We start from the raw sequence: 72,089 nt of genomic DNA on the forward strand, positions 1-72,089 counted from the left end.
GGAGGTGAAATTGTATTTTGCTATCTAAAATTACCGCGTATTTACGAGGGTAATTCGGTTACATTTCATGTTTAATCCTAATTACCGAAGTACTCCCGTTGAATCTTCTATTTGTTCCCGTACCATTATAATCAATGAAAAAGTGATCATTTACATGAAATATTAAGTGTTAAGACCAGTTGTCAATTAGCTCTTTTCATTTTCCATAAGGTAGTGAAAGCACACGATGTTTTTTAAATAAAGAGAGATAAATAATAAATAAAGAGAGTTAAAAATTTTATGACATTACTTAAATACATCAAAGTTATTTTTTATATTTCCGGTATCAATGCGATATAGATAGGCAATAATTTACAATTCTTGATGTAGAAAAAATACTGCTATGCAAGGTGATCATACAAAATGGCATTGGTGGACTAATTACTACTTTAAAACGGGCAGTAATGCATTTAATTTTTTTATCTATGTATATCTTGTTACTTAAGCTATGAATATGCTATTGAATTGCTTTTGGATGATGCCAAAATGACAATGTGGTAACATTGGAGAAGCTCTTTTCACTACGAATGGCTTGGTTTGCATTATTTCCTGGTAAATGTGTGACTTTTATTTTTAAATGCGAAAAGCCGGTGTTAAAGAATTACTTACGGCTTTATCTGGCGGAATTTGGATTGATTTGATGAAAATATTGGCAGTTAAGTGTTTATTTTAATGTCCATCAGGTTTGACGCGGTCAGGACAGTGGCGAAATGTATGAATTTTTTTCCCAATAAAGGGTTGAAATAATTGCTAGGTAAAGCTCAAAAATTCACATCTCTCTCAATGCATACATAGTATTTATTTATTTTTTTCGTACATGTAAACGGATGACGTCGTAAACCCTTCCGTCACACGCCTAAAAAGACAATTACAAGGCGGGGCCTAACCCTGTTGACCCTGACAGGAAACGTTATTTATTGTAATCGGTATTCCAGTAACAACCTTGTGTAGTTTGTGACACACCATGATAGAAAATCTTAAATGATTCGTTGTTTAATACAATATGAGCGATGCTGCGTTATCCAACACAACGCGTCGCGCGCGAGTTAGTCCATCAATAAATATTGTAATTTGATTCATAAATTTATATGTGACCATGTTGTGTGTGCAAGCATAAATAATCCTATAACTGATAACTTCAGGCTTAACTTTGTGAAATCCCTCCATATTGGAAATAAATGATCCATTTCGCAAAATATACCTTCCATAATTCTAAGATATTTTTGTTTAATAGGGAAGTGCACTAGTGTTTCAAATGCACCAAACACATTTTTTAAATTAGAGTTCAGAATAACATAATGTCGTAAAACCACAGTTTAAATCCTAATAGTAAATACTTGATTCGAGATGACCGTCTGAAATATGGAAAAATTCGAAGGCCGCGAAAACGGGTGTCCATTAGGGCGGATCGGAAAAATCGATTTTTTTCAAATCCATCTGGCCCAATGAAAAAAAGTTGTGGGACCGATCAAAAATAAGGCCTGAAAAATTTGAGACCTCTAGGTGAACCCCTGACCCTCGCTCAAATGCAATTTAGGGGGGGAAGGTCGAAATTCGAAAAATATAGTATTTTATTGTCATTTCCTATAGATTTTGCCGAGTTACTGCCCTTTTAGGGCAAAAATTTCGTGCATTTTGACGTATCTGCCACCGTTTAGCCACAAAATGCCTAATTTGAGTCCGCGCCCGCGAAGAAAATATTCCAACGCCCACGCAGCGTCGCGGATACAAGAGCCGCAGGCCGATCCCCTCCCCTCCCCGCTCGCTTCTACCCCTCCCACGCCTCCAATACAGCAAAATTCATCCCGCGTATGCTGCTAGGAGGTCATTTATCTTTTATAATATAAATCGGAAGATGGTAGAAGCTAATAAAGGAAGCTTAGTGAGACGACTTGTCCCTTATTAGGCGCCTCGTCGGGGTTAAACAAATCGATGTTACCAACTTTTAGAGAAGTGATAAAATATTTTTAGATCCGAGAACGCAGGAAAGGAGCCTACGGTCCATGAAAAGGCCTCTCGAGTGGCTATAAAGGTGTGCGAACTATGGTGACGCTTCCCTTCCATTATGTGTGTGATTAAATGGATTTAGCGGTACAACAGGAAGTACTAAAACTTACGGAAAATGCGAATAGGGCAAAAGTAGGGTTTTTGCTTAAGTACAAACCTGAAGCACTTTTGAAAGAACATTTGAAATTATGCGATATTCTTGCGTGTAAGTGCAAGAAGGAGCATAATGTTCCCCCCAATGAAGAAGTATGTTGAGAGACCAGCGGACGAAACTAAAGATGATGGCTGCTGGATTGAGTCCTGAAGAAACTCGACAACTGAGGAAAAAAAGGGAATCGTCCGTAAGCGTTGAGTCGACATCGTCAATTCTTGTATGGGAAAATAGTATCAAAAATTTTCTTCATCAATTCATCCGAAGAAAATTAAACAGAAGAGAAATCATCCAATTTTTATCTCTACGTTCCTCATCAAATAAAAATTCAGGACTAAACTCAAACTGGAACTTCTGCGTGAAAAATGCGTCTGCCAAATGTGATAGAGGTATATGCAAGAACCAAGAAACAGCAATGATCGTCCCCGCAACTTTAGTTGACGCAAATATCATAACTTCGTAAGAAACATCCAAGGAAGTTTGCAAGATTACTTACGTAGACAGAAAAAGATGCTAATTATTGTGAATACGAAGAGAGAGGTATCAAAGGGTGTCAACAAAGAGTTACATTTTTATGGAGTGAAAGACTATACTTTTGTCTGATGAAAAAAGGCATGAGCACTTATCAATCCAAGTTTAGAGGGGAATGCTTGATGTTAGTTGAAGAAACAGGGTCCAACTTTTGGGTTTGCCTCCCCCGTCGGAGGATTAGCAAAAGTTTACTCGGAATGGAATCTGCGATTCTCGATTCCTTTCCGAGTGAAAATTAGATACACAAAAATAAAAAGGATTTGAATGCGATGGTGAATACCGCCCAAAAAGGAGGCATCATCCCTATGCTACTAGCATAATTCCACCATCCCTTGCTATGTGAGTAAACTCTTCTCGGGATTCCCACCGGGTTAATTTTTCCAAAATGGCAAACATTTCAAGCTCCGACTCGGGGCTCATCATCAGGGATAAATTTCGTTGAATCCCGAGAAGAGTTTACCCACATCATTCGCCGGGAAAGCATCAAATCATATTTCATCCCTTACAGAGGTCTATTTGCTAATTGCACTATGTTGACTTAGATTTGCGGCATAAACATTGGGAGGGCAATCTAAGGACCGAATTTGCGTTGTTGCAAGTATGCGTTTGGCGGCCGATCAGAAATTTTTTAAAGTGCTGGATTTTAATATCAACTTTAAGGACTACTCGCTGATGACATATTCGAGAGAGACCACAGTACCTCCGGCTACATCTGACCTTAGTGCTGTGGATTTTCAAAAATCTATTGATGAACTTTCAAATTTGAAGTTAAATATTTCTTTTTATTATAGATACGGACGAGAAATTCGTGAAGAAATTCACCAATACTTTGTTGACAACACCGAAAGACGAGGAATGACACTGACATAAGAAATACTGATTGGAAAGCAGGTAATTGAAAAATTATTTCGTGATTGTTCCTCCACAGACGATACTGAAACATTAAATATTTAGGCTAACGAAGTAAGACGCACTTGGTATGAATTTTGGTGCATTTGGCGCGTAGGAGAAGCTTGCGGGGAGGGGACGCGAGCGGCTTTCGCCCAAAATCCATTTAATCACATCTGTCGGACAAAGCCGAAATTGGAGCGCATATCCGAAGTTAGCACACCTTTATAGCCAATCAACATACTTCTCCATTGGGGGGAACATTATGCTCCTTCTTGCACTTACACGCAAGAATATCGCATAATTTCAAATGTTCTTTCAAAAGTGCTTCAGGTTTGTACTTAAGCAAAAACCCTACTTTTGCCCTATTCGCATTTTCCGTAAGTTTTAGTACTTCCTGTTGTACCGCTAAATCCATTTAATCACACACATAATGGAAGGGAAGCGTCACCATAGTTCGCACACCTTTATAGCCACTCGAGAGGCCTTTTCATGGACCGTAGGCTCCTTTCCTGCGTTCTCGGATCTAAAAATATTTTATCACTTCTCTAAAAGTTGGTAACATCGATTTGTTTAACCCCGACGAGGCGCCTAATAAGGGACAAGTCGTCTCACTAAGCTTCCTTTATTAGCTTCTACCATCTTCCGATTTATATTATAAAAGATAAATGACCTCCTAGCAGCATACGCGGGATGAATTTTGCTGTATTGGAGGCGTGGGAGGGGTAGAAGCGAGCGGGGAGGGGAGGGGATCGGCCTGCGGCTCTTGTATCCGCGACGCTGCGTGGGCGTTGGAATATTTTCTTCGCGGGCGCGGACTCAAATTAGGCATTTTGTGGCTAAACGGTGGCAGATACGTCAAAATGCACGAAATTTTTGCCCTGAAAGGGCAGTAACTCGGCAAAATCTATAGGAAATGACCATAAAATACTATATTTTTCGAATTTCGACCTTCCCCCCCTAAATTGCATTTGAGCGAGGGTCAGGGGTTCACCTAGAGGTCTCAAATTTTTCAGGCCTTATTTTTGATCGGTCCCACAACTTTTTTTCATTGGGCCAGATGGATTTGAAAAAAATCGATTTTTCCGATCCGCCCTAGTGTCCATGTTGAATATTGGCCGTGACGTCACAAGGCAGTAGCAGAAGGCAGCTTCTACACCGTTTAGTTCTACCACTATTATTGCATAGAAAAATTACAGAATTTGAGGGTATCCGTTTTTTGCTGTCATAAAATATCTTCAGATTATATATGTGGCTGCTTCTCTTTTGAGTAAACGACTTCATCATTGCGTAATATATTAATATTCATTTACGTGTCAACTTCAAGTTTGGAAAGAGTAGTATGAATAGCACATTGAATCTTTGATAAATGCATGATGGCATTTATTTTTCGCTGGGTATATTTTGGCACAATGCCGTTTATCATGCCAAAACTTTTTTTGTAAGAACCGAGTCAAACTAATAAACATATTTCAGACGTTTGCTGCAAGACTTATTCGTTGCGTATGTATTCACGCCGGCCGGAACGTTCGCCCTTCGCTACTAGAATCATGGGATGTTAGCCTTATTTCCAAGCTGGCTGGTTGTTGCAATGGTTCGCTGTCCAGGATAAGATAATCTTGGTTGGGAGAAGGAAAATTCCAACGATTTATAAATGGTATACCAAACTTTGATGTATTTATGGTTACTGAATTTTTGAATAAGGAGGACAGGTTCAACGCTCCATAGAAATGCGAGACGTTAAGGCTAATAAGGGGAGACCGCGTACCTTGCTGCATCTTTTTCAATTAGGGCGTTAGTTAGGCTGTAATTAATTAATTTTCATGCGTTACTTTTTACAAGTTATATATATAAATCCAAAATATCCATAAATTTCCATTGGGTCGGTTGGGGTAGTGGTAGCGTGCACGAGTCAAAGGAAAGATGTTACCCGAAGGACCGTGGTTCAAGTTTACTTCATGGCATTATTTTTTGTTGCCTTCATTGTGATCATGCGGCGTCTAGTTTATCATTAATTATAATTGCAGCAATCATTGACATGAGACAATATTTTTATCGTCATTATGGCGTTTAGGTATTTTAGCAGTGTCATTACAAACGCCGAGATACGATGACTACAAGGGTTGGTGTGCGCTAAAATGTTAATTTTTTCTTTACTTATACTGACCAACTTCCACATTAAAAATGAAAACCACTCTTGCAAGAGCACATACCATTAAAGGCTCGCGGCAAGCAACAATATGCGTACAGGCATAATTAATAAGAACACAAAGCGAATATAAAATGCCATATATCTCGAACACTTAATGTAATTCACATTACTCCAAAGGGAGTTTACTTACTCAGTACATACCTCAGTACCTTGTACTCAGTACCTACCAGTTTACCTCAGTAGCAGTGCTAAAAGAACCATTCTGAAATATAATTTCAACTAACAAATAGGATGAAATAAAAGTTGATAACCCTGGACCGGGCGCGCTGGCGTATAAAATACGTCAATCTTTGAAAACCAAGGATTTCGACATTGTACGTACATTCTGGGCTATAATGGTCTCGTGTATTCTTACAATGTACTTTGACTGCCTATATTGCGAGTTTTCAAAGTTCGAGGTATTGTAGCTAATTTTTTAGATCAGCAAGATGAACCCGTCACCAGTGGAGTACAAATTACGCCGCGCGAACTGCCGTGTACCTTTATATCTGTATCACCTATAAATGTACTAATTTCAACAAATAAAGATTAACTTTAACAAAAATCGTTTGTTATCATATATGCACATATCATGGGCAAAGTACGCATTTTGTCCGGTCGTGTAAAAAAACAGTCGCGCCATAATTCTTTAACCAAACTACTTTCAGTTTATAAATTACGTAGGTCTACGCGGAAGATGCTACATTTTGACTCAACACACTTTCTGATGTGACTGAGGTACCTATTAAGTAAATTTTATAATATAAATATCAATTTTATCTTACAATACCTTCAAATGATCTTCAAAACAGAATATCATCGATAGGTAAGAGTCAGGAGCAGCCTTGAACCATTTATTCCGTATAGCTTGTGCTTAAGCCACGGGAATGAATATCTTCTCCAGGCTTTTGTTTCGACGTCGAGATGAAATTTGGAACAAAAAATCATTTATAATTCTATTTTGAATTCATGTTTTCGGTACTAGACGACATTTTTAGGAAGCAAACTCCACCGATTCCCGGAAACTCTCGCCGCGCTAAAGAAGGCGACGGAATACAGCGATACTCCACTGGTGACTACTGCCTTGTGACGTCACATCTCAATCAAGATGGAGGCACTGTGTTTCAGCGCAACATGAAATTTTCCGACTTTCAAAACGTTTTAAAGTGCATACCCCAGATGCAGAAAATAAAAGTGACTATACTAATGTTTCTTTTTTAGGCTAAACTTTCAAATTCAGCAATAAAAAAAATTAGTGCACTTCCCTATTACTGTTGTATTGATTTCAGCATGTTTAAATTGTTTTTTAATTGGATTTAATTATTTATTTTTGCACTTTGCACTAAATTATGAACATATTTTCATTGTAGCCTTGATAGTGAAGCCGTTCGGTTCCAAAGCGTTGGCCTTCTATTGTTTTTTGTAAAAAAAGAGATCTTTGCTCTAAGAAATAATATTTACTAATTAATGGAATGCAATATTGTATAACTTCTTTTATTTGTATAATGTCTCAACAACCTTTTTGTATTCGGTGCGCCCAAATTCCATTGTCCGCTCTCTGGGGCCGTGGCAGGGGGCGGGGGAAATGATGATGAAATAGTGGTACCCCTCCCCCCTCCCACCCTCTCCTCTCCTCTCTCTCTCTCGGCAACCTGTTGCTCAGCGGTCCAGCGACGACGGGTGCCTCCAGCCATATGGCGGGGCTTCCAGGAGGATGGGGGTGGGGTGGGGCCGTCGAGAGAATCCCCCACCCCCTCCGTCTCACTTCCTCCCTCCACTGCGCGTTTCGCCAATATGAACTCCCCTTCTTCTGTGTGCCCCTCGCTATGATTACGGTCTCTCTCTCTTTCGTTGGCCGCTGCCGTCATCATCGCCTTCTTATACGAGGAATATGTAATCGTCGAGGAGGCTGAATATGTGATCGAAAAAGGATTTGGTCGTCTTTTAAACCGCCTCAAACGTCATTGTAATAATTGCATCGCATTCCACCTTCCCGTCTAGCGTAATGTGGCATCGAAGGTCTTCCGACCTCGTGGGGTCACGAACCTGGAACGATATTTAAGTTTCCGTCGTTGATATTTTCCGGGTATGACAAAATTGGCTCCACTGTAGTCGAAGTGAGGCCTCATTGGGTTAAATCACAAAAAAGTTGTTACGATTATCTATGAGTTTGGTAACTTAACTTTGGTAACTTATGTTTGAGTAACTTATGGTTTCTACGCTGGGACCACGGTCTTCCGCGACAACAATCGGGACTCGACCAATCCGGCCTCTCCTAATGCTGAGCTTCAACGGTCACTTCAAATTTTCTGTCAGTAGCCATGAGAATGGGTAGCGAGTCGGTACCCGGAACTTCAGCGCTCTTACATAATCTTACCCGCGCGGTATCCCGAGAAGAGTTTATACATGTTGCTAGCCGGGAAAGTGTAAAATCTTACACATGGTTTCAATTGTTTCTGTAACTGTCCAGTTATTGATAGAGTGAATGAAATAAAATACTTGGGAGTCATTTTGGACAGTAATTTACGCTGGGATAAACATTTCACTCGTTTTGCAAAAAAAAAAAAAAATTAGGGTAATATGGTCTAAAAATTATTATGAGCACTCATTTCCGTTTTTTGTGGCCCTAAATTTGTTGCCACTAAGGCATTGGTATTTATTCAAAGTGCTTGAACTGTTTTTTGCCAGAAGTGGAAATATGCCGAGTGGATGTGATAAATATAAATGCAATTTAAGGAGTGAGTCATTTCTAGAAGCAAACAGACCTAAGTTAACATTATATAAACGCTGTTTTCTTTACATGGGGCCAAATTTATTTATTTTACTGCCCACTAGAATAAAAAAAATGAATCCTCAAATTTAATATTAAGACTAGCTAAAGACTGGCTTTTCTAACAAGAAATAATTGAAAATTTATTTTTTGCTGTTGTTTATTCAAAACACTCTTGTATCATTTATTGCCTTATTATTTTTTTCTATTGGCGTACATTTTGTTATTTGATGGTGGCTCGATTCTGGTCCTATTACCTTGGAGACCACCTATTTCTCCTTCTCTTGTTATTTTCGTATTCAGATGTAAAAAAATGTAGGATCATGTAAAAAATGTAAATAAATTATCATAATTCATGTTGTATGACTGGTTGTATATATGGCTGGAAAGCGGGCGTTCTATGCATCGGTGAAGTGAAATATGTATTGGAAGCTTACCACCCTATGACCCATGCCCTCTTTTTCTCATCCCTTAAGTGGATAAGCCTGGAAAATAGGCACCACTTAAGAGGGAAATATAAAATTAGTATGGAAAATATAAAATTAGTATGTTGCTAGCGTTGGAGGTACTTTTGAATAGGAAATAGCTGTTGAGAGTATCGCAATGAAAACATGTTGAGCGCTTTAAAGGGAGAAAATATTGCTTACGAGGAAGCAGTGACGTACATGACCAGAATGGTAACTCATCTGGAAGTAATTGAAAGTCATTGAATTTCTTTAATCCTGGAGTATCATGTAAATGCGTCAGGTAAAATGTAGCTATAAGTAGTCAAGCGGTGATTTTTAATGCAAATTTGTCATTTTATCATCGCATTTCGATAAATTAATTCGGATTGTGATCCATATCTGTTAAAATTCATATAAGACACGGTCTCCGGTGTTACTTCGTGGGACTGCTTCATCATAAAATAAAAGTACTTTGTTCTATTCCACACTTTATTTTGAATATTTCGATCCAGGTTTCTGCATATCATGCTATCAGGACCTGATGATAGTATTATATGCCGAAACCCGGGTCGTACTATTTAAAAACAAAGTGTGAAATAGAACAAAGTATATTTTTAATGTTAAAATTCATTTTTAAGTTGTGCATATATTTATAATTTTATTTTTTAACATTTTTATTCGCCATAGGTGTGAATTTCGTATGATTCCGTAGAATACATACCATCAAATAGCATGTGAAATTGCTGAAATACCCTTGTAATGTCAAGGAATTTCATCTTGATATTCATGATTCCACCATATTAAATGTGTGTATGTGAGCGAAGAAAGTTAAAGCGAGGCAGAGACATAACGAGGAAGTTGAAGAGACGATGGTAGGAGATGGAGAGTCCAGAGGGTGTAGCCATATCGGAAAAAATAGAAAAGTTGGACCCCGTTTTAATTGATTCGATCAAATTAACGTTGTACGCGTTGGTAAGGCAAACTATTGATCCAAAAAATAAAAATAAAAGTTCACAAGGAGTCATGAAGAGCTTGTTGTGGACCGCAAGAGTCTTAAATCGCACTCTACAGTGGATATGAACCACCACCAACAACAAGCTCAGCTCATGAATGAGCTCCTCAGGCTAGAATGCAATCGGAGAGACAAGATCGGTCCGAATAGGGTAGTTTCCTTCATCAAAGAAAACGAAAGGCATTGATTGCGATTCGTTACCCATCATTAGTGAATTCATAATATACAAATTAATATTTGGTTTTAGAAATACCGGTGTAGACGAATGGCCATGGTCAATTTTAACCTCATTGGCGCCCATGCGTTGCCACTCCACGTGACGTCACAGGGACCTAGTTTCTATACGAGTAGATAGCAGTTTTACATTGTCTGAGATTACCAATGCATGCATCAGGCACAGAGCTCAGGGAAACACCTATTAATACTGGCTAAGGTCGGAAAGTTTTCTTCGTTTGATAAGGTATTAATAATCCTTATTTAAGCCAAGCGCTACCTGCTAGCAGGGTACTCTGCTACCTACTAGCATTCTGCGTCGTATCAGCGCTCAAAGCCTCGCCCCAAGGTCACCTCACTTGCGGCAGCGGGAACCAGAACGACGTCACACGGAGTTTTCCCAGCATTCATACTTAGCCGTCGTGTTTTCGCGTGCTTGAAAATTTTCACTTTTCATTGAATTAAGAAAAATAGATATAGTCATTTAAAAATCTAAAAGCGTGAAATACGTACTCCAGGAGTTATAATCTTTCGATTTTTGCAATAAAAAAATAATTGGAAACCACTCTATTGATGCTGGTGCCAACCGCCTCCGCGTCATAGTGTATAGAGGGGCGCGTTTGGATGCTTATGTCATACAAGGCAAAAGCTCTAGATAAATTATAATGCTTTCTAACCTCATACATTGAATTCCCTAGCTGACATATGACTTACTTAGCTCCAGTTAGAGAGGTGAAGGACTAAGCACATGATATTGAAATACTTTTGATGTTCTCGAGTATCCTCAGTGACGGCCCCAATGATTTTCAACCTCTTTGTGCGTATCGAGGAATCTGAAGGAAATTTTTGGATTGGTAGTGAAAATACAGTACATATATACGAAGGATGGTTTTCTTCGTGTAGAAAAGGGACAATTTTGGGGACTTCCTAGGGTAGTGGATGAAATTGGGTATTACTTTGACCCTGAACGCTAATTTTATGCAGGAGTTTGGAATTATTTATGCTAAGTTCCCATTTACAAAAACCCGATTTTAATGCTTGTATTTTTAAGTACTGTGGTTACAAAAAAATAACTATGCACTTGAGAATAATTCTCAAAGCTCTTGTACACATCAATTGATTGACCTTTACTTCTAATTAATACTCGGAATGACTCCAGAAGCAAGATCTGCAAGCATATGCTTCCTCATTGTTAAAGCTTACCTTATGCGGTAATGTTGCTCTTAAACAAATTCGTCAAAAACTGCTATGGGCGTACAGACAGCGTTACCTAGATGTTAAACGAATTAGGCTAGGAGCCGCTGGCGACTCGGAGGCTGCGCGCTAGGCTTAGATTGCTTGAGCAATTGAGAATAAATATCTTTCAGAGCGACACGGAGAACATAATATTAGAGCCGTAATTTCCAAGTCCGACAGAAGCGGTAAATGAAGAGAGATGTTTTGTCGAACGGATAGATATGGGAATTAGTTTTTCCCCCGAACCATAAAGGTCTTTAATAAACGCTAGTCCCAACCTCGTTAGAGCTTTTCATATTTATGTGTAAACGGCTGGTATCCTAACACCCCCTGCCACACGCCTTTTAGGCGGCTCGCAGGGTAATATGTAGATGTGTGCCGGAAAAAAGTGTTATATATTGCATTCCTTATGAGTTCCTCTTTTGAAAGGCGAATTGATTAATTCAGTGGAATAAATGAAGAATAATTGAGACTTCTCCTGTTATGCAACCCTTGGAGTATATTCCCCAGAAAATGTCATTATGCTAATATATTGAATTTTTGGTCTGACGTGAGTGGAGCGCTTGGCTGCCGATCAAGGGTTCGACCCCCGGGTGAGACTTTCGGACACCCCCAAACAAAAACCCTTGATATGCGTGGTGGCCTAAGGGAAAGGAACCCTGTATGAGCAAAATTCACACGTCTGTGGCTTAGTTTGAGGTAAGCCCTATCCTTACCTCTCCAAACCACCCTTATGGGTTTAATCACTGAATGAGTTACCTAAATTTTCAACTGTAATGTTAAATGTTGCTTCTCAGTCCTAATGATTTCGACTATTTTTCTTTCCCTTTATTCCTGTCAATATTTCCATTCCAATTTACATTTGGATGATAAAGCAATCGTAAGGAGATGTGTGTTTGTGGCCGAGGATGTTGTCCTTATTTTTGGAAGAGGTGAATCGGGAAGTGAGATTTTAATGTACAATACTGCTCTCTCTCTCTCCCTTTCTTTGAAAAGAGGATTGCTAGAAATTATTCGAAATTCTAAAATTTTCTGGAAAAGGGAATTTTTTTTTGCCGATTGCCGTCTCCAAAAATTCATTCGTTTGCTTACTTTTTACTAATAACAAATTTGATCATATAAAATATTGTAATCTACGTTGAATGATCCTAAATATTATCCGTGATTTTTGGGCATCTTAAATATTTGTAGATATTTAATAAGTTAGAGGAACCGTGAGTAGTGGAAGATAATTTTGATTTCATTAAAATACTGAAAAATGAGATTGATCTGTGAATGACTGGATTTCAGGTATATATTCTTTAATTGTTTTATTGTTTTATTGTTTTTTATTTTAATTGTTTTATTTAGAATCAACCTTCAATAACTATTAGAGATTTTTAACATTTTGCAAAAGTTGTTCTGTAATGGTAATGAATGGCAGTCGAATAGTGAATTGAAACTTCTTATCACTTTGGCACGGCGTTGATATTCGTAGGCAGTTCTTTGGGAAATTGGTGTAAGTTTTATTTTATTTTTATTAATTATAATTATTTCTAGGCTAAAGAAATGAATAGTGCTGCATTACTGTTATATTTTCAGATTTTATTAGGAAAAATTATAATCAGTACATCGTCTTAATCAGAATATTCCATAACATTTTAGATGATGCAATCTCTGGTACACAGAGCAACGTCAAATTTATTAATATTTTGCTATAAACATCTCTTTTCTCCAATGCAAACAATATATTTCATGTATATATATTTTGGGAATATATATATGTAATTATAATTTTTGGGTGAAGCTTCTTCATGCTTTCCTTGGGGTTGCAAGGGTAGTGTAGTTGGCCTGTCATTGTTCCATTATCTCTCGGCACCCTGATTCTGGCGCATGAGACTCGGCACTACGTAGCTACTTTAGCAGATTCTTAACCCTTAACCGGTGACGTATGGTCTTACCTTTTAAACGCCTATAATTATCTTTAGCTTCATACTTACGTATAAAAAGAACATAGCACTCTAATATTTTAATGTTTTTATTGCTTATTTCTGTAAATTTGAAACTGAATTTGATTAGCGATGTGAGGGACCTCACGTCACGCCAGCATAATAAATCAATAAAAGGAATAAATAGGAAAAATTCCATTGTTTTTTTTTAATTTAGATATCCCACTTTAATATTTAAGCTTTTATTTTGAAATCTGGCGAGATATTGACACTTACACAGGATAGTCATCACTCAAGTGTTGTTGACATCAGTTTTTTATCCTGTTTCAAATAACAAGTTGTATCGAAAAATTGGTACCCATTGGCAATGCATATAACATAAGTTTTAGAGTAGCTTCGCAGATAAAGAAACATTGAACTAAGCAATAAATATGGCTTTGCAACATTTAATGAGTATTTAAAACATTGCGGTCTCCCAGACCGCATGTTGCGTACCGAAAATTGCACGTCAGTGGTTAAGGGCTAAGGGAGAGACACTGGGTTGCCCTAAGCCGAAAGAAAACTCTTATTCAAACGTAAATAGCTTCATTACAATTTCATGGCATTAACACCCATGCCCATCAATCAGTCCAAAAAATAATGGCATTTTTGCATTCCTGCAAAAATAAACTCCAACATCATTCCACGGCATTTCAATCCTCCCCAAAAAGTACTTTTCACCACAGTCATCAAACGGAGACGATGTTGGAGTTATGATTCATTCATCTTTAATATCTCGAGATCCAAAATCAGTGATAAACATTTCTGCGGCCTTACAGACTTGTAGATGTCAGGCTTTGCTTACCTATTGTCTGTACGGAAAAAGAAACTTCCCTCTCTAGGTAACAGGAATTGAGGTACCAGCGGAAACCACGGTCAGTGGGGACAGAGAGTGGAATGTGCCTTGAGAAATTTCTTTTCCCGTCTATAATAATTTTCTGCGACGGCGAATTAATTCCGAGTATCCTTCAGAAAGGAATATTTTTTCGAGTCGTCTCAAGGTGAAAAGTTAAACGCTTATAATTACCTTCATTGGAAATCGATTGAAGCGACCTCATTGTCAAAGTATTGTGAACAAGGAGTCGGCGTCAGTAATGAAATCTCCGATTATGATAAACTCAAAATTGTAGAAGAAAAGAATTTTTCTGGAGGATTGATTTCTGTTAATTCCCCCCCGACGGAAGAAGATGAAGTATGCTGAATCTTCCGCAAATGGCCATAAAGATGTTTTTGAGAGTTTATTGATCTCCTGGCGACATTGTTTTCATGGGTTCACCTATACATGGGTGCGGAAAGATTGGCTGATGAGAGAATTTGGTGCAGGGGGAGCGGCATTGAACCAATCTTAGGATTTTTATGCATCAGTGATGATGATCGCTCGGTGCAGTAATTTTTTTATTTTTTCTGGAATGATAATAGAACTGATTTTTGTAATTTTCTGTAAATAATATATATTTTATTAAAGTTATAGTCCTATAATTGAAATGAAATTGACCCGTCACTCCTCTGAGGTGGTGCACCATTCATGTGATAAGTTTCTGCACTAGATTGGTAGCTGCCGAATTCATTGCATTCGGAATTAGATGAACTAAGACCTGAAAAAGAAACTGAGGTTTGAGATGTTAAAGTGAAGTTCATTTCATCCTCACCTTTTCATTCAGAATGTAAACGAAGTTGACCTAAATTTTGCAATCTGATGTTGTTGGAAACTGTGTGCGTGTAATTTAAATAGGGTTGTTCCTCTCGTTGATGAATTGAAATTATTTGCAGTATGAGTTATAATGCCCAAGGCGCAAAGAAGGTAATTGATCATGTGGTATGAAATTGAATTGAAAATAATATTTTTAAAATTTTTGAAAACCAACTTCAGCATTTATTTGCCGAAAAGTGGTGACTTTTAACATAATGGTAACATGCTCGTGAAATCATTTCTTAAAAGTTTTTCTCTCCTGTAACCTATTGTTGACATTAAACTCCAAATGACCTCGTAAATTGCAGATAAAAAGTACAAGGCAGTGCCATAAGTAATATTTCTAAAATTGAAAAGGAAAGAGAATTTTTTTATGATAACGCATTTATAGTTGAAAAATTCTTCCATTATTAAAACTGAATATCCTCAATTTGTAGCAAATAAGTGAAGAATGAAAATAATATGTTTCAATTTTTTGTAGAGTCAGTTGCTGCAAAGGAAAAGACTTTCAGTTTCATTTGCGAAGTGTTCACAGGCTTTAAATAGATTACTTCTCGTGCGACATTTGAGTGGTGATAATTATCTAGCAATTTGATGGTCGCTTGACTTCTAAGTATGAATTTATACTTTGATTTTGTTTCTCTTTGAAGTAACCCATAATGTAACATGAGCGTAACCACTTATTTATAGAAGTCTGAAATCTGATAGACCTGACCAATAATAGCACTACCCACACTTACATCGTGAAACAGATTTTAGAGGACTTAGAGTGGTGTTTAATGTCCCTATAGAAAAGTATTTTTCTGGTTACCAGCAAATGTCAAGAAAAATTAGAGCGTTACTAAAGCCCGTCGTAAGTTCGGTTTCCCCTTTTTATGTTGCTGACAACCAGTATTATCTTCCTGAGTTTTTAACTCCGTAGTCACGCTGGGTTAAATGCATTTGTTATTATGAGCGAAAATTAATTATTCTAAAAACCGTCGACTATTTCGCTGCATTCGCGAACCAACTCACATCCCACGCACGACAAAGTGAGAGAAATTAGCTATTTTTCCCTCTTTAGACCCCATTTAGAATACACCGCCAGTGTTTGGGATCCTCATGAAAAAGGCTTAATAACAGAGTTGGAACGCGTGCAAAGAAGAGCTGCCAGGTATTTGAAAGATCGTTACGATAGTCTTGTTATTGTAACTGACCTCTTAGATAAACTCGGATGGGAATCTCTGTCGGACCGTAGATTGAAAAATAGACTAAACCTTTTAGATAAATTCAAGAACAGTGTCTTTTCTTTCAGGGCCTTTCGCCAGAAAAAAATTAAGATAAGTGGTTCAAATTATTGAGTTTTACGGCCTTCTGAGTGATATTTTGTCAATCGTCACACTATTCTATAAGCAATATTAATCCAATTAAGTAAAATAGATTTAACTTAAAAATTTCTCTGAGCTCTGGGGGGGGGGGGGTTTATCCCCCAAAAGCCCCCCTCGCTGTGCCGCTGCGCAGGGTATTATGTAGATGTAGATGAACACAGTGGGTAAGGCTGGCTTGGTGTGCAGTTTCAGCCGATGCCTCCCCAAGTCGACTCCTAGTTTGGGCGCCCACCCGGCATAGGCGAAGAAGGACCCGGGGAAACTTGAGGTGCGTTGGAAGTTATGGCGGGAGCGTCTTCGTGGATGGCATACAAAGCGTTGGAGGCAGAGGGGTGAGGTTTTTATTGGCAGTGACACAAAGGAAGAGGCCGTGGATGGAGAAGGCTCGCTCTTCTCTTCGGAAACACCGACTGTTTGACGAGTTAAAGAGTGTCTAAAGGGGAGGCAAGGCTTATCGGATGAGGAGGATACCTTTGGAACTTTTGGTTCGGTTCGTCCCTCTCGATTTCAAATATTTCCCTCGAACGGAAGTTCACACTGTCCGACAACAGAGGCCAACATTTAAAAAACTTTTTTACTGAAAATACCTTTTCTTATGTTTTTTTAAGTTGCTGAATCCAAATATGATGCTTTTAAAGTTGTATCGCCCACCATTTATTCACATTTTACAGTTAAATTTATGAAATCAAGCAATATTTTAAGATTTTAACAGCTTTTTTATAGTTGTAATAAAATTGAAAAAGTAGGTCTAATGAACGAAGATAATGGTGGAATACTGTTGGTACTTCACCGAGAAGTTCAGCAAGCGATTCACCGCAGAAAAAGCAACACAAGAAGCTTCAAGGAAAAAAGGGAAAGAAAATTTAGACCAATTCCAGTTCACAAGTGAACCCTGTATAATCACGCTGTAGTAAATGCAAACAATTTTATCACGATGTAGTGAACAGTAAATACAAACAATTTTATGATGTAACAGTATTTCATTGATTTCCCTGTATACGGTATAGGGGTGTTAGACTAAATATTAAAATACATATTGCTTGGAAACTATGGGTGATACAAAAAAACTAAGGCCAGTTTTAGACTCGGCACATAAAAATCTATAAAGATCAGCTATTAAAACAAAAAAGTTTTCAAACATTTTTTTTGTTGGCCTGTGCAAATCTTTCCGAGTGCGTCGGTACAAGTGCGTTCCTATATTTGTAATGTTCGTTCCCAAATTTCCGCATGTGTCATTAGTGCAGGAGGTCGTAGGAAAGCATTGTCTCAGGATCACTGTGCCGTCTTGCTGATGGATTGAAATAGATCTACTCAGTGGCGCAGCGAGGGGAGGGGTTTTGGGGGATGAAAAACCCCCCTCCCAGAGCTAAGAGAAATTCCTAAGTTTAATCCATTTTACTTAATTGGATTGATATTACTAACAGAATATTGTAAGGATTAATAAAACATCCCTAAGAAAGCCGTAAAAATCACAATTTTGAACCATTTATCTTAAAATTGCACAATTTATTAATCTCACACCTACCGCTTATCCTGATGGGTATTCCGTACCCCCACACATCCCGGTATTAGTTGTACCTCAGCCTTAATTCCTAACTGCGCCCCTGGATCTACTCGCCTTGATTAAAGTTCAAAATGGGCTTCATTGACGCAGTGTTCGGGTATTTAAATATGAGGACTATTGGGTGAAAGTAGTGAATTTTCCCCGTTATTAAAGGAAACTGTTATGTCAATCGACTACTGGTTTTTCACAGAGATCCAAAAAATCTTGTACGAGCAACAAGGTTGATGACATATTTTTGTTAACACTATGGTTGGTTCTAATCTTTCTCCGGTGTATATAATGTGCTTGTTCTCATTCTAATGGTCCAACATGTCTTTAAGCAAGTCGTTTAATTTTTCCCACGATGCCTCCAAAGGTGAATGCTGTGAATGTCATCGCTTATCCAAGTTTTGATTGCTTGAAGAATATTTATTTTTTATCACCAATATCAGTGAATCTCGTTGTGGCAATTGTCAATAACTTATCTATATCCTTTTAGTACAAAGCATGTGATACTGTGTCTTTACTCAGTATCGGAAAATAAATGGTTGATACCTACTTGTAATTCCAAATCTGCCATAGCTGCTGCTATCAAAATATTTCGTTTTAATGATTTTTGGAAGTTTTCAAAACTATATCTGAAATATTATCGGCATTATTTCTTTCGACGCATTTCATTTATGTAGTATACTCTAAGGTATCGCAGCCTGCATGTTTTTATCAGGGACTATGTAGCGGTTTTGCTGTAATTTTATAAATAATCCATCCACATTTGGGATTCATAAAAATACAACAATAATTATAGAGATAATTTTTAGGTCGCCGTTTTTGTTTGCTAAGGTTAAAATTTTCATTGAAAGGCTGTCTTGATAATTCTAAATTTTGGTTTAGAACCCCGTGAGTACGCAATAATGTGTATCAGAGATGCATAAACTTCCATAAAATGCTCGAAACTTTAAATTTTGGCCCTTGAACTTGCAAAATTAGTATAGCTTTCGTTGCTTGTCGATACTTTGAAAAATACTGGCCAAGTTTAACCAAATTTAGGCGCTTCTCAAATTCCATTAAGTTTATTTTTTGAAACATCTTCGATATGAGTCAAGATATTTGGTTTCAATGCCATACCCTGCACTGATTGTTTTGATGTGGGGAATTCATGCGGTCGTTTTACTTTTGCATGTCATAAAATGCAAGCTGTTATAAATTAATCACGTATCGAGTACATTAAAATATATTTTCAAGATATTAGGGATGAAAAATTCGCACGCATTTTTTCAACCAGAAAGATAATCAAATTGGGAAAACCTTTTGAAGTGCAGGCATCCACTCTGTGTATCCAGACCTTTCGGGGTTTCTTCCAAGCATTATCTTCATCGTAGACGAAAGTGGAATTCGAGCAGCATTTTATACCGTACAGCCATGGTGAAGTGCGCGCGGAATGATGATTTGAAGCGGGTGGGATCTGAAAGAACTTAAGCTTCTGAGGAGATCTTTTCTTCGCACGAGGGAAGGTCTTTGAAAACTGGTTATAAATAAAAGCGAGCTATATGTTTGAGCTCCGTGCCGTGCTTGTAGATTGGCCGCCTTCCTATGACGGAGCCACCTGAAGTGATTTTGTCGGGATAAAGAAAACTCACTCACGCTTCCGTTCTTCGCGAGCATTGTGATGATGGACTTTGCGAGGGAAGTGATGGACTGTTCGGGAGGGATTTCTTTGTGTCGCCCCCATTTGAGTCTATTCGCACGGGGAAGAGGTTCGAGTCGGAGTGCCTACTCCGTTCTGCGAAGGAGGCGCACGAACTATGAGGGAGAGAGAGGGAGAAGGGGGGGAATGTGTCGCCATGGAAAGGGGACGGCGGGAGTGTATTAAGGTTGGGTGTGGGGTGGGTGCAGCTCAAAGGAATCGAGCAAATCTCATTGGCGTAGTTTGGAAGAGGAGGACGAGGGCGGTGTGCTAAATGCCAAGCAGGAGGAGGAAGTTTGGCCCGTCTGAGGGAGGCGTTTTGGGAGAGGGAGCGAACGAGGATGGGCCCATCGCTACGGAGCCCCGTCTTCACCGTCGAAGTTCTCAGCTGCAAGCATTTCGCAAACATTGTCTCGGTTGATCAGGTCATAATATCAGGTGACAATCTATTTGGGCAAGTGCAAAGGACACCCTGAAGGAAATATGGAGGGTGGATGGATTAATGCAAAATAAAGAACCACAGGGTTATGCGTGAACCTCTTGAGATTATAACGAGAGCGAGAAACACTCAATCTAAAAGAGCTCAACCACGGTCCAACTTAACCCTTAGAGTGCTAACCGATTTTCTAGGCACATTGCCAAAAGTGCCGAGGTATTGTTGCTGATTTTGCAGTAGGTTAGGGAAAAAATTAGGTCTAAAAAACAAGTGAAGGCATATGTTCAAAAACTTTAGGAAATCTTTATTACATGTAGTTTCAACTTTTTATTATATTATTTGACGAAGTTTTGGTAGTATGACGTAATATTTATAATTTAAGGAAAATGGTTGATGTTAAAATAAAATGAATATTGACAATTGTATGATTAGTTAATTATCAGCATCTAAGAGTGACATTGCAACAATTATCAACATCTAGGAGTGGCACTTTTCGCGAGAGATAGGACTCTAAGGGTTAAGATTGGATGGCGATACTTCGTGGAACAAAGTTATAGCTAGCGTAATGGCAGAGAAACGTTTGTGCGACTCACGGATTTTTATGTACTTACCCAGGTTTAGCCAAACAATGTCCTTGAAAATGACACATTGTGTCGTTACTTTAGGTGAAAAATAAAAATCTGTGGTCCTTACTAACGTTTTTCTGTCATGCTAACTCAACTACTTTGTTTAAAGTGCTTCAAATTGCAAACCCCACAATTCAGTAGGTGTGTATTGCCTTTTCTCGTTCGTACTATCTTGACTGATTCGAACAGCCATACTCTTTCCATAAAATGCAGAATTAGATGTAACGACCTGTGGTGGATGCGGGCAGAAGATGAAATATGGCATGTTCCTTGTAAATCATTATTTCTCATTCGCCTCAATTCATCTTGTTATATGGACATAAGGTTGTAATTAATGTTTATTACTCCTACATCGGATGATTTTTCATTTTTTTGAGTTATTTCCTTTAGTTCTGACCTTGTAGCCGTCCAAGGCAACCACTCATAAGACTTATGTTAGCCTTATGCAGACCTTATGAAATTTCACCACGCCTTCACACACCATTTAAAACCTTGGATATAGCTTTTATGCAGTCCATTTTTTAAATAATTGGAATGATAAAAATCTATAACCTTTTAACCATTTGAGGGTAAATAGAAAGGGCATAAATATTTGCAGAAAAACTCTAAGATGCGAAGAATGAGTTCCTTAGGCACAAGGAGAAATAGAAGAGTTGGCGATTTTTGTATCAATCGCTTCCTCATTGCCAGCCCCAGCGAGAGGATGTGCTTCAAGACGTATTACTAGCAGTGGGGATCAAGAGGAATACATGCAGTCTTCCTCGTAGACGTTTGTGAGGCAACACATCCAGTGGACGACTGGAGATTACTCTAGTGCGATATTCGAGGGAGAGAATTTGGTAACTGCGCCTGCTTCGTTCGAACTTGATGGTGATGGTGTGCTTGGATTGCCCTGCATGGTCACTCGATTCTTGGGGAGAAGTAGCGCCCCGTTCATAAATATTCACATTCAAATTGCAAATAAATCACGCAATTGAAGCCACATCACATCTTTCCAAACTTTGCAAATTAATGCTGGTTATCGGGCGCAAGATGCGTTAAGATTTTCCAAAAATTCATAATTCTGGTTGCTATATGAGACCCGATGAAGGTGGACGTTCACTGGCTCGAAAATGAAAACGGGGAAATGGTTCAATGGGGGAATTTTGGATCGAATGCGGTAGATATTCTAAGCTTTGGATTGAGTCTTCTTTTGGCGCCCGATAGCGACTTAACTTTGCCATATAGAGCGCGCCTACCTCTCCCTCCATCTGAAATTTTTCCATTTCCTCACACTGTCTTTTCCACCAAGCCTCCCTTGCTCTCTTAGAGTTCCGCCGTATTCGATTATTAATTTGTCTATACATTCTTTTGCCCTGTTCATTTCCTTTGCCATTGCCTCCGTAACCCAACCAACTCTTTATGCGGATTCTAAATACATGTGCGAATAAGTGTCTGAAAGGAATAAATTTGCGGATGACTGACACGATTGGTGAGCTTTTACATTTTTATTGATGTTGAAAGTGTAACTGGAATTTTATTTATAGGATAATTTTTCATATCTATCGTCCATATCTTATTTTCAGAAGCAAAATTCTATGAGCACATCTGCATACGCCTCCCAATCAAAGCTGGTTTTTCTATTTCATTCCTGGTGCACGCGCTGTATTTTATGTTTGTTAAATATTTGGAATGAACCGTTCAATTTTATTTCACGTAGTTCTGTGCTACTCCAGGTCTGAGCAAGGAGCCTTCCGCCCTAATTTCGTCACATTTGATCCGTATTTGAAATGCTGATAGCGACGCAGTATACCCTTTGAGGAGCAAGCCTTGTTATTTTTTTAAGGATTTAGACTATTGTGTTCCCACATAGTTGTAGCTTTACTGCACACAATTCTCCTTTTCCTGGTTAGAAGTTTTATTTGTTTGATTCGTATACATACGCAGTTCACTGTTCACTATTTGGTAATATAAATTGCGGTTTCAATGCCAGAACCCCCTAAATCTCGACGAAAAAATCACACAGGATGGAAGGAGCTTCCTCGTGTGAATTGGAATAGGCCATAGTACTCTGAGTGGATTGGGATTCTGGATTAGGCAAATAGGAGCTGAGGTGAATGGCTTTATATTTGTGGATTCAGCTATTTTATTTTGTAGTAATAATTATATGAATCTGGCAATTGTCTCTGTTATTTCGCGGCATTAGATATTCGCGTTACGGCGAAAGTGAGGGGCAACTTGTGAATCTTTTTTAACCCTCTAGGACTTGTAAGAAATTTGATGATCATCTTAGTCCTTTTTTGATGAATATACCATGATAAAACGGTGACGTCACGTATGAAACTTGTATTCCTCAGCATCTGCAGCAAGACGTAGAAATACAGCTTTCGACTGATACCGCAGATATCTATAACCATCAGTCATTTCGATGTTCAATTTTTGCAACCCGTCATCGATGCCGATGATTATTGGCAGAGGCTATAAATCGACGTATTAGCATAGCGAGTAAGCCAATAATCGCACAGCCACACGACATCCAGTGTATTACCCCTATCTTTCTGCATCTAGCCTACTTTTTGTGCTTCCGATTTACGTCGATCGCCAACACTCGATAACGATCACCCCTCCACCATATTACTTAAATTTAGTTTCTTTCTGATGTTCACGGTTGGGTCTCGGTTACTAGTTAATTCGACCAAAGGAAAGAAAATAAGCACATTTATTTTCAACAATCTGGTACGGCGCATGGGTAAATTTCTGCGCAGTGCATGCTTTATATGGAAACAACACTTAAGGGTAGTAGTTTAACGGGAATGTTGCTCAGTCCGCGGAGATATGCATCGGCTGCAACACTGGACGACGGCCAACAGTTATAATACGTCTCCACAATCGGAAGCTACTTCTCTTCGTCAGGGAAACACTACTCCACTTCATCAGACATTTTGAGTTCATTGATCTAAACCGCTCGATGTATCATGTGAATTTATGGTTTTGAATTAACAATAAATACATTTCCTTTCATGTGTTGTCTGAGTCTGATCTTCGAAGTACTGCATCCTCGCTATATCACCCTGGTAAAACTTCAAAAACTGTGCTCACTAACAACGAGAATATGTATACTCAGTGCTTGAACATTTGCTTCCCACTTCATTTTATAGTTCAATTCCTCTTCGCCAGTCTCCGACATATACGACGGGGAGAACGCCGAAAAAAACGTGCACATCTCTCTGCGCTAAGGACTGTCCTCAATCGACCGGTTGACTTCGAGGGCGTCAGCAGTTCTTTCGGGCAAATCAGTCTGCTTTGCAGCGCCTACTTCAGTAATAATCCTGGATTTGGTGACGTCCCACGGGGTTTTCTCATGAGCCGTCCGTTGAGCATGGAGATGGCGTATTCATCGAGTCTTGTTTTCTTGTTATCGTACACCTTTCGCATTAAGCCATGAAAGTCGTCAGCTACTATTCAATACGATGTCCAACGGAGAGAATTGGAACCACTTTTGTAGCCATCATTTACTATGCTAGTTATTATCAATTGGAAGAAAGTCGGGTTGGTCAATCAAGGGTGGCTATGACGAATTGATAAGTTAAAAAATAATTTTACCCCAAAAACAATTTTCAAATAGCGTCATTCACCTAATCCACAGAACTAAATTAATCTCGTGCTCCGTGACAACGAAGATAGTCGAAGAATAGCCTGTGATCGTCGAGTCTTTCTACTCTGCCTTTCTCCGATGTACTTCTACATTGGGTACAAATACATTCCTAAAAGCTCAATGGCACAACATGCCCATAAGCAAGTCGTTTAATTTTTTCCCATGATGCTTCCAAAGGTGATTGCTCTGAATGACATCAATTTTCTAAGGTTTGAAATGAAATGCAAACATAAACGACTGGCTTGATTCTGCCATAGTTAAGATGTTTACAATTGTGGTTCGATTTTCTTCCGTATAGACGGCAATGCCATTGACGTGGGTTTAAAGTATGGGAACTTGGAATCAAATTTGGAGCTTTTTCAATTTGCTGACTGCAGGCGGGGGAAGGGTCACACCGCCCGAATGCGTTCGACAGATGTGCAAACTTGAAGGACAACTAACTAAATTTGAAGGACATATCCAATATTTTTCGATCATCCCTGTCACCAGGCGTGGCGTGAAACAATAGAAAGCAATGCAACCCCACCACCCTCTACCGTGGCAGTAGATGAGTGGTAGCAAGGTCACGGGGGGGCAGGTCTCTTTAAGCGGGGTCGCCAGTACAAATATCGCCGTTGAGGAGTGCTAAAGCCGGCGCTCAGTACTACTCTCCCTGACTGATAATCTTAAGGGGCCGAATCAGTTCTTTCACTGTTTTGCAGATCTTACTTCGGACATTATCTTGGGTGAAGGAGTCGTCGCACACGTTTTCCAAATAGCTGGCTCATAAAGATAGCAGAATCATCACTGAACCACCTCCATGAGATCCCAAACATTGCAGTACACCTATACTCTGTTCATTTTATCTCTGCGGGTGAACTGGTGTGGCCAAAGCAAGTGGAGATGAGGGGAGGGAGAGTTTCTCGACACGTGACTTTGCCTTTGCCAATCAGCAAACAGTAGGCGTGGCCTCAGTGAGTCACTCTCAGACTTCCGCCGAGTGAACATCGTGAATCTGCTCGATGAGCAGTGTTGCCAAATCTCACGCGTTCTCCTTGAATGTGACTAAGTATGCCTTCCACCAACGGTGCCTCATTCGGCGTGGTAGCTGACAATGTCATGGGCTTCTGTGAAAGGATTATCCCCTATGCCTTCCAAAAGAGTAGGTATATTGTCTCGGCGCCGGGGCCAAAATACCTGTGGCTACCTATGATTCAAACGTTTTCAGTGACAAAGTAGGGCGGATATGTACATTTGTCAACGCCATGTTCGCTCCTCCTCCCTCTCTCGGTACTACCCCTCCCCTATCATCGAAACCATCCGAGAGTGTCCGGGCTCTCACGAAAAATCACCCGCAGACATAAAGTGAACAAACTATAGACATGCAGACTGTATTGTCCACCCTCTCCCAGGCCTCTCGCTGCTTCGCCCGGTGATCGTTCGTGCCCACAATGTGTTCTCTGTTCACGAGCACGCCATCGCGAGGGAAGTGGCCAGCAGTAGGCCAGTCTGCCACGGGTCCCACGGGTGGCCCTCTGCGGAGTTGGTCGAAGCGGACATGGGAGACTTGGCGGCCGGCTCGGCGTCGTCTCCGGCCTCGGCGTCCTCGTCCGGGAGGGAAGGGCACCGCCTCGTGATCGCCTCCACGTCCACGGATGAGATGGGCCGTCCGTTGAGGGAGAGGGGCGAGATGCAGTAGTTTCGTGCGGCGAAGTCGGATGAGTTGGCGAACGGTGAGCGGAGAAGGGTGCGGAGGCGGCAGTCGCACGGGAAGTGGTTCCCGAACACGGTGAGGGCCTCTACGCCCTCGATGCGCACGGCGCCCGGCGCCGGCGTCTCCAGCAGGTGGTTGTTGATGAATCGGATGGCGCGCACGCGGTTCGAAGGGCTCAGTGCCAGAGACTCCACCGCATCCACCTGCAATAAATGAATACACGGACGAAGTTAGAGCATTACAACCTCTCTGTCAGACCGTAGATTGAAAAATAGACTAAACCTTTTAGATAAATTCAAGAGCAGTGTCTTTTCTAACGAAGTTAGCCATATATTACGGACGCCAACATACTTAGCAAGATAAGTAAGTATAAATAAATAAATGGTTTTTTTTACTCTAAAAAATAAAAAGTACAGAATAGAATTACTTACATAAAAAGGAATAACTTTAGGTAGCCATTAAGGACAACCTGTTTTATGGCTACCCTCTTTTACATAGGGTCAAGCTGACATAGAAACATTTTAGGCACAGCATTTGAATTGAAGTAAGGACGTTCATGTATTACATGGTATTATATCAAAGAAAAATATCCTCCATACTTTGCATTCTAAACAACGAAGACTGTATAATTTGCATAATTGCGTTATTATATTTTGATTTCAGATTGTATCAGGTAATAAGTCATACACTTTTGGGCCTATAAACAAGAAACAACGTTTATATAGCTTAAGGTTAGGTCTTGGTAAAGTAATATGTGATCTTCTTAGGGTGAAGGAAGGACGGTTGTATAATAATAACCCCATATTTCCACTTCTCATGAAAAATGGACGTAAAACCTTGTAAATAAAAAGATGTCTCAAGGGAAGTAAACCTATTCTACAAAATAAAGGAAAGGAACTTTCAAGACGGCTCTTTTTTAAAATTACTCTAATAAGCCTTTTTTGCAGTACAACAATGGAACTTATAAAATTTTTATAAGCTGCACCCAAACTAAATACACCGTAGTTTACCCTGGTATCAGATCACATCATATAAATAAAATAAGAGAGATAGATTGTAGAACAGATAGATTCAGAATGTCTTTATTCCACAATCAGTAAGAGATTGTAACGGCGGCGATAGAACTCATAAATAGATTGGATGACTTGTAGTGTAGCTTACTAACCTATGTAAAACTTAATGTATGTTTCTTAATTTTATTATTATTTCTTACAGGATATGGTAGTATAATTTGTTAGTATGCGTGACGTTTTTTGGACAGTGTGGTGTGCATGTTGTAGTCCAATTGCATGCTGGTGATTGATCACCCCCTTCCAAACACCCTAGAGGTGGCTCGCAGGGTGTAATGTAGATTAGAACCAGAGGCGTATCCAGGGGGGGATGAGGGGGGTCCGGACCCCCACCCCCCGAAATACAAAAACACAGTCATTTTCTTCATAAAAGAAAACAAAATATTGAAAAATCTTGAATTAAAAAAAATATTTCTTTAACAAATGAAGTTTTTTCGGCAAAGGCAAAGTCACATTTCGAGAAACTTTCCCTCCCCTCATCTCCACTTGCTTAGGCTACACCAACTCACCCGTAGGGATAAAGTGAACAGAGTATAGTACCCTGTTTTTCAAAATTCCTCCCCCACTGGGTTTGGACCACCCCCCCCCCCCCCCCCCCCCCCGAACGAAATTCCTGGCTACTCCACTGATGGGAGCCTTTACGGGTGGTAGCTACGTGTTTAACAGTAATTGGTGGTTTTATCCGCGTCTCCACTTAATAATTTGATTGCATGGATACCAATGAACCCACGGACGCGGTGGGATGCCTGAGAGCTCTAATTCCTTCAATTGCCTTTGTGCGATACAACATTTATCGGGTTTCCCCTCGTTAATTTTGGAAACGGGTCGGTCAAAGTTCCTCATCCTCTGTCGGAGACCTCGTCAGGGATAATGAACACTCCTTCGTAGCGCGTCAATATCTGACTACGTGTGCGTATTAAGAATATTCTAGACGTTGCTTCTTCTTCAAGCAATTACTGGAAACCACATGCCAGTGATCCTTTGTGCATTATCTATGTTAAAATTTATTCTTTATCTCTATGACTTTTCTGAAACACCTTATCAATTCCAACAATAGTCAAGGAATATAGCGCCACCTTCCGACTGGGTTTTGCAGAAAATTCGGCCATCGCAAGGCACACTTCCCTCGGACACAACATTGAAATCGAGAAGCATACTATTCTCTACAGAGTATACTATTGCAAATCCAGAATTTTAAAAGAAGCCAAAGAGACGACGCATAATAAAAACAGTTTTTACAGAAATAACGAAGATGAGATTAGTGACACGTGGCTTTCATTTATTACGAGAAGAATTAACGTCCCCCAGAATGTTCGAAATCCATTCCCACTATCAGGCACACCTATATCGACTAGCAAAAAAGCTATGATTATCGATCCTGACGAGGTTTTCGGATGAGGCGAATGAACGTTCTTGCAATTGTCGCGTGGAAAACCAAAAACAATTCTGCAATACAAATAGGCAATTGGAGTTTCCTAAGAATGATAGTTCTCGTTTTTCCCACGCTGACCGTGGATGAACTGGTATCCGACCAGTTATACGGTCTGGTCCGGCTTTGCCCCGAAACCAAGGTGTTGACTCAGTTAGAGACCCGATAAACCTTCTGAATTTATTTCCCGGAAGAAAATGTGATGCTTTAATTAAAGGTACGTTCAGATGGCATTACCCTGGCATCCACATGAAATAGATGAGTATTTGGAGTCGATTTAGTATCAGAGATGTTTTCTTTCATTTGTATTGCATGTATTCTACATCTATCTACATAATACCCCGCAAGCCGCCCAAAAGGCGTGTGTCAGGGGGTATTAGGACACCAGACATATACACATAAAAAATGAGGTGCTCTAGCGAAGTTATAGGATATATATATATAGTCTAGGATACTAAGGAAGCATGACGTGGTCACAAGGTTCAACTGCGTGACCAAGATACAAAACATTGTACCTGGACCAAAAGATCGCATCCCGCTGGCAATATACGAAGGCGTGTACACAGTGCCATGCTCCTGCGGAAAATCATATGTTGGCGAAACATGCCGAGGAATGGCGACAAGGATGAAGGAGCATGTGAGAGCTACTAATAAAAAACAACTGCACTTGTTAGCCATTGCAGAGCATGTTTGGAGTGAGGCGGGCCATAACATTGAATTCTAAAAAGCGAAGATAGTGGCAAAAGAGAGTCGGTACTACCCAAGGCAAATCAGGGAAGCAATTGAAATAAAAAAAAACACAAAATATCAACAGGGGAAACGGCTACCCAATCAACAACGTTTGGAAGAGAGTTCTGACCAATCAGCGCACAGGAGGAGATCGGACAGCGCTATATAAGACGGCAAAAAATAAAAACTTCTCACCTTCGACCTGAAGACGGAAGCAGGATGGCTTCCGAAATTGTTGTCAACCATAAACGACAGACGCGGCTGGAGAACCCGAAAATTAGCAGTCATCGTGAACAACGCCGCGGAAACCTACGCACGAATTTCATCTCTCTTAATTTATCGCTTCTATCGGACCTGGAAATATAGTGGGGTTCTAATATGATGTTCTCGGTGTCGCTCTTAAAGATATCCAATCTCAATTTTTCAAGCAATCTAAGCCTAACGCGCAGCCTCCGAGTCTCGAGTATTTTTTCATATCACCGGATAATATTGTACCTGCGGTTCAGGCGACTCACTTCCTTCACTCGATCGGTCTTATTCGCTCTTGACGCATTACTCGTTTCAAAAGTAAGCGAAAATATTGAAATCTAGAGTGTGCATGGAATCGACCCATGTCAAACTTTTCCCGTATTTCCAAATTGTCTATTATCCATCAATATGAAAATATCTCCGATGTAAAATTTTTATATTTTTCAGACGTGAGCAAATGTTGACTATTGTGCACTTGAAACGAAATGTCTTCTCCATTGAACCAGAAAATTTTGAGGTCATAACTTAAGCTTCCTACAAGTACTTCCCTAAAAAGTGGAGACAAAATAATGCCGACACCTAGGCGTATCGCCTTTTCTTGCGTTGATTTTGAGCCCTTGTAATTACATTCGTGGTCACAAGGTGCTGTTTTATCTATCGGTTGGTGGAAGAAGTGCGTTGAAGAAATGGTATTTGGTATTGGCCTCTGGTATTTGAAAAAAGAAGCTGCAACTGAGTTAGATTTTGAAATATTTACATTTGTAAAATAGGCAGGTGAAAATATTTCTTTTTTTATGCATCAGTTTTACCAGGAAACTAATGTAATATTTCGTCTATTATCGGATAAGTATATTAATCACTAAGTATCGGGCTTCTAGCCGAGTAAGAAAATTTGTGGCTAACGTTTCAATGGAAACAGGATCTTCACCTTAAATAAGCCATTGAGATCAGGCTGGAGAAAATAATTTGCGACTCAAGGTATATATTGAGTAGGGAATGGAAATTCGAAAAGTAAATTAACGGATTGGTGTGTCTAGTGTTGGCTTCCCACGCGGTGGGCTCGAGTTCAAATCGCGGAAGTGGCAGACAATTTTCAGAGACTGCCCTACTTCCTACTTGACTGTTTGCATGGAGGATATTTCAAGCGCAACACTCCGTCCGTCGAATGGGACGTTAAGCCGTGGTCCTCTTGGCACCTTTCGCAGAGAGCAGGCTAATACCGACGCCGGGTATCTCTCCACCCTTGATTCCATACCCTTCCCTCATGACGCAAATGACCTCAGCTGTCGGTCGCCTCCTCCAAATACCATAGGGGAGAGTTGACTAAATCACACCGCTTCTCAAATTGCACCACCATCCAATAAACCAATGTATTAGATATATACGCAATAAAATGGCTACATTTGGAACTTCCTGTATCACCAAATACACCACACTTTAATTGTGGCCACCAGTGTAGTGGCAAATCGGGAGCGTAGGTATTATGAAAAGAAGGGTCTCTTCTGCTATTCCTTTCGTCTTTTTGCAAAGAATATTGAGAACAAATAAATGGTATTTACATATTTTTAGCTACATATCATATTTTTGAAATCTATTTTGTTTAATTTAGGGCTATTATCAGCGTGGTATGATCACTTTTTTAGGCAGTGGAAGTTATTTCATATAAAATGGCGGTCGCTCCCAAATCGCACCACGTCTCTCTATATGGTGGAATTTTCAGGTATTTTGTTGAATTTCAAATCCAAAAATGTAATATCAATTTCTTTTCGCTGATAATGCGGAAAACGAAAATGATTGCTTTTTGTAATGATTAAATAGCGTTAAATTTGTGTGAACTGACAGCGAATGAATTGCTCACGAGTTTGGCTTTCTTATGATGTGGTTTATAAAAAGTTTCGTTGAAATTGCAAAAAACGAGCTTAAATCCATTTTTTCATGTGTGGTTTTTCTGGCAGCACTAACTGCAGCTTTAAAATCTTAAAAATCCGTCAGGAACATTATCCCCAGCCTGGGACGAATATTTTTTTAAAGCGTCGTTGAAGCTCGTGTTTTAACTATGGCGTTTATCCTGGAAAGTTACATTTTTGGAAAATGCCTATGCATGCAATATGCCTCTAAATAAAGTCTTTCTTGTCATACTCGTTGAGCTGTAGTGATTTGCATTATTAAACTTTTGCTGCGAATTAATTCTGTTATCGTATCGGACACTTTTAGAGATTAATCCGCATTATAGTGTTAGCAGCCTTTCTGAAGCTAATTAGATCCCAACTTCGTCCCCTACTTTTAGCTCTATTAAGTGAAAACTTCCGCGCGAATTGATATCTCGGCCGTCGCTCGGCAACTGTTTTCATCGCACGCCATCTCTTTGACTAAAGCCAGCATCGCGATGCAAATTTATTGAAATCGCATTCATTGACTGCTCTCCGCCGCCCGCTTCTTTTTTGTCATCGATGAGCCCATACAGTTACGGTTCCCACGCTCAGATGGAGGCAAATCGCTATTGCCAATCTCACATTCTCCGCTAATGTGGGAAACTTCAGCGTCGCGAAGCTCTGTGAATTTCACATTAAATTGATGAAGATTCGTTCACCGTACGGTTTTTTCACCCATATCCGCCCAGAAAACTTTCTGCTTGCGATAATGGACACATTTAGATACATTGCTCCTTTGCTCATCTTTAGTAACCCATTGAAATATTTTGGTGATGCATGAACCTGTTTCTTCAGAATGACCAGTAGTTTTACAGCTACATTGGGTGGTAACGTGGTCAGAATCTTATGCTGTTCAATTTCTACGAGAGACCTTGATAATCTCTATAGTGTCAGGCTCAAATTTGTGGAGGTTCATTCCAACAAATTAAAATGACAAACTATGTATTTATCCAACAATTTATTCTCGCGGTACAACTAGTTTCGACGCAGCGGCGTCATCCTGTGAGAGACGTTGATAAAAAGGATGAATATTTCAGGGCAAATATATTTTTGGATGGATTTGGATGATATTAACCCTTAACCAGTGACGTGCAATTCTTGTTACTCTACTAGTGACGTGAGGTCTGGGAGACCGCAATAAAACAAAAATTCATAAATTATTGCTACGCAATTTTTATTGTTTTGTTTGATTTTTCTTTGAATGCTTAACTATTTTAAAACTTATATTAAAATTTTTACACTCCCAATACGAACCAATTTTTCATAAAAAATTGTAATTTGAAGCAGGATCAAAAAACTAATGCCAAAAACACTTGAGTTATAATTATTATATTTATGTATCAATATTTCGCCTGATTAAAAAAAAAAGCCATAAATGTTAAAGTTGGAAGGCTAAGTAGTAAGTAGCCATGAAATTTATCCCGCTTATTCCTTTTCTTGATGCATTCTTAGTAAGTGACGTGCGGTCTCACAGACCGCTAATCGAGTTCAATTGCAAATTTACAGAAATTAATAAAAGGAACGTTACATTTTAAGAGTGGGATGTCTTTGTTATGCAAAAATATGAAGCTAACGAGAATTATAGATATTTTTAAAATCTTAATTTTGAAAATATTCATAATTTTAGCGCAACGCAGCGGTCTCTCAGACCGCACGTCACCGGTCAAGGGTTAAAAATAATGTACACAATTTTTATATGCATGAAATTTACCGGCAGTAAGCGTTCATTTCTCAATTTTCATTTCGCACCTATTTCTTTGCGTCAGTGGACTAATTTCAACCGGCTTCAAAAATGAAATAATAAGTTGATTAACTTTTTGCAAGCTTCAACAACGTTGTATTGACAATTCGACAGCAGAAAGAAATGCGGATTTTCCTCAAGAGCTTCAAATTCTCAGCACGGTAGGATGTCGCCATACTGCTGCGGTGGGCGGTATTGGGTCAAGGAAAATTTTAAATTATTTTCTTCATCCTCCCATTACACAGTTCCAATTGTCTTTTCATGAGTGAAATACCTCAAGTGTGCTGCGTAAGAAGGTCTCAAAACTGTTGCTATAGCCGATTTATATTGTTGCTAATTTTTATAAATAATCATACCACATGTAATGTTTAAATTAGAACGAATATTCAATCAATACAGAAGTTATTTGGCATAGGTAATGAGTGAAAAATGTATAAATTAAGGTGAAGTATCGTGAAATTTCCTCATACTAAAACCTGATGATGGATCGTTTAGAGGAAACGCTTGGCACTCGTGAAAATAATTGAAGACGTGCGTATTTTCTTTGGCATTGTGAAAAATTGTGTATTTCTTGTAGCCTCTAAAGAAAAGTGAACAACCTTCGAAATAGCACTAAATGCGATCGCTTTTCCACACGCTGCTTTTGAAATGTCTTCTTACTAATGTTTTACATGATTTTTTTTAGTGGAGAGTCTAAAGTTCACAATGAATCACGTTTTCCTACTCGTCTTATCCATAGACAATCACGGCGCTGAAGTCGACTTAAAGCTCAAGTGTAGCTACCGCCCCACATTTAAGATTATATTTAAGTGAAGTCACTTAAGTCTGTAGTGTAGACAAGGCATAAGTAAGTCAAATTGTGGAACTGCCCCACGTGTTCCGGTGCCGTGGGAAGGCAGTCAGCTCGTAGTCGCCAGATAGAACGGTTTTACTCAATATTTCTCCTTATTATATTTTTTTACATAAATTATCTATCTGAAACATTGCCTTTTCTAGTATCTAAAAACCACCTGGTCCTTCGGAACATTATCTTCATAACTAACGCTTACATTGTCGCTCGTGTTCGTCCTAAATAAACGCACAAAAACTGTAAATATTCGGTAATTATTGTTTCCCGACACCAACACACCCAAATGGAAATTCCGTGCGTACAGTCCGGCCTCCGAGAGTTGTCCGTTGACAGCTAGAAGGGATAGGAGGCATTGTTGCCAGGTAAGAAAGGGAAACGCCCACATCACATGTACACAAAGGGTTCCGTGAAGAAAGCAGCCAGAAGGGACGACGAGCGTGAAGGATCCAAATGAAGAATCCTTCGTTTTGGCGATTCGCGGAAAGGGCTTGTTTTGGTGGTTCAGGCTTGTTTCAGTGCTTCATAGATGCATGTGACAATGTTGTATGACTAGGCGAGGGTATGAGGTGCATTTGGGGGACAGCGATTGGCTGCAAACCATGTTGGCGCAGGGTTCTCCACCCCTCCGTTTGAACTGTCATCGGACAAATCTCGCCGGCTGGACTGTAATTCCCAGCTCCATCTCATGCGTCACCTTATTTCCGACGAGGTCGAGGGATCCGACGGCGGCCAGGCCTTCGAAGGCGCCGGCCCTGAGAACGCCGAGGTCGGACTCGTGAATGGCGAGCACGGCGACGCGGGCGAGTCCCCGGAAGGTGTGCGGTCGGAGTCCGGGCGGCGAGAGATCCATGAAGGCGAGCCGCAGCAGGCCAACGGAGCGGAGGCCGTTGAAAGCGTCGGGGTCGATGGCGCGGATGCCCGCGGGCAGCAGCAGCCGCTCCACGTGCGACAGGCCGGCGAAGGCCGCGCGCTCCACCCGCTGCAGCGGATTGTGCAGCAACAGGAGCAGCCGGACGTTGGAAGTACCTGCAAAAAGCATGGGGATGTGTATTCATTAACCCATACCACTGTAATGACGAGTCTAGCTCGTCATGAACTTTCGACGCCAAAGCGCGCAATGACGAGTGTATCTCGTCATCGGATTTATTTTGAATGCTTAACAATGTTAAAACATACATATTATACATAAATAACTCATATTTTATGAAACATGATGCAGTGGATTGATTAAAATGATTTTATTTGAGTAGTCATGGCTGTGTTCTCCGTGTTTAATAATCACATTTTGTTTCACGGTTTACGTCGAACGAATTACAAAATATCGTTTCATTACCTACCATTTAGAAGAGAATCGCAGAAAAAATAAATAAAGAATAGGAGTGCGATATTCAGAAAATTATTCGAAGTGGAATGGGTTAACTCGTGATGGATTACCATCGTGAAATCAGTGCGATTTTAGGAATGCGAAATACTCCATCCTTTATATCAGGGGTCACCAAAATGCGGCTCGCGCGCCGGATCCGGCCCGCGGCGGGTTTTCATCCGGTCCGCGCACTCGTTTCAAGTAGCGCGCGATTCTCGCTCGTTTAACACTGTGAGACGCCGCATGGGGCAAGATACACTTTCCGAAACATTTCTCTAAATGCCGGGATGGTGCCACTTGTAGTCAATCAGTTTCATTTGAGTGACCGATTCCAGCAGATGATGAATTCATTGAAAGACAGCGAACGACAGAAGGTGAGTTTTTCTAATCCTTCTTTTTTACGCGACGTTCATCTAAATTGTAGGACGGCGTAGTTTTTATCTGTACTTTAAGCGTTTATTTAACTACAATGTTTGTTTAGTGTTCCTTTATATCAGGGATCTCCAAAATACGGCCCGTGGGCCGGATCCGGCCCGCGGAGGGCTTTCATCCGGCCCGCGCACTCGTTTCAAGTAACGCGCGATTCTCGCTCGTTTAACTCTGTGAGACGCCGCGCAGCTAGGAGCATTGCAGCGCTGTACAGCATGTCAAAGTCACCTTAAGCTGTTCGTAAATGATAAATACGCCACCGGATACTTCAGTAGACGTTGGTGTCGAATACCTCAGTCATCGGCAAATTTGCTATCCGGCCCGCGGGGCAATTTGGAACTTGAAATGTGGCCCTCGTGGCCTAGTAAATTGGATACCCTTGGTGTAAGGCAAACGTCGATTTTCCACGCTGCAATGTTTAAAAGTTGCATTTATTTTATCAGGGTATTACAAAAGCCAAATGATTTTTATTTGTTTTGCCAATGCAATGCAATGACTCTATCCTCATTTTTAATGATAGTATTATTAAATATGAATTGAATTTTATCTTACTTACTACCTATTTCACCGGTAAAATGAGATACATTGGCAATGGTAGTCTGCAAAATTCTCTTTAATTCGCCTTGACAAGACTGTTTGCTAGAGCAATTTGTAGACTATGTGAAAGAAGAAGTTCATATCAGGTGGGAGATATTCCAAATACATTAACCTCAAAAGTTTTGCGTCATCACAATGTTGTACTTTTATAAAATTGAGAGTGAAACAAGTGGAAGGGGGCGGAAATAGCCCAAAGTACTGCATTTCACCCCCATGTTTTGGCAGGGGGGGGGTGAGGTTTTGCGGCGTTTTTTTGAGGCTTAATCCTTAACCGGTGACGTGCGGTCTGAGAGACCGCTGCCGTTTATAAAATACCGTTTATAAAATTATGAATATTTTCAAAATTGCTATTTCCAATTATCAATAATCCTCGTGAGCGTCTTAACTTTTTATAATAAGGACATAGCACTCTTAAAATCTAACGTTCTTATTATTTATTTCTGAAAATGTGCGACTGAATTTGAGTAACGGTCTGTGAGACCTCACGTAACTAAATTGGAAAAACCACTGAACGTAATGCTATTGGAAATGAATCAAAAAGTTGTTAAAAACAACTGCTAGTTATTTAAAAAAATAATAATTACATAATAAATTTGTAAGGAAGCATTTTTAGTTGCATAACGTGGATATTTAAGTACTTAATTTAAAAAAGTACGATAACAACAACAAATCAAGTGTTTTTCAGATAAGTTTTTTGATACTGTTTCAAATAACAATTTTCACTGAAAAATTTGTTTGTATTGGGAATGTATAACATTAAATATAAGTTTTATAATAGTTGAGAAGTCAAAGAAACATTAAACTAAGTAATAAAAATGACTTTGCAACGTATTGTGAATTTTTGTTTTATTGCGGTCTCCCTGACCGCACGTTACTGGTAGTGTAACGAGAATTGCATGTCACTGGTTAAGGGTTATTGTATTATATTTTGACTGACCAGCGAAGGCATATCCCTCGATGCGCGCTATCCTGTTGTGGGCCAGCATGATGCGGGACACGTTCTGCAGTCCGGCGAACGCGAACTGCGAGAGCACGGCCAGGGGTGCGTTCATGATGGTGAGGTCGCGGAGGCGCGGGAGTCCGCGGAAGGCGAACGGTCGGATGGCGGAGATGTTGTTGCCGTCTAGAGAGAGGCGCTGGAGGGCGCGGAGTCCGCTGAACGCGTCGCTTTTGATGAGCGGGATGTCGTTCTTGGCGAGGGACAAGTGCTCAACGGTTGGGGGCAGCGTCTTCAGCGGAACCTCCGTCAGGCCGCCCGTGTTGCACAGCACCTGCGGACGGAAAGAACAACAGTCTCATCATCGATGGCATTCCTCTCATCAGATTCCGAGGCTCATTTGGTTGTACTCCATGTTTTCAGGGAAGAGATAGTTGGTAGGGTTTCCCACTTCCATCCAACAGTGTTTTTCACGTGACACCATCACGTGGACTACCTTTCGTCTGGCTCCTACCCTTCGACCTATCTGGCATGGGTGGCCCTACCGGGAATAATTTAGAATTAATCCCGCCAGTGCAGCTCTAGGGGTCATAGTAACGCGCAAGCCTTTCCACCGCCTTTAAATTTTTGCAGTAACCGCCGTGAACTGGATTCTAGGGAACAGTTAGAAATTTTAAACATTATTGAAATTCAAGACAGTAGTCTTATAAATGAATATCTCTACCCATCCTTTTCCCCTACTCTGGCGTCCGTTTTAAAATTCATCAAGTAACTAGGTAACAATAAGGTAAACAAATCATAATTAGCGCCTGATGATGATGATTATTCATTGAAACTCGGGTCGCGCTCTTATATACAAAAAAGTGGTATAAGTAATTGTGTACATTCAGGAAAAACTTTTAATGGAATACCACAAGGATAACCAAGAATTAGTGAATTTTGTTTCCTTTCCACCGTGAAAAGGTTGTAGAGAGATATCATATAGAAAAATGGAATAGTACAGGTCTCTCTACTTTTCGAACTGCATCACAAACTTTTTTTTTTGAAAAAAAGGATGATTTGTAATCTAATAATGCATGAATTGACTTCATTATGTCACAAATATAACGAGAACAGAGCTAAATGTCATTTTTCTCTAAAACGTAATGGTTTCAATTAGAACCCTGTGAGGCGAGTGCGGTCATGTGGCGTGCCAGCACAAGTGCTAAAAATATATTTGAATAAATTCATAAGTTTATTAAATAAATAAGTTTTTCTGGATATCACATAATTATTTTAAAAATCATCGAGTAACTAGGTAACAATAATAAGATTAATCATAATTTGCGCCGGAAGATGATGATCATTCATTGAAACCCGGGTCGCGGTCTGTAAAAGATAAGTGGTAAAAGTAATTGTGTGATATCCGGGAAAACTTATAATGGAATACAACAAAGTAAATCAAGAGTTAGTGAATTTTATCAAATAAATGCCATTCCTAATGGACGCCAACCAAATCATGAGCAAATTATTGATGGCAGCGGACTTACTTGTTGAAAATCCTTTATCGTAGGAGTTGAAGCGATGAAAACGTGGCTTTTTCCACGTGGTGATTTATTTTGTCCGACCATGGTTTGGTTTTACAGCATAACATTCCCAAGGAAAACCTTTTCTACGAAAAGTAACGATACCATTGGTCGGACGATATAAATGACCTAATGCAAAAAGCCAAGTTTTTATTCCTTCGACTTTTATTACGGTAGAAGGCTTTCAGGGTGAGACCCCTCGTCTCATCCTCCCTAACATTATAAATTTAAAAACAAATCGTAAATTGTTTATTGGCATCATGCGCACCTTCTGTAAAAATTGTATTTACGTGCGAGAAGTAAAGCTCTCCTTGAGACATTTTGTCTTCTGCCAGATCGGCTTTCCCCACCGACCACTGTGTGCTACTGCACGGCCTATTTAAACTATCACCTTACTCTCCATTTCTTTGATTTCTCAATATTTTTAGCATCTCAATTTTTCTCTGTAACAGTTATCCATCTACATAAATTCCGTAACCTGTGTAAAATTTGCAAATGCAACTCATTAAGATCAATGATGAACAGTGATGAGTCGTTCATCGTCGATTCGTTCACGATGGCCAAATTAAATAATGACTCATGATTCAATTTTCTTCCAGCAAAGTGGTCTTCAGTCTAAAATTATTCCAAATTACGGTTTTACATTTAAGCTATCAGTCATCAATAAGATTGACTTTGGAGTTTATTCAGATTAGCGATATGTTCTAGATCCATGTCAATTGCAAATCAGATTAAGGGCAAATCATATTTGCGATAATGCGAAGTGATTTAATCTCTTCATGAAACAGGTCTTTAACTGAGTTAATGTGTAATCATCCTCTTTAAAAGTATACTGACGTGAGTTTCCTGAATCGGATCTTGTTATTTAAAGGGTTCCAGCGTGGATAATATTCCATTGCTCGGTGGAACTACAGAATAGTGAAGGAGGCATTGTCAGAACATGTTAATTTTTCGAATAAATCTACCTCATTGTTAGTTATCTTTTTTTTGCAGGTGAAGGTGATTTACTCACTGCGAAAATACTTCCATCAAAATTGAATGCGAAGTATCATGTTCGTATTTTTTTACTACAAAGTAAACAACTTGCGAACCAAAGTATTGCTAAACACAATGGCGTAACTATGGGGGGTGTGGGGATAGATTCCCCCAAAGACTATTTTTAAGTAGGACTAATAGCTGAAATCAATCGAGTACAGCGCAGGGCGGCCAGATTTGTGGTCGGTTGTTACGGCAAAAAGTTCAGCGTTTCCACTATGTTATACGAGTTAGGATGGGAATCTTTACAGGAGCGTAGATCGAAGCATAGGCTTAACTTACTTAGGAAATTCGAAGAAGATATTTTCTCAGGCGACGTGAAACATATCCTTCGTTTACCATCGTACTATAGTAGACGTGATCATGAGAATAAAATAAAAGAAATAGACTGCAAAACAGAGAGATTTAAAATGTCATTCTTCCCACGTACTATTAAGGATAGCAACGTTGTCTCAATTGATAGGATTAATGGCGTCGCTCGCTAGGATCACTCATTGCATTTTTTTTTCATAGTTCTAACCTTGCATGTATTTGCTCTAAGGAATTACTACCAATTAGCTAGTTTTTTTAAAGAATAAGCATGTATATTTTGATAGTATGCGTAATATTTCTATGACCGTGCGGTGTGCATGTGTCGGTCCTTTTACATGCTGCATGTTGGTGGCTTGTCACCCCCTGCCAAACACCCTAGAGGTTGCTTGCAGGGTACTATGTAGATGTAGGTGTAGAAGACTAAAAGAAAAAAAATTATTAAAAATTAATGTCTAGTTTTGACACATAGTAACTGCATTCTGCTTAAAGTTATATTTTAAGTGCCAAAATTATGTAAAATGTATTTCCAGGCATGTTTTTTTTCCCCCGGACCACCCGTTACTCGGGGGGGGGGGGGGGGGGGGGTTCGCCCCTCCAGGCCGCCCAACGCATATTCCTAGCTACGCCACTGGCTATACACCACTCAATGGAAGGACGTTTTGTAGTGCATTTGCCTTCATGGATGTCTAATTGTCGCGTTTATATGAGTAATCTCATTTTATTGGATTCTGCTGTTAGCAAGGGCCGGGCGTACCCAGGATCATAAATAGTGAGGGGGGGGGGGGGGCAAGCCATGGTTTAGGGGGGGACAAGACAAGTTGTGACATTTTAGCATGGTAAAGGTGAATGAAACCAACATTTTTAGAAAATTATAACACCGCTCTATTAGTTTATGAGATTATTTCCTTGAAAAAATAGTTTTATTTTAGTTACATATCTTTTACTAATACATATCATTTTTCGTGGGTTTAAAGGAAATTTGTTGAATACTTTCGTTTCAATTCAGTACTGATTTTGCTGAAAGATTTGCCTCTAGAGAGGGGGGGAAGGCGTCCCCCCTGCCCCTCGCTGGGTCCGCCCATGGGTGTTAGCGTTCTTTATTTTTCTGATTCTTTTGCGGATTCATGTGTCACGTCAGTCAAAATTGAGAATAAGTTCGCCCAAGGGAGTTGAATCATAAAGATCAAATCTTTCAATCAACGAATTTCTCCATCTCTAAGGAAATGTGCGAGAGATTATTTCGAAAATTTTCATTGCAAGACTAGAGTTATTATTTATTTTCAGCAGACTCGTCGTAAACCCTGACTATGGGAGAATTGACTATTCTCACGTGCGATCTTTTTCCAAATGCGCTCGTGTTTATGCTGTAAATATTCGAAAGTATGATGATGTACATTTTATGTTAAAAATTGAAATTTAATTATTTAATTTTGTTAATTTACATTTCCTATTTAACCGATGATACTGCTTGTGGCAGATAAATTTCTTACTTTTATTCAAGGCTCACAAGGATGTAAAATTGCTCACTCCAAAGAAATGAATAAGGTATGGTGAAATCAGGAGAGTGAGGCAATAACTAAGAATTTGGCGATGATCGGTTCTTTTCCGCCAATATTCGGGGTCAGAATTCGTGAAGGGTCGACGGTGCCATCTCCTGGTGATAAAAGGAACTTGGTGATCGGAAGCTATCTCTAGGTGTCTCCCTTGAATTCAAGTGATGTTAGCAGTCGGGTATGTAGCACGTGTTGTGGAATTGTCTCCATGTAATAGGCAGGGACGAATTGTAGTCGAGGTTTGGATGAGAGAAGGCTTTCTTCCGTTCGTCTGGTCTTGATTTGTTTAGATTTCCTGAAGCACTAGTTGCCATCGATTTGCGTGCCACCTTGACATTTTATGGATAATAGAGTAGACCGTAGACAATGTGAGGCAAAATGCTATGAAACATTTTAATGTGAAAAAAACTCAAAAGACTAATTAAACTAACTCTACTACTTGTCTCGACGCTTTTTGAGTAATCTCAAGGTCCTGTATAATGACTGTAAGTAGTTGCTGTACGCATTCTTCTGATAGTATCTGAATATGACGCAACGAGTGTCGACACTATTGTTATTGTCCCTTTAAATCAACTTAATTTATCACCAATAACTTAAGTTGGGGATGTGTACGATTATCTTTTCCACTGTTTCAGAGTACACCGTAGCCAGTAAATACCTTATACTCTATCACAGATATGATATTTTAACCTCAGAGGGTATACCAATGTAAACATTTTGTAGTTTTTTGGTAATATTAGTTCTTTTTCATTCAGCAAAAAATGAAACGATGATGTTACCCGGTTGATATGTTACTGATCTTAATAAACCAAGTGCGGACATTCCGCAGAGAATTCCGGTCAAGGAAAATGATTTTCCTCTGTGGAATCTTCACACCTTGTCTCATCTGAATTTGATTCCGTAAAAGTTAGTACTATTCTTCGGTTATTTCGTGCAAAATTAACAAACAGAGACCATTATCATCGACTCATGGTGTATCTGAGTATGAAAAATCTTAAAGTGAGCTCATAATGTGAAGCCCCTTTACATCTCTCATCGTGTCGTCATCGCTGTGTCCTCGCTTTGTTTTATCTCGAGGTTATTATATCAGCGAATGAGCCATTTTACGTCAAAAGGGGAAGCCTTAGTCCTGCTCCTTCCAATTGCGACTCAATTTGTCACTCACGCTTCATGTTTGTTGAGTAACTGTATATGAAAAAAAACTGTTTAGTAAAATATCGATTATTTCCAGAGGTACGGCCTGACGTCTTTCAGTTTGGCAGTGGTGTTCAGGCAATAAATCATGAAATACCTCTAGTGAAATTGCTTTATGAATAACTCAAGTGAAATTGCTTAATGAATAACTCATGTGAAATTCTTACTTTTAGCATACTTGTCAACTAAGGTAAACAGATCGTTCTTACCTTAGGAAGCCAGCATATCTTGGAATTGCAGACGCTTACAGAAATCATTATATTTTCTGGAAAACTCTATACCAAAGTTTTTATGCATCTTTTATATTTAGGCCACAGTAAATTCCCACTATAGCGTAAGTAAACGTTCACCAAAAAAATGTAACATATTCTTCACAAGCTTTTCATTTTTCAGTCCAAAAAGAAACTCTAAACGACTACCGCCGCGGCGCGCCGTTACCCTGGATTACCGGGGTCCTCCCAATGTTGCGTGAACGCAACAATTCCCTAATTCTTAAATAGTTTGAAAACCACTCAGTAAAATTCACCCAATTTGTTGCAATGACCTAGAATACAAGTGCATCATTGTGTTTGCAGAGAGGTATAATCATCGAGTGCCTCAAATTTTACATAATATGTAAACTTAGAAGATAACCTGAAATAACGACTTACCTATAAATGAAAAGGTCATTGTAAAAACAAAAGTTATTAAATTTCTTCCATTGAAAAATTCATATCATTTTAAAAAGCATTGAATTACCTATTTTCAAAATAGTAACTACTCATCAACAAAAAATACGGAGAAAAAAAATCGCAAAGTTTGCGCTGCGTTCACGCAACATTGGGAAGAAATGGGTTAAGGCGTATATGAGGTCCTCATAAGACTTTTTGTCGTATTTCGTCTCGTTCACCACAAACATTTGTATTATGAGTGAGTGAGTGGTCGTAACTGGGCTTTATAGTATATAGATTATTAAGAGATGTTTCCCTGAGCTCTGTGCCTCATACATGTATTAGTCATCTCAGACGATGTAAAACTCCTATCTACTCATATGGAAACTAGGTCCCTGTGACGTGAAAGGAAGTGGCATCGCATGGGCGCCAGTCTGACCTTTTTCAAATGCGGTTAAAATTGCCATTCGTCTAAACTAAGATTTCTAAAACCAAATAATTTTTATATTATGAATACACTAATGGTGGGTAACGAATCGCAATCAATGCCTTCCGTTTTCTTTGATGAAGGAAATTACCCTATTACCCTTCTTGTGCATCACATCACGTGAGAGTATTCCATAATATATATTCAAAAGAGAGAAATCATGTAATACCTCAAGTGAAATTTAAGGCGTGGATGAGAGCATAGAGCCGTTGCACGAAACTTTTCAAAGCCACACTGTCGATGTCTCCCTGGGAATCGTGGCGTTTGCCCTTAATCTGAATCCGGCGAGATTCTTCCGATTAAGTCCTCGATGGGAAATGCGTGTCGGCAGTCAGGATCAGAAATACATCCGGGGATAAAGCGAGCCGGGAAAACGTGATGGCATTTCCATTATTCCAATTGACGATGAGGGCGGGCGCCGGGGGTGTGGGAGTGGGTGGGGGTGGAGTCGTGACTCAATGCGAACCCAACGAGGGTGGGAAAATGAACGGACTCTGCCTGTCCAGTGGTGATTCGCCAAAAAAGCATTCCTTTCCTATTATTTCAAATTCTTATCTATGCATGCATTAACCCTTTGAGCGCCAACCGATTTTCTAGGTACTAGATGAGATACGGAGGAGACAGAAGGTATGGATGTAGCGAGTACTTAGCGGGGAGGGGATGCTGAAAATGGTGTTAGAGGGTAGAATGTTAGGGAAACGAGGGAGGGGAAGGAAAAGAGTAGGATTTTTAGGTAGATTGAAAGAGAGTAGGCCTTACAGTGAATTAAAGAAGGCAGTGCTGGAAGGAAAGGGAGGCTTCCAGATCACTTCTTGAATAATCCATGGAAACCTACCTTAATCGGTAGAATACTATAATAATAATTCCAAAAGTGCCGAGGTATATTTGCTGATTTTGCAGTAGGTTAGGGAAAAGAATTAGGTCTCAAAAACAAGTGAAGGTATATGTTCAAAAACTTTAGTAAATCTCTCTGATATGTGGTTTCACCTTTTTATTATATTATTTGGCGAATTTTTGGTAATATGAGTTAATTTTTATAATTTGAGTAAAATTGTTAATGTTAAAATAAAATTAATATTGATGATTAGTTAAATATCAGCATCTAAGAGTGACATTGCTTCAGGAGCGCCATAGCGATCCTGGCATTTTTCGCGAGAGATAAGAGGGGTGCGATGGCGCTCCCCGGCAGTCTAAGGGTTAAGTATTGTAGCTTCTTAGAGAGTCAGTCTGTATCAATTTTATATATTTCTCCACTCGAACTTTGAGCTAGAGAGATCAACAGATCAATCAGGATCAACAGCTTCAATTCACCATGGGGTCGAGGTTTCACGAAGGAGTTGATAATTCGTAATTTTTCTACATTTCAGATTAATTAAATTTCAGTGGATTGAAGGGAATTTGGAATTTTCTCGGAGGATTGTTACGTGCACGATAAGTTCATATATTTCAAGTGAGCTAGTTAGAAATCAGTGTGACACGATAGCGATTTGGTATGATTAATGTGGATTATCTGTCTTCAATATTTTTTGTGGTTGTAGATTGTGTCAGTTATTAGCGCAGAGGAAAATGCGAAAAGCGTGTTTGTTTTACAGTGAAGGACACAATTATTTGAGCCATTTATTTTCTCTATCACGTGAATAGTCAGTGGTAAAAACATCGAGTTTTGGCTGAATAAGACGACAAGTGAACACTATGACAGAATCTGCTTTTCGTCGCGGAAGCCTTCGTTAGAAGGAAATATAACGTTTTTCCTCGTGACAAGTGCGTGCGTATGTTTACGGGACTGGGGAGGAGAGGAAATAGGGAAGTGAGAGATGAGTCTGGAGTCGGGCAGGACCGAATGTTTCATGAGAAGGGTGACGGGGAGCTCGATTGAGAGGAGAATGCTAATCGAGTAATTTCACTGATTTTGAAAAGGATCAACAGCTTCAATTCACCATGGGGTCGAGGTTTCACGAAGGAGTTGATAATTCGTAATTTTTCTACATTTCAGATTAATTAAATTTCAGTGGATTGAAGGGAATTTGGAATTTTCTCGGAGGATTGTTACGTGCACGATAAGTTCATATATTTCAAGTGAGCTAGTTAGAAATCAGTGTGACACGATAGCGATTTGGTATGATTAATGTGGATTATCTGTCTTCAATATTTTTTGTGGTTGTAGATTGTGTCAGTTATTAGCGCAGAGGAAAATGCGAAAAGCGTGTTTGTTTTACAGTGAAGGACACAATTATTTGAGCCATTTATTTTCTCTATCACGTGAATAGTCAGTGGTAAAAACATCGAGTTTTGGCTGAATAAGACGACAAGTGAACACTATGACAGAATCTGCTTTTCGTCGCGGAAGCCTTCGTTAGAAGGAAATATAACGTTTTTCCTCGTGACAAGTGCGTGCGTATGTTTACGGGACTGGGGAGGAGAGGAAATAGGGAAGTGAGAGATGAGTCTGGAGTCGGGCAGGACCGAATGTTTCATGAGAAGGGTGACGGGGAGCTCGATTGAGAGGAGAATGCTAATCGAGTAATTTCACTGATTTTGAAAAGGATCAACAGCTTCAATTCACCATGGGGTCGAGGTTTCACGAAGGAGTTGATAATTCGTAATTTTTCTACATTTCAGATTAATTAAATTTCAGTGGATTGAAGGGAATTTGGAATTTTCTCGGAGGATTGTTACGTGCACGATAAGTTCATATATTTCAAGTGAGCTAGTTAGAAATCAGTGTGACACGATAGCGATTTGGTTCATTTTTAACCTCAAGAGAAGTAATCTTTCATTGTATGAAGAAAATTTTGATATTTCCGTTGAATTAATTGCTCTGGGATGAATTGAAATTTACTGGAGAACACCAGAACAAACATAATGGTATAATATATGTGCAGGAAAATATGTATGAGTGTAGTAAATTTTGCATTTTATAATGCTTTTAGTGCTATCAACAATTTATTGGCTTTATCGTCTTCTTGATCACACCAGAAATACGGGCGTTTTTTTATTGTCTTTCTACGATGATTTTTAAGAATTTTGTCCAATCTGCGATAAAAGTCCCCTTCTGACTTATGACGACAAAGCCAATAAATTGTTGATAGTATTACAAGAATTGTAAAATGCAAAATGTACTACACGTGGCCCAGATCGGTGGGGTCCCTCCCGGTGTTTTGGGTCCGTCCCTCGCGAGCTCGGGTCCTCGGGAAAGGGTCGGATTAGGCTCGGAGTCGAGGGTGAACCCTCATTAGAGCGACTGACCATGGTGCTAGGATCGTAGCAATCACTGTTTTCTTCACTATCGCCTTGCTTAGCCAATGGCTCTTGATCATCATATATATTACCCAAAGAATCTGGAGGACAGGGTATTGGTAATTGAGGTCTATAAGGTGGGCCAAAGTAGGCGAAATATAATTTTTCAACAAAACCGGAAACATTTATTTGTTAATTTTTAACGGTATAGTTACCACAAATGCAGCCGAGGTAATATGTCGAGTTTATACATCCTCTGGTAGCCATTGTCCAATTTCCGTAAAAGCAACTTTACAACGCAAGAAAACAGTCACTACTTTAAGCACTAGTAACAGCAGCACATTAACAGCACTGATTGTGAGTGAAGAAGTGCTGTAACTGAAGGACAGTAGTAGAGGCTCACTGGTTTGTGATGGCGGGGGAAGGGGCAGCGCCACAGACAGGCACTGACATGAAAGAGTCAGCAAGTGGATGTGGGAGGGGGAACGGCAAGGACAAGTGCTGACATGAACATACTGCTGGTTTCTCCTAATTACTCTCTATTTTACGTACATCTAGAATAAAAACGGCTAAATAACAGTTTATAAAGATCCTAAAAACCGAAACTCCACCTTATTATAGTACTGAAATATATATGAAATATCGAAAAAAGCTAAAAAAAATAGACAAGCAGTTTGTAAAATAACTGTGCGTGATGGAATTTTTTCACTATATTTTCCGAAATTAGCGTTGAAAACAATATAAAAATCACTCATTAACTTTGGAACAATTTTTTTTGTCGCAGACCTGTGCCATCGGAAGTCCCCACAGGAGTGACATTAGCCGAAAATATTTGGCTTTCAAGTAAAGGCAGGACGACCATTCTAGGCGACCATTGAAATGAATGAAACTCAAAAACCATTGAGGACAATGCACTCGCCTGTGTGTGCGATAGACAGATGCATTCCGGCGGGCATGGTGTGACGACGGTGGACGAAGCGGCGACGCTGACCTCGCCCAGGGATCGCCCCCACGCGACCGCCAGCAGCAGGCTCAGCAGCAATAGCAGCAGCAGAGAGTGTGGGGGCCGTTGGTGGCCCCCGTAGTCCAGGGGCCACATGGCCCCCGCCCTCTGCGGGGGACGGGCTTCTTCTTCCTCAGTCCTCCCTCACGCCCACTGAACTGCGAAATACAAAGACAATGTCTATGAGCTACACTTCTAATAAGAGGCGATACCAGGATATGTATACATGGTACATCTACATCTACATAATACCCTGCGAGCCACCTCTAGGGTGTTTGGCAGGGGGTGATGAATCACCAGCATGCAATTGGACTCCCACATGCACACCACACAGTCCAAAAAACATCACGTATACTAACAAATTACTCTACTATATGCTGTTAGAAATAATAATAAAATTAAGAAGCATGCTTTAAGTTTTATATAGGTTAGTAGGTTGCACTACAAGTCATGCAATATATTTATGAGTTCTATCGCTGCCGTTATAATCTCTTATTGATCGTGGAAAAAAAGACATTCTAAATCTATCTGTTCTACAATCTATCTTATTTTATTTATATGATCTGATTTTCCGTAGTATGTTGGCGTCCGTAAGATATGGTTAAATTGGTTAGAAAAGACAGTGCTCTTGAATTTATCTAAAATGTTTAGTGTACTTTTCAATCTACGGTCCAACAGAGATTCCCATCCGAGTTTATCTAAGAGGTCAGTTACACTAACAAGACTATCGTAACAACCTTTCGCATACCTGGCAGCTCGCCCGTAAATAATAATAATTTATTTTGTCCAAGGGTCTACAAGAAGATATAAGAGACGTCAAAAAAAAAACAGGGGAGAAGGAGATTCATACAATATGGAGATTAGAAACATATAGTTGATGTTATGTACAAGTATGTATTTTCACATATAATATATTTTCAAAACATGAAAATGAATCAGTAGATTGTGGAGTCTGTCAGGTATTCCGTAACAGAACAATAATTCTTTTCAAGCAGGAATGCCTTTGACTTCCTTTTAAAAGATACCAATGACTCACACTGATTTTCACATGGTGCAGTAGCCCTTTGATAATAAATAATAGCCCGTTTTGGCAATAAACAGTGATAAATATAGCATTAAAGGTTATATTGACGAATTTTAAAGTTTATCTAAAGAATTTTATGGTTTTACGATGAGTAAGAATGATCAACAAATGTTGAGCGTATGCAACCCGCGTGTCACCAAAAATGTCTGCCTGGGGTGGGGCGCGCTCACTCTTGTGGTCGTATCTCGGGAACCACAGGTCACAATTGGAAAATAATTTAGGAGCAGCATTCCAAATTTCCAGTGTATCATTGGTTACCATAGAAAATCAGTTAAAAAATACCCGCGCCTTCTTATCGCCATTCATATCCGAAAAACAGCCGAAAATACCAAAATTTATCAACTCTGAGTGCGATGCGGCACGTTTTCCTGTCATCCAATTGCAATAATATCTTACAGGATATGTATTTCCACACCATTTTGCATAAAATGAGGGGGCGTGCAGAAATAAATTCGAAAAATCGAAAAATAAGGACCACCCTAATGTATATATTTCATGCCCATTGTAAATGTGCTCACAAATATTGCTAAGCCGGCCTAGGTTTCGGCATCCAGTGCCATTATCCAAACTAAAATTAGGTTAAGTAAATTCAGTTATAAATTAAGTTAATTAAATTAACTTTAAGTTAAGTTTTTGATAGATGATTGACATTTTCAATTTTTTACCTTTATAGTGGTATTATGAGCCGAGTCTTTGGTTAAAAATCTCACTTATTGCCCATTCACATTTAATGCATATAAATTTATACTCCACTCATGTGAAAATTTAGGATATTTTCATCAAAGTGGGAAGCAGTTAAGATTTTCAAAAGCTGGCCGTAATGCGACGAGAATGAAATATGATTGAAAAACAGTATTAGAGCATTAGGCACCAAGTTGACTTTTGAGCTGTGGGTGCATAGTGTTTGGTGTGGTGTATTCATGTGATTGTGCGGGTGAACTTGGCAGACGGGGCTTCAGGAAGACGCGGTTAAAGTGACAGAAGAATGTGTGTCGGTTAGTGTGGACTGAGAGGGATTTTTGCGGCACATAACGAGAGGGTTGCTCCCTCCAAACGAAACAGCTCCCCCTAAGCAGAGAAACACGACGGCTGGAATGCGAGTCCGGCGAGTTGAGAAGCAAAAATAAAGAGAAACGGCGGCTCCGATAATCCCGGGATATCGATTTGCATGAGATGAAAAAAATTACAGGAACGCAGAAAAGTTTCACGAGGTTAGAATGTATGTGCTTCAACGGCGGAACAATCCAGCCGCGATTCTCATTTGACGAAGCTGATTCATTAGGAGGGTATCGCCCTGTGTTGTCAAGCGCAATAGCGGAGAAATTGCGGGGAAAACCATCCCAAAGCAACTGCAACTGATTAAAGTTGATGCGAAGGGCATCAGCAACTGCATGCCAGTAAAGAACATAGCGCAACAAAAAATAGGTGCACAAAGGTGTCTGTACTGTAAAGGCACACGCCTCAAAGTAAATGGCTAAGGCCCATATTCTTAGTCGACCCTGTAGGGCCAACCGACCCTGGATACGTCATCAACCCATACATAAACCGATCTCGTCCTACATATGGCCGTTTTTGGAACTAGACGGACCCTACTTGATGCAGGGTACCCGATCCAGCCCTACACAAACATGGCGGCCTAATATCGTCTGCTGATCACTTCGATTAAATAATCTACGTTGTAATGCATATAAAGGGAGACGAGCTCACACAAACCATTTTAAAATGTACTGTAACACAGAGGAAAGGTAATAATACTACCACTTTATAGCCACCAAGTTAAATAAATTGTAAAAGGTGAATGAACTAATAAGAACAATACAGCGGTATACATGCACCTTGTTTCTACGAATATATAATAATATTTTCACGTTTGGCACTTGGTACACTTTTGGGAAACCAATACTTCGTTTACGTATAACCATAGAAAACGTATTTTTATGCCACTATTTGCCACATAATTAACTTAACTACGGAAGGTGAAAGCGAATGACGAACCTTGATGATGCAACGTAAGTTCCTATGTCAATGATCATATTTGCTCCGCACTGATTACTCTCTTGTACAGACCGCTTTTGAAGTAAGTTAAAGACAATAAGATTCTACTTTTGGCTCGATATGAGAGTACTTGTAGCGATAATTAAGGTACCGACACGACCTGGTGGACGACACGGATTCTTTATTTACCTTGAACCGTTGCCCTAACAATACGCCAGAAAATTATCGAATGTCTTTTCTTAGTGTCATAGTTAGCTCCCATTACGCCAACAGAATGGAAAATTGGCGCTGCCCCATCATCTACGTCATCTCAGAGAACTTGACGATGGAATCACCCCCCACCACTTATTAAGGGTCGACTAAGAAACGCATGTAGGGGTCCTTTTGTTATGTAGGGACGGATATGTAGGGTCGACAAAGAATACGACCCTTAAAAGCCCGTCTCCAAATAGTAACGCCTCAGTCTATTATGAAATATTCAGCATAGATTCCGGCCTTAACCAAAGCTTAACTGTTCTTGACATAGTTACTATATTATCCACTATCCTTCAGCAAATACCTTCAATAAATGAATTATCCTCACTATATAAGTGATAATAATTTTGCATTACTGATGCTCCTCTTTTCTCCATAGAGCCATCAAATGTTTTCCAAATATAACATCGCTCTTTTATTTCAAAACTGGCCATAAAATTTCCGCTACGGATTCTCAAATTTAAAAAGACTTTGATTCAATGCGATTCATATAAGGAATTCTGACGTCAGGAAATCAGAAAGATAACGTCCTTGTCAGCGTGTGCCAAAGACTCCAAGCGGAATCATACAGCACAAGTGAAGGCCCTGTGAACTTAAAATAGATTTGGTGACAACATTTAAGTAGAAAGATGCCGTTAACGTATGATAAATGGAAGACGCAACTTTTTTTCTCAGGTTTCAACCCAAGTGTCTGTTTTGGTAGGTGAAGGTAAACCATGAGCCAGAGTGATCCGTAAAAATAAAGGGGTTCAATCGATGGAGAGTGGGAACCAGTTGCTTCCTTTGGGCCACATTGCATGTTGAGGGTTTGTACTGGTGCTTTCCAAAGCTCTCGTCATGGAATACCATGATTCCCTTCCTTCAGCAGCAGTCTTACGTACGAGGCCACCAGATTCCCAAAACGTGTTTTTAAAACGCTAGAATTCTTGCACACTTTAGATGACTCCGAAAGGATTAGTCTGGTGTTCCTTTCTAAATCACTTGTTTTATGGAACGGATCGCGTGAAAATACTCTTACCGACCATTTGAAATCTTGAGCGAAGCCCTTTTCTTTTAATGAACGGTACTCTCTTTGACCTAGGCCATCTCTATTTTGTGAAATCCAAACGTCTGCATAAACATGATGTTTGATGATCAGCGAAGTAAATTTCACTGTTGATACATGTTGGAAGTTCAGTATATAGTTAGCTTATCATTGCAGCAGTATTTTTATACTTTGTAGATTCAAATAGCAATTTAACTAACTTAGTATTTTTTTTTAAGTTGTAGAGTACTCATAGTGCTGCATGATATCTTTTACTGCTAGCCCATTTCAGGTGGGATGTGCGAAGACTGCCAAGGCTTTTTTTCCGGAATTTGCAACATTTCAGATTTAAAAATTTTTCAGCTACTTAATTTTATTTTATGTCTAGATTTTTTTTCCGAATTCTTTAGATACATTTACATCTTATAACCATAAACAGATTATGGGGATTTACATAAATTACAGCCGTTGAAAAGGCCACAATCATAAAAAAAGGGAAATAAGTCGGGCCGGCCCCTGGCAGTTTTCGCTCAACCAGCGAGGGCCGATATATCGACCCGGTGGCCGTAAAATGGTTAAAAGAATTTGTCAACAATATCATAGCGTATAACTCGCTATACTGTTCGCTCCTCCTCTGCATCCAGACTCATTCCCCACTCACGTCCTCGATAACTTTCAGTTTCCCTGCTTGGCGTTACCGGATGCAGGCGATGGGACGGAGGATGGGCTCGAAAGGTTTCTGCTTGATCCGGACCTGCCGAATGTGGGAATGCAAGTCAGCGTGGACACTTAGATGGTGCTATTTTTGCTCAAGCATCCGGCAACACAGAAAGTTTTTCCCTAACTTCAACCGTTACCAGGCGCTATGCGACAATCATTTTACTTGACGGGAATTCGTACCAGGATCTAAAGCCTGAACCACACGATCATTTTTTTTTCGTCGCGAAAGTGATCACTATCGCGATCATTTTTCTCGTCGCGAAAAGCGATCGCTCTCTTGATCATTTTCCTGAATCACACGGTCCCTCCCGCCGTCGCTTTTCGCATCATTTCCGATATCACAGCTCGTTGTCATGGGACCCGCATAACGAAAATATATGGCGTGTTTGTTTATCTGTGTCGTTCCCACAATTGTCAAACGCTGCGCTGCAATCACACCATACGGGAATGCGTTCCGATTGGCTGATATGGTGTTTTAGGGACGGTTTTAGCGACGGAAAAAGTGACCGGACGAGAGATGAAAAATAGCAATGGGAATCCTCATCGCGATCGCGAAAAACAATTGCCGGCGACGATCATTTTGCGAGTGATCACTCTAGTGATCGCGATAGTGATCACTTTTCGCGACTAAAAAAATGATCGTGTGATTCAGGCTTTACGAATTGGCGCTCGATGCTCAGTCTTTTGAAATTCCAGTGAATGGTATTCGTTGGCAGAGTTTCGTTGGCATTAGAAGACAAGATGGTTTATGATGCAGGTCATGCAATGCCACAGGTCAGAATTTCCGGTGCAATGGAGCTTAAAAAACTCGGGCGTTCACCTTGGGCATTACTAAAAAGAAGTACCGCGAAATAGCCGTCACGCACACGTACGGATTCACACGCAAGTGCATATGAATATTCTGAGGGGAATTTTTTTAATTGATAACATATCATTTGACGGAAAATCATTGGACAGGGAATTATTTGTGATTCAAACCCGGATCTTTCGAATTCGCGCCAGACGATCTACCTTTTGAACTGCCATAACATCTTCTTTCCGTTGCAGAAAAGTTTCTCGGTTTTTCCACCGGTTGATGTCGTCCATGTCTCCCGACGTTTCGATCCGCGACTTGCTGATCTTCCTCAGGTGGTCTTCCGAATCTTACCCTGACCTGAGGCGATCTTCCCCTGAGGGTTATCAGCAAGTCGCTGTTCGAAACGTCGGGAGACATGGACGACATCAACCGGTGGAAAACCCGAGAAGATTTTCTGCAATTGATACGCCGAGAAAGTCTAAGATCATACATCTTCTTTCCGAATTTCGACAGGTCCTGGTTCGGATCCTATTCGTGGAAAATGATTTTTCCTCGGTGAAATTTCCTCGAAGTCAATGCACATGCTGGGGACTCGGAATAGATACACCGTCGGCTGATCCGCGGTTGAATCCTAAAACATTGCTTTACGGGTAAGGGAAGGAAATGAAATGGCAAGAAAGAGGAAAGGATGGCTTCTCCTTCGTCCCTCCCCCTTGAAATCCATTATTCCAGTCATGAGAGAAGGTGGGCGTGAGTTGGTCGGAAGGGGCCGCGAAACAGCCGTGGAATTAGGGTCTCAGCAAATTGATATCCTCCGCCCTCCTTCAAACCCTTAACACCCTCATAACAACCCCTTCAGCTTCAACTCCCTCCCCCCTCTTCCTCTGCCTTTCTTCCTTTTATTTTTTTTTATTCTCGAGGTGTTTCCGTTCCTCGCCCCCACCTCCGATACCTCTCCGTGAATGATTAATTCGCGAGCCGGCAGATGTCTCTCGCTGCGGTTTGAAAAAGGAGACGGGGCTGAGGCCAGGGGTTCGTGTGACAGGACGAGAAGAATGGGAGGGGTGTAGGTACCCTGGAACCCCTGTGACCCCTTCTTCTTCTTGTCTTCCACTCATTTGCTTTTCTCTTTTCTGAGACGCGGGATTATGTCCCCCACTCACGCCTTAGCGTGGATGCGGTGTCCTTTCCATGCATTGGTGTCGATCCTAACTTTTATCGCTCCCCCTCCTGCTTCCTTTGGTTGAAAGATTCTCATGGAGCCCGGGGCACGGTTTTGCAATTTCCTGTCGCGCATCGTCAGTCCAACTATCGCCATCTCTTACACGGAAGTTCTATTCTGGAATTGCTTTTGAAAGGAATAACTTTGTACTTTTCCACGCGGTTTTCTGTTCCTTTGCCGGTTTGAACGCAATACCGTCATTTTCAAGAGGTTTCAAAACACGGAAGCCACTAGTCTGACACATTTATACCCGGAATAAGAGGAGGGTAGGATTAGAAAAGAAGCTGTGGAGGCAAGTACGTAAGGTGCACATGCGGAAGTTTGCTGGAAAGGAAGCAAGATCAGTGCCTTGGAAGCGTAATGCGGTAGAAACAGGAGGAGTATCTATCACAGAAAAGAGATGCGAATGCATCCGAACAATTTCAATAGCCATCAGTTTTTGTACACCTTGTGATATTACCTTATTTCAGCACTTTCCAAAGAATCTAATTCTGCATGTTTGTCCCCGAAATGTAGCATCTTAAGATTTAAATAATAAACCTGATGGTTATTTATTCAGTATGTTGCAAACACAATTATGAATTTTCGCTACCGAAGTCGTCCCAAGTATTAGCAATTACAGTTTGGGTATTGCACTGTATTATAAACATACCACTTTTTCCTCAATATTAAAACTATCCTTCTGATTGAAAAGCATTTGACCTATGCACTACGCCTTTAGGTGATCGGTTTTTCTCTGTTTTGGAAGACATTACGAAAATGTCTACAGTTGTGGCTGCTATTACATCCAGTTTATGTTCCCTCTTTCCTTTGCTGGAATGATGACGTACCTACCTTGCCATATTTTTTACTTGGGCGTTATTGATTTGATCGCCAACATTGGTTTTAAAGCGCTCAAGTATTACAAAGTAGAATAAAGTTTTTGGCCATTGTTGTCCACCCACATGCCATATGTGCAAATATTCACATTTGCCGAATCCCTGCCTCTTGCTTGCGTAAGTTTTTTGTTCGATTTTTCATATTTGCTTTGCCTTGGGAAAAGCAAATATTTAAGGCTATTTTTAAAGCGTTTCATTTGATATGCCATTTATAAATTTACCATAAAAATGGCTGAAGTTCGAGTGTCCAAATTGTCAATTATTCTTAAATTTTTAATTAATTTATATAATTTGTGGGCGAGATCCTATATGCTATCTGGTCGTTCTGTGTAGTGCAGAAGTGATTTATTTGGAGTGTATATCCAACCAAACGCTCTAGGCGATCACTACATTTGCATATCTGCATTATTTTGACTTCTTAGTCCAGTAAGGATCTTACACCCTCTCCTCGCAGATTTCAGCAAAATTAAGCCATTCGGTAAACTCCTCCCCAATTTCAGCATAAGTAATTGTTGAACGTGGAGTTTGACGAAGAATCTTTTTTCTGCAATCATTTCCGGCTTTTTATCAACGGTTGGGCAGCTACGAGAAATAAATGTACATTTATCCAATTCATTCAATTTTTTTATTTAATTACCCAGTAACGAAATATTTCTCGCTCACTTAAGTATTTCACGGGTATAGGTAAATGCTAGGTAATAATGTAGAGGGAATGTGATGGATGCCACCAATTTTTAAATGAGGACTGGTTTTATCTTGGCCTAGTCTCCTGTCTTGAGGGTGTTTCATTCGCCTTTTCAGTGATGGGATTTTTCATTCATTTTGCGAGATGGAGTGGCTATGTCTTTGCTAAATTTCACCCAGTGCCGACCATGTGGAAGGCATTCATTTGCTGTCACTGGTTTCCTCCGAGCGCGACTAAAGTTCGGATCTTGTCTCCTGCTGCTCAGTTTGGATCGACTGAGGATATTGCTCTCATTGCACCTACCGAGAGAGTTTTATAAGTGCCCACGGAATTGCGATCTATTCTTTACGATTGCTTAACACATTTCGTGCTCACAATATTTTGAAAGACCGTGTCTCCAAGACTTTGTCAGTCAAAAATTTTATTTTTCGATTTGATTTTAAAATATGGAACACATGATATTTGACGCTGAAACCATGTTTTCGTTCTTCTTTTTTAATAATCCTATTAATTCAATTTGAAACTATATTGTTGCACGTATCGTGCCTAATTGGTGATACTTTCCCTTGTCTAAATACAACCGCTATTTCTTCACTCTCTTCACTATTTTGGAGGAAACCCAATTAAGCCTCGTAATATTGTGAAAAAAAACTCTTAACAACATCTTGATAAAGCCAAAATGAATATGTTAGCCAGAAAGTGATACTAATTGATACCATTTTCTAATTATTGTTGCACTATAGTAAGTATTACGAGCCTTACTGGTATTTTACGATGGAGTTGTTCCTAATTTTGGATATTACGTACTCTGTCATTCACTATCGGCCGCCATGACGTAGATGTTACGTCATGAGCACGGAATGTTTTAAAATTGTATTGTACTGTGTTGAATATTCAATATATTTTCCGATAAAAGTGGTTTGTGGAGAATTTTGTGCTTTTATTTGCCATTGATTGCCATTTTGGGTGGGTAAGCGTATGAATAACACCTATTCTCGAGTTTAGTGTACCGCTAAGCATGAAAAGGGACCTGTTCTACCTATATTACCTATAATTCCCCCCGTCAAACACCCAAGAGGGGCTCGCAGGATATTATTTAAATGTAGGTAATTTATGAAGTCCTTCACTTACACCTATTTTTGATATACGATAGCCATGAAGTTCAGCTTTATAGTAGCAATATCTTCAATTCAAGAGGTATATTCTTCACTACTTTGTAGTTTTTCGCGTTTGGAAAACTAAAAAAACAGCATACTGATTCATTTATTAGCTGTATGAAGCCAATTTGTCCTGCATATTATCGTTTTGTTGAGTTACTGCTTACAATGTTCCAAAAAATGTAGCTGAAGAAAATTTTGGCTTGTGAAGGATCTATCACAATTATAATGGATAAACAAAGACATATTCTTTCGTGACCTATTTATCTCCATGGTTCAGGACTCAAATCCTCCCCAAAGAGCTGCAACTTCTGTATTTTTAATTCTTCTCTCCACATTTTTTCCCTTTAATCTTAAATGTCTAAGGACGTTCTAAAAGAGGCATTTTTCCCTATCTCAACGTTTCTCGCAATACTCTAATGAGTGTTGGAAATTATTATTTTTTAATTTTATAATTATTAAAACTAGATTTCATTAATTTCTCTTCCCTAATGCTTTGTGGTGGCAGTGGAGGACCGTCTCTTCATCTTTAATTTTGCTTTGTCCGTCTGCTGATTCTTGAACAAAAACGTCGGTTTCATGAAACTCGATATATCCTGTTTTAGTAGTGCTAAGGTTTTTGTTTCCTTACGATTCTTAATTTAACTTTCCGCCAATTCTCTTTCTCTCATTCGCACTTATTCATAACATTGCATTTTCTCCATTTTAAGACCTATTGCTCGTGTTTCACTGACATTGCTGAGATAATATTATTATCTTACGAGATTTGCGCGGCTATATTTATTGATTACTGAATGCAAGAGCATAAGACACATTTTAGCATCATATTTTATTTTAATACTTATCTTTAAAATCTTGAGCATCGAAGTGAGTTGGTTTGGATCACTCATTATAGTAACCGTTTATGAAATTCATTGAAAAAATTGTGGTTGAAAAGTTGATTGAAATTGATAAGTTGTAATTGAATTTGTAATTAAAAATTGTAGTCTGAAACTTTTTTCTGCTGCTGGAAGGTGGGTATCCTCTTACCGTTAACATTCGCAAATCAAATTAAATATTTTGGTTTATCAAGCATTCATTAGCAGATCTGTTAACTTTGCACGGGTATAGTTTTTATAAATAATATTAACTAAGAGTAAATGCTTTAATAAGAAAAGTAAGTACACACAAAAATGATTTTTTAAATATTTTGAAATGTTTTCATAAAAATTTAAAAAAATATTTATATTATAATAATACCAACACAACTACAGCAGTTACATTCTCTTTATCTAAATTGAAAGATTCATGGAGTTTTACTTTCATGTAGTCGCAAGGAGGCAAAAATTTTAAGAAATATATTTTTTTTAATTGTTGAGGACTAGTTTCTTATGGGAATATGAAATCATGTTGAAACCGCAGAAAGAAGTACTGCTCCAGTGTAAGTCGATTGAAATTGCCTTTCTTCGTCGGACTGGATATGATATTTGCTTTGCAGTTCGTGATTTTTGGCTTGAATCTCAAACACAAAACCGCCCAAGCCTCCTCCATCGTGTTTGTTGACTTGCCCTCCTAATTTTGACCCCTCTCCATCGAGCTATTATCTCCTCTGCAACTCCTGTACTTATCGCACAGCTGTCCTCGAGGTTTTCCTAATAAAAAAGAAGCGATTCATCCCTTTTTCATATCCCTCGCTCAGACTTTATCCAGGCGTCCCGCGGGGGTTGGGGGTAAGGAAATCTGTGAGTCTGGGAGGAGAAGAAGGGGAAACCCTGCCTCCTCCCGGTTAAGAGGAGGGGGACTCCCCCTTCCCAAGCGACCCTGCTGCCCTCTGTCCGAGGGAGGATGAAGTAGAAGGGGTATTATGGAAACATTGTCGTCCCTTCGCATCGTGAATAAGCGACTCCCATTCCACGATCGCCCTCTAACAACGACGACTGACTGAGTTCGAATCTTTTTTTTTCTAATTTTCCGTTCTCTCTCGTTCACGAGGGAAACGGAAGTGTGGAGTCGGTGGTCGTGAGCAGCGCACGATATCAGCTCCATCATTTGGATGCGAGCCGAACTCGCGAAGGGTGACAGGCTGCCTGCTCCTTCTTGCTTGGTTCTTTTTCACGAAAGCGTGGGTTCCTCAAGCCTTCCATAATTCTGCCATGTCCAATGCTGAAGGGGTTAAAATTCTTGTATTTCCATCTTCTATATCATTTCTACTGTATAGATACCTTTTTCTCAACTTATACGCAACCAAACTTTACAAATGAGGTACCAAAATGCACAGAATTTATCAGAGAACATGAGACGGCATATCTTACTTCCTAAATATTGCTATTGTTTCCTAAAATTGGTTTTTAAATAATTAAAAAAAAAACCAAGACAAAAAAAAAACAAAAAAAACGGTAAATATTCCTGACGTTAACGGCGCACAAACTGATACATATGTTCATTTGCAACAATATCTCGTATTCTTTAAATAGCTTTTATCAAAATGCGGCTGATTCCACATTCAAGTCTCCTGTTGATACGTAAGTATGAGTCATCATGTGCGTTTAACAGAGGATCGTGTAATCACTTCCAATGCTGTGTTTAAAGAGGTCCTTTGACCACAATTTCTACATGAACATTCCAATTAAATTTTTACAAAGACCCGGCCTTTTTTCTACATTTTAAAATTAGAAACGTGCCTATTCCTCTTTAGACCTGCATTGAAAATAGCGGGGGAAGCCCGCTGGGAGCGGGCGCAGCACGCTCGTCATACAATAACTCATTACTAGAGATACGTAAAAATCGCACTTTCATTTTTATTAATCGCACTTTCAATAACAATTTATCGCATTTTGTAGCGTCTATTTTTTTATTTTCATGATGAGGTATATGACGATAAAATGTAGTGAAACACAGTTATATGACAAAATACAGAATATTTTAAATAATTATGCTGTAGAACAATAATAAATTAAGGAATAAAGCATATAGTTGCGGAGATGTAGCTTGCCCGCGCCCAATTGCAGTTCGCGGCCACGTAGAGTCCCAGCCAACTACCAGCTGGCCAGTCGCTCACATGCTTTAAGCGGTGAGTGTCGGCGGAGCATTTAAACTGCGCGCGGCAAAAAAATGTACGAATTTTGCGGTCGAAAAGGCAAATTTGCGTAAAAATATCATAAAAGTTCAGTCACCGCATCTATGTCGCATTTATTTGCTCACATCGCATCTGTGCATCGCATTTATCGCATTTGTGATTTTCACGCACATCTACTCATTAATGATGGCCACTCATTACATTTTCATGCATCCAGGAATGGGATTTGAATGGGACAAATTATATAGATTATTTTCTAAATCCCAGACAAAACTCCAAATAGTGGCCATTTTAGCGTTTACGACATTTAAGTGTCATCAAAGACGTTCTGTCAATTTGTTATATTAAGGAATGCATTTCTTATTCGTGGATTTCATATTGGTAATTGTTGTTACAATTTATAATTTCTGTATCCCTTATGTGGATAAACATTTTTATCTTACTAGCGACTTATTTATCTTACAACTGTTGTTACCTGTGGACCGAAAAAAACTCGTTTTCACTTTCGTTTTTAAGCGAGAGGACTTTGTAGCCATTTTCCGTGCAACTTTGACAAGAAAAAAATGTAGCTTTGTGTTACATACATTTTGGCCTAATTTTTTCCTAAGTTTCCGTGGTATATCCGTTTCTTTATTGGTTGCCATATAATACGCATTAAAAACATGAGAATTTTTCCTATGAATGGACACAACTTCTGCATATTTTATCGATACCTAATAAACACTGGTTCTCTTTATCACACTCTGGATTTTTCTTATCTTATAATAATTACACACTCCTTTAGGTTCCATACGCATTTGCTGTCATATGCTGTGGTCTTCCTTTTTGTACTTTAGTTTATTTTCATCAATTTATTTAAAACTTTTCTAGTCAAATTGTATGGTTAAATTTTCGATGTCAGGGACTTTTAGAACATTTTGGAGAATAAAATAAAATGGTAAACTTCCACTTAATTTTATTTACTAAAGTACCGACCCGGTTTCGACACGTAGTGTCATTATCAAGGTACCAATTTGGCTTTCCAAGTTCTTTATATACCGTCCAGCAAGAGAAGGTGGGGTGGAAAGGCTAGCAAGGGAGGGGGGAGACAGTTTGACTAAAAAGATGCGTAATAGGGAAGGTCTTTGAAGGAGGGGGGGACTAGGGATTACGTAAATCAGTGAATCGGTGAGGTAGGAAGAAAAGTCATAGCAACCAGGAGAGCAGCGGGTGTTGGCGAAGGTCAGAAATTAAAAACATCTATGTATTCGCAGAGAGGGCAGGAATGTTCAGGGTTAAAAGAGGCGATTGGGTAGAATAATTTTCATCGTTACAAAGATTATGCGGGCTATTAACAATTTCAAATTTATCGTAAAAGTCCAGCTTTTGCCCTTTCTCTACGTAATGTAAAATATCAAAATCAAAGTTACTAAAATGTTTACAATGATTCAAATGTTTAGCAAAACATGATTTTTCGTCATTATTGATAAAACTATTCCTTTGTTCAATCACTCGATCTTTAAATCTCCTCCCAGTCTGTCCTATATAACGAATATCACAATTATTACACTTCAGCAAGTATACAACACTTTTGTTTTCTTGGTTATACATGTCCTTAGAGTTACACAATCGTTTCTCCAATGTTTCCGGGATATAGAGAGGTATTTTGGGGAGCAGTGCTGGAAGGAATCAACTCATTTATGATGAGCCGCGGCGACGGTTAAAAAAGATGAAGCTCCCGGGATTATGGCTGTCACCCTTATGCATTGACACTAAGTTAAAAAAATTGCGTAAATCTCAATATTTCGCCGCCTTCGAAAAAAGATTCTTCCTTTTGACCTACTTTGAGTTTTGCTATTCGGAGCATTTTAATCTCATGGGGTCTATCTTAACTGGTGCCTTCTCACCAACGATTACAAGCTTTAAAGCTTATCATGGTGAGTCTCATATTTCATCGTTATCAAGCTAAGTGTCAGTCCATTTGAAACGGTGGAAAAAAAAGGTTATATTAAACCTCTATGGCATGCAGTTATGAAATTGATTAACCATTGAGTATATATTGCACAGGACATATGACTTGTATTTGAAATCTTCCGCATTAATAGTGGAAACTTTTGAAATGGTAAGATAATATATACGTAATATACGTAATATATACATCAGGCTTTTGTATTTATTCAAAGTGTTTAAATTGTTCTTTGACAGAAGTGGAAATATGCCGAGTGGATGTGACAAATATAAATATAATTTAAGGACTGAGTCATTTATAGTAGCAAACAGACCCAAGTTAACATTAAATAAACGCTGTTTTCTTTACATGGGGCCAAAGTTATTTAATTTACTGCCCGCTAGAATTATAAAAAATAAAACCACAAATGTAATGCTAATACTTGCTAAAGACTGGCTCTTCTCGCAAGAAATAGTTTAAAATTTATTTTGATATTTATCTAAAACACTCATGCATCATTTACTGCATTATTATGTTTATTGTCATACATTTTATTATTTGATGGTGGCTCAATTCTGGTCCTATGACCTTGGAGTTCACCTAAACCTCCTTCTCTTGTTTTTTTGTATTAGAATATAAAAACAAAATGTAGGAGTAATGAATTATTATTATTATTGCTATTATTATTATTATAAGTGAATGGAGAATTGTTGAAGAAGAATCATCTTCTTATCCCATAATCGTGTTTCTCTCAGAATGCAGTTACGCAGAATTTCAAAGATTTCTGGGTAGGGTAATTAATTTATCATGTTGTATGAGAATAATGAGAGATTAGAAAAGTATTCTATATAATTTTTAATGTCGTAATGTGCGTCGAACCTTGGAATTTGTTTTCGTATATTCTTTCTCATTTTGCACCTTTCCTGCAAGTCAAACGAATGGCGAGGAATTTTTCACACAAAATTATATTTTTTATTTTGTGTAGTTATTCTGGGTAGGGTAATTAATTTATCATGTTGTATGAGAATAATGAGAGATTAGAAAAGTATTCTATATAATTTTTAATGTCGTAATGTGCGTCGAACCTTGGAATTTGTTTTCGTCTATTCTTTCTCAGTTTGCACCTTTCCTGCAAGTCAAACGAATGGCGAGGAATTTTTCACACAAAATTATATTTTTTATTTTGTGTATGAATTTTTAATTTTAGTAAATAAATAGTTGTTTCTCAAGTATATGTTTTGGTGTATTAACTTAAAGTGTGCCCATTAGTTATAATAAATGGTTTAAATACAAGTTGTGTGTTAAAAAAATATTTTTTTGCACCGAGACATATCAGAATCAGAATACTGTTGTGAAGTCATTTCCAAATTTTGTGTTTATCAAAATTCAATATATTCCTAAAACTTCAATATGGTTTAATCGCTGAAATATTTCGTACGTGGTATCATGACCGGTATTGGTTTTCACGCGATGATGGCCAAGTTTTGGTTTGGTTAGCATAGAGGACTGCAGGATGACTCTGGTTGACTGCAACATGGGGTTGAAATCTCATCCCACTCGTCTCCCCCTCACGGGCCCCGACAATCAATCTCGTCACCATGGGAACGAAGGAAACCGAAGGGTATGTGACTGGGCTGCCATTGAGGTAGCAGGAGAGGGGAAGGGGGTTGGTGGGTGGGCGGGGGAGGGGAAAATGTGTAGGGTGGGTGGATGTGCATGGGGTTGGTTACCGCGAGTGTTGCCGGTGGAGTAGGTGACTGTACCTCTCATTCTCATCCTGCATTCACAACTACAACTTCACTTGGTGAATACTGTTAAACAAACCATTAAGTGACTGCGTAGGTTTCCACGGTGTCGTGGTTCCAAAATCTCCATTCTTCCGCTGCTACCGCGTCTGGTTATTTGTTGATGACAACCGTTTCACTGGCACTGCTGCTAGCATCTTCAGATCGAAGGTGACCCAATCTCTTTCTTTTTTCAGATATTCTTCGACCTGAAGACGCTAGCAGCAGTGCTAGCGAAACTGTTGTCATCAACAAACAATCAGACGCGGTAGCAGCGGAAGAATGGAGATTTTGAAACCAGTAAGTGACGCGAAATATACCGCATCAATCAAAAGTGATATTGGAGCCCCCCTTTCCTCCCAGCACTGCCTTCTTTAATTCACTGTAAGGCCTACTCCCTTTCAATCTATCTAAAAATCCTATTCTTTTCCTTCCCCTCCCTCGTTTCCCTAACATTCTACCCTCTAACATCATTTTCAACATCCCCTCCCCGCTAAGTACTGACTCCATCCATACCTTCTGTCTCCTCCGTAACTCATCTAAAAGCTACCTCTCCTCACCCACCATGTCCTGAACTTCGTCGTTCCTACCGATAAAACAACGAAAATCAGTTGAGATGTCAACCGTCGATCGATCGATCCGTCTTCAATGAAGGAGAATTTGCAGGTTCCTCTTTAAAACTTCGTTTTCTACACTACACACAGAGTTCTCATGCTCTCACACCATTTTCAAGTTAGTCCAAATTCATCACATGAGGACCAGGGACTCCTCACCTCATCCGCACTGGAATGGAATCCAAAGAGTAGGAGACACCCTGCAGTCACCTTCCCCCCCCTAATCCTAGAATCCCCCTCTAAACACCTTTCGTGTGGAAATGAACGAAAAGGAAAGGGTCTCACTGCAGTTCACAACAGTTTGTTAAAATTAATTCCCTTTGAGCCTACTTCATCGAAATTTGTGGGATCATTCGGTAAATATATTGGTGCGCTCCCTGGTGGAGTTATCTGCCGAAAAGTTGGCCCAAAATAGCCCGCTAAGTTGGCGAAAAGTTTGAGAAAACTTTACAGAATGGAAGGTCTTTCTATTGAAGGAGGCCATCGATGCAGGGTGATGGGAAGCATGCGTTGAATAGGCAGAATGTGAGGCTGAGAATATGGCAGTGGCACCAAGGGCGTCATTTTGCCTCCACGCACATTCAAACGCTGCCCTCGTCGGAAGCCATTTTAAGTTTTAAGGCTAGTTCGAATGAATGGTATGGTATGAATTGATATAAAGTTCCAACTTCTGTCAAAATGTAGAAACGAGTTATTTTTAATAGCATATTTAGCATCATAATGGAAATGTGCCTTGAATTTTCCCGAAGTAGTCATGGAGACAAATATTTGGGTCTCATTGTCATTTATGACGCTGACATTGTTAATTGGAAAATGTTGAATCTCATGTTTATTTGATATTTTCTCTACCCTCTCCACAGTTTTGGGTATATCTTATCTTCATCTGCCTATTGCATCTGAGATTTGATGTTGTAATCTACCCAGTTTTCGTTTTGTGGAAACAGTTTAAGAGCATCTTTCCGTTGTTTTTTATCTGTTGTTTGCGGCCAATAGCAGCTTCCCTCGAAAAAATGGGCGTCATTAACTTTCCTTGGTCAATACTAAGGTTTTCGGCAAACTTTCTCAAACGCATGCATTAGACGTTCTAGTCACATCCAAAGAAAACGCAGTCATATAAACCACAGTTCATTCATTCACTGATTGCTTATTTTTGCTCCCTAAAATTGGAAAAATACATTTTTCTGGATTCAAGCCATTTATTTCTATTTTCTGTGGATCTGCATTCTGAAATATACTTTGGTTGCTACCCAAAAACACGAATGAAACAATAGTACAAATGACCAACCGCTTCGTAAAGTAGCTGATAGTTCTAGTGCAACGTTGATTTCAACTCAGCATGGATAAGAATTTTCTGATATCAGCATAATTATATCAGGTGTTACTCTGAGCCTTGTTTATAGCTTTGTATCAACATTTTTGGCTGACAATGAGAGCTCAAAATGTTTTTGTCGGAAAATAATGGAAGACCTTGATGCCGTTATGTATGTAAACTTTTTCTCTACGCAGATTTAATAAACGGGTTTAAATAAACATTCACCAGCGTGGGGGTCTTCGGGGTTAAAACCGCGTAGATTCATCTCTACAGACATAAATCTACGCGGTAGTAACCCCGAAAACCTCAACGCTCAATACTCACCACACCGCGAAAGCCCACAGAAGGATAAGCATTCACCAATTATCATAAAATATATAATTGTATAAAATTTAAATAAAGCAAAAATTTCTTAATGATTGGTTCTCATCAAATAAAAGTTGATGTTAATACGAGAAGGATATAATTCCACTTGATCTCGGCTAGAGTATTCTCGCTTGAGAATTCTCCGCTATATTCTTTGAAATTTATTGAGAAATTTTAACTATGTGCCAATTTCTTAATTATTAATGTGCATCAATGATGTAAAATTTAATGCAAAAACATGTGTAGCAGCAAGAACAAGAGAGTATCTATCCAAATTGTCAACTTTTGGACTGAAAAGAAAACGTGGTTGGAGTTTTGGCAAGTTTTTGAAACTGGTTTCCACGCGCGCGTCGGGGCGGGCGCCGAGACATATCGCCACTGGCGGCGTTCACTAACACTGGTTTACAAAAAAACAAAAATTTTCTGGCGCAAGAGGTTTATTAACCGATCTTTATAGGGTTTTTCACGCTGATTTCAAATATGTAAATAGTTTTTCTCCATCACCCTCAGTTTTCGTGTGATTCACCGAAACGTCCCGAAAATCCCGAAAAATCTGGTTTCATGCACCAATATACACTTAAAAGGACATAACTTCCACCCTAGTTATCGTAGAGCAATGAAACAAAAACCAGCGCACTTGTCATACTATACGCGTGAATTGAGACTGCATTTCGTTCCATTATACATCGTCAGTGTTGGTACCCGGGGACCACAATGTCAAAAAATGCAATTTTGGTAAACACGATTTTTGGCGCACGAGGTTCATTTGCTGATCCTAATAGGGTTCTCCGCGCTGATTTCAAATATGTAATTAGTTTTTCTCCATCACCCTCAGTTTTAGAAAAACTTTCATATTTAGAGAAATATGCAAGCATGTAAGAAAGTATCATCTTACCTTAAAATGTTGTGGAGATGGATTTCCTTCTGTATTTCGCATCTTTCACATCTCTCTTCAGTGTCCAACAGTAATCAGAAACCATTCTTGCACTCCACTGTCCCTGATACCTCTTCTCCATAACACTTATATCTTGGTGGAACCGCTCACCATGCTCGTCACTGGCGGCACCAAGGTTGTCAGGAAAAAAGTCCAGATGCGAGTCCAAAAAATGAATTTTCAGCGACATGTTGCACCCCATGTCTTTGTACGATTGCAACGTTTCTTCCACAATGTATCGGAAGTTCTCTGCTTTATTATTCCCCAGAAAATTCCGTATCACACTTTTCAGTGCCCCCCAAGCTGTTCTTTCCACTGGGTGTAACCCATCCTCGAACATTTTGTCACCCATCAAAATTCTCATCTGGGGTCCCACGAAAATTCCCTCTTTGATTTTGGCGTCACTTACCCGAGGAAATAGTGCCTTCAAATGGCGAAATGCATCTGAATTTCTGTCCATAGCCCTCACAAAGTTCTTGACCAGCACCAACTTTATGTGCAGAGGAGGAAGAATAATTGCATCTGAGGAGACTAATGGACGATGCGCAATATTTTTCTGTCCAGGAATTAGTGATTGCCGCTGTGGCCATTCCTTTCTAAGGTAATGTTGTGTCTTGTCTCTGCTATCCCATTCACATAGGAAGCAGAAAAATTTGGTGTAGCCTCCCTGGAGATCAATTAACAAGGCAACAACCTTTAACTCGCAACACACCATCCATTTGTATATATCATATTGAATTGTGTCCAAAAGAAATTTCATGTTTTCATAAGTTTCTTTCACGTGAGTAGCATAAGCTACAGGCACGGAGGGAAATTTGTTCCCGTTGTACAACAGCACAGCCTTCAAACTCGTTTTTGACGAGTCGATGAAAAGTCTCCATTCACTCGTTTTATGTTCATGGCCAAGTTCATCCATCACATTCTCAATGTTGTTGCAGTAAACCAGACCATTTGCTTCAGAATAGAAATTTTGGAACTCTCTTTGACGATTGCGATAGAAACACACCTTTGTGTCATGATGCAAAAAGTTCCAGCCACTTAGTCTTGAACCTAACAGTTCGGACTGTTGTTTCGACAAGGAAAAATCACGAAAAAGATCGTTTAAATCACCCTGAGTTAGGAGATGAGGTTCACTGGAAGATAAACTTGCCGTAAACGTAGGATCATGCAGCTGTACCTCTTCAACATGGGTGTCTTCCTCATGTTCAAAGTGCACTGGTGGTTGTGGTGGATGAGCTGGCACGGGTAAGTCCTCGCTGTGAGCAACTGGCCTCATTGCAGACGGCAAATCTGGGTACTTCACTGTATGCTTGGATTTTGCTGTAATTCCACTTACCTTTGTTACACAGAAGTAACAGTCTGATGAGTGGTTTCGTGGTTAACGCCGAACCATGGGTACAGCAAAGTTCATGTGACGCTGCGATCCCTTTTCCCACTCTGCGAGACGTTTCGCGCATGTCGAACAACATATATGTGGTGCCTAGTCCTTGTCTTGCTCCCCCACTTTACAACCGAAGTATAATTCATAGCAATGTTTCACCAAAGGGGTCAAAGAACGACGTTGCGACTTGAATGTCAACTCCCCACAAATATAACAGAAGTTGTTGGGGTGATTAACGCACTTCCTGGGCATCTTATCTCACACGTAAAACACAGGCACAGCACCGCACACTGAAGAAGGAGAAAACAACTTCACTTCGTACCGGTTATTCAAGTCCTCTGTCACCTTACGCTTGCTACTGAAATGTCGGTGATTCTGACGAGCGAGTGTGGTCAACAATGACTGACAACGCTACTATAGTAGGAATGTGTGCGATTATAAAGCACGCGCTCCGATCCACTACTCACGGCACAGCCCTGATTAATAATATATGAGCGATAAAATTGACAATACTAAAAAAATAAATATATATATATATATATATATATATATATATATATATTTATATTTATATTTATATATAACTGGCCGTCCAGAAAGTTCGCTTTTTCAGGAACAAAATTGCATTTTTTGACATTGTGGTCCCCGGGTACCAACCCTGACGATGTATGATGGAATGAAATGCAGTCTTGATTTACGCGTATAGTATGACAAGTGCGCTGGTTTTTGTTTCATTGCTCTACGATAACTAGGGTGGAAGTTATGTCCTTTTAAGTGTATATTGGTTCATAAAACCAAATTTTTCGGGATTTTCGGGACGTTTCGGTGAATCACACGAAAACTGAGGGTGATGGAGAAAAACTATTTACATATTTGAAATCAGCGCGAAAAACCCTATTAGTATCGGTTAATGAACCTTTTGCGCCAAAAATCGTGTTTACCAGTGTAATAGACGTCAGATTTTCAATGCTTCCTCTTTCGATGGAGTCTTCCCAACGGAGCGGAGGCTGCATTGTGTCGCGGCGGACCAGAGAATTTTATTTCTCCGGGACTTGCAGTGCAAGAATGGACGTTGATCCAGACGTTTTTTTTCTGGGACTCCGGCATGTAATTAGGATAGCGTCCCACTAGACATACTGACTTTAGACTTTAGAGAGTTCCGTCGTATTCTATAATAATCAATTTTCGATTGCAAAAAAATCGGTATTTGCCGAAAATATACATCAATTTCCAATTAGAGTTCACATTTATTCCATAATCATCGAGTGATTACCAAATACTGATTTTCACATTTCCAGTCGTTGCTAAATATCGTTTCTGAAACTATTTCATCAACTATGTTGACATTTGATTAATTGGTAGCTAGATTTTGTTTGTCTAAGCCAGGGATCTCCAAAATACGGCCCGCGAAAGGCTTTCATCCGGCCCGCGTACTAGTTTCGAGTAACGCGTGTTTCTCGCTCGTTTAACTCTGTGAGACGCCGTGCCGCTAGGAGCATTGCAGCGCTGTACTGCACGCCAAAGTCGCCTTAAACTATTCGTAAATATGAAATACGCCACCGGATACTTCAGTTGGTATCGAATACTTCGGTCATCGGCAAATTTGCTATCCGGCCCGCGGGGCGATTCGGAACTTTGAATGTGGCCCTCGTGGCCTAGTAAAATGGAGACCCCTGGTCTAAGCCAATACATAATGTGCATTTGAATACAAGAGCAAACTTGGGCATGTGAGATGTTAATATAAGAGTGACTACGAATCAAAAATTAATCCGGGAAAAGCCGCGCGGGGTGTATAACATCCCATGGTTCTTCTTTATTCAATAAGAATAGTTATTAGTGTCACTTTAATTCGGTGGAATTATTTAAAAAAGAACACAGAATAACTATATTTATTTAAGGAGTTGCTCACATACAGCATTTCTGCCAATTTATAGTGACGCAGTAACAAACATGAAATTTTAACATAAAAAATGTGAACAAAGAGTACAGGCATCAGATAGTAAAGAGCAAAATAGAAGGCGCGAGGAAAGGGAGGTGGAGAGGGAGGTTTATTTATTAGCCGAGGAATGGACATGGCGAGTTTGACAAATGAGTTTAAGGGCAGAAAAACGGATCAATATTGTCTGGTAATGAATTGAGCAGGGAGCCAAGGCGGTGTTGGAGTGAGCGCTTAACGAGGGATAGTCTAGGTATAGGCGTATGGAGCAAGGAATGAGTACGAATGGGTCGGCAAGGCACTCTGAAATGAATGGATGAAAGCAAATCAGGACAATCGATGTGTGAACTTAGAATATTTTAAATAAGTTTAAAGTCTGTTTTAATCCTTTGTTGGCAGAGATCAGTGATTAATAGAGAAGATAGGAGTTAGCTGGTGGACATGTCACGTAAGTGGGGAACTCTGCGTCTTACGATTCT

General features: G+C 39.6%; 1 protein-coding gene across 1 annotated transcript; it reads right to left on the reverse strand.

Moving 5' to 3' along the window:
- Positions 1-25,716: 25,716 nt before the first annotated feature.
- LOC124162843 (leucine-rich repeat-containing protein 15) lies at positions 25,717-48,619 on the reverse strand. The gene is made up of 4 exons (XM_046539517.1): positions 48,402-48,619; positions 37,450-37,783; positions 34,818-35,149; positions 25,717-26,327 (listed from the first exon to the last, which is right to left on the reverse strand). Exons 1-4 carry the CDS (start codon positions 48,579-48,581, stop codon positions 25,875-25,877), a joined length of 1,299 nt encoding a protein of 432 aa, XP_046395473.1. The 5' UTR covers positions 48,582-48,619; the 3' UTR covers positions 25,717-25,874.
- Positions 48,620-72,089: the final 23,470 nt, after the last annotated feature.

The sequence above is a fragment of the Ischnura elegans genome, chromosome 7 (assembly GCF_921293095.1).
Source record: "Ischnura elegans chromosome 7, ioIscEleg1.1, whole genome shotgun sequence".
In the NCBI taxonomy this organism is placed as follows: Eukaryota; Metazoa; Arthropoda; class Insecta; order Odonata; family Coenagrionidae; genus Ischnura; species Ischnura elegans.

Excerpts from the sequence above, each read along its gene's own strand:
- LOC124162843 (XM_046539517.1), bottom strand. The coding sequence starts at position 48,581 with ATGTGGCCCCTGGACTACGGGGGCCACCAACGGCCCCCACACTCTCTG. Across the intron at positions 35,150-37,449 it reads CGAGGGATATGCCTTCGCTG|GTACTTCCAACGTCCGGCTG; the intron begins GTCAGTCAAAAT and ends TGCTTTTTGCAG. Across the intron at positions 26,328-34,817 it reads TCGACCTCGTCGGAAATAAG|GTGGATGCGGTGGAGTCTCT; the intron begins GTGACGCATGAG and ends CATTTATTGCAG.